Source organism: Gossypium hirsutum, chromosome A09, assembly GCF_007990345.1.
Source record: "Gossypium hirsutum isolate 1008001.06 chromosome A09, Gossypium_hirsutum_v2.1, whole genome shotgun sequence".
Taxonomy (NCBI): domain Eukaryota; kingdom Viridiplantae; phylum Streptophyta; class Magnoliopsida; order Malvales; family Malvaceae; genus Gossypium; species Gossypium hirsutum.
In genome coordinates this window covers 8587594-8659682 of record NC_053432.1, presented here as the reverse complement: position 1 = coordinate 8659682, position 72089 = coordinate 8587594, and the positions used below count along the sequence as shown (strand labels likewise).

At 34.0% G+C, this 72089-nt stretch overlaps 1 pseudogene; it reads right to left on the bottom strand.

Annotated features, from left to right (window-relative positions):
• Positions 1-26455: 26455 nt before the first annotated feature.
• LOC107889908 (26S proteasome non-ATPase regulatory subunit 13 homolog B-like) lies at positions 26456-48909 on the bottom strand (annotated as a pseudogene).
• Positions 48910-72089: the final 23180 nt, after the last annotated feature.

Sequence of the window (72089 nt, the reverse complement as noted above, 5' to 3'; positions counted from 1 at the left end):
TTGTGGTAGACTGTGTCTTCATGAATTTGGCGAAGTAGGCTTTGTGATCCTCACATGAACCTATGATCTTCTCGAACTCAACCTGTTTAGCCTTATTTTAGTTGCAAGCTTCAATGAAAGCCCAACCAAAGAGTCCGCACTCTGCTACCACCATATGAAAAGAACCCATTAATTCCTCCAGAGAAGGTTTTTGTAAGTCTTTCTCCCATTTCTGTCTGACTTTGTAAGGGGAGAAGGGATACCGCCCTATGTTAATACGATTTTCGCGAGGGAAGAAAGTGTTTACCTCGCCAGTTGGAAAAGTTAATTGCAGTGAGTTGAGAAGAGAAGCCTGTGGGAAGAAGCGAATTATACCAGAGCTTGGCTCTGCAAGAAGTGGCGCAGTAGTGGGAATAAGCAGGTCCATAGGGATGGCAGATTCTGTCTAAGACTCAAGAATTTGAGGGACATCAGGAGAAGCAATTCATTCCAAAGATTTCATTCGTTTTTTCCTTCTCTATGGTGAATCAGCCTCCCACTGCTACTATCTCTAGTGCCATGAGACCCTTCCTCCACTCAAGGCCTCTTGTGGCCACTATTGCTAGCCCTTACCCTTAAGGAAATAGCTCTTTCACTCTCTCACGAACTATCTACCATTTCTTCTATGTCCATTTCATGTTTGAAGGAGCTGGAAGAACTGGAGAAATTAGAAGGGTCTGTAGCAACAACAACATTATCAGCTTCACTGATTACTAAAGTAGTACTTTTTTACTTGACTTTATCATCTATTGGTAAAGAGAACCAATGATGGGGATGCATCTTGTAGACTATATAGAAAAATTTATTAGGCTCCCTCATCCTCCTTATCAAAACTAAGGCCAAATCATTATCATCCCCGTATAGCCATACCCGATCTGCAAACATTACCCTCCTAAGATCTGTTGGTTGACAACCATTGGGCTCTTCTCTTCCAAACAAAATTTGAAAATGTTTCCGGTGGTTAGAAGTTTCTCCAACACCAAGGTGCGGCCCATCTTTAATCGATTTTATTGTGAATCATAATCTTAGAATTGAGGAATTGATGCTGACGACATGTAGATTTCTTTGGGATGGACCATTTTATTGGGAAACCTAGATCACCCTCAAGCTTCCTCCTCACTTGAATATACTTGTTGCGATTGAGGTGGAGATTTAAAGCCCAATTCTTGAAATTGGGTTCGCGACCCATGAAGATACTGAAGTGTACCATCCCTGCAGAAGCCCCTCGCGTGATGACTTTCAACCAATAAAAATGTTGGAAGACGTTGAGCATGGGTGGCTTTGCCCGAATACAACAATCTATAAAGTAGGCCAGTAACGTCCACCATGATAGGCCAACAAGTTGCCCTGGTTCAATTCCATACTTGTTTAGTACTATGCCGAATAAAGGATGCAAGAGGAGATGAAAGCCAACCTTTAACAAATAGAGAGGTTGTATAAAACCTCTTTCTGTATCGCTTAATCATCTTTCTCCCTTGGACAGTTTTAAAGTCGTATGCAAAGTTCGGTAGATGAATCCCCTGAATGACTAGGTGCTGCACTATTTCTTCCTAGGTCGCCGGGAAAAGATAGGCAAGTGCTTTTGTTGGAGTGCTCACTTCATGATTTCGGGGCTCCTCACCACCTTCATTAGTTAAATGACTCCTACGAGTCTGATTGCTCCGACCGTTGTGACCCCTTACATTACTTCCCAAACATATCCTAGCCCTAACCAATTTAACTGTAGTATTCAATGAAAGGAAAAAAAAATGAAGAATAGAGGGTTACCTTTGTAATATATTTAATGGAAAGAAAGCATAAGATATAATTCAACTATAGGAATGGAAGGGAGTAGAAGAACACAAAAAGATGAAGAAGAGATTAGGGATTTCAAAAGTTATGCAAGAGAGAAATTTTGGGAATAAAAGAAAATGGGATAAGTAATGATTTCACTTCCCTAAATTAAGTAAAAACATGACAAAACATATACATTTCTTGTAAACAAGCTTATTAAGTGTAATGAGAAGCCTAATTTGACACGTCAGATTACAAAAGATCAGAAAACTTCTTTTTTGGTTGCCATACCTAAGTCAATTTGTATGTTGCTAACCAGTACGGTGGCTCCCAAATATAAGATCTGACAAATAGATGTCAAAACAACATTTGAACAACTATCTTGAAGAAAGTATCTATATGATGCAACCCATAGGATATATAGCTAAAGGGAACGAGCATAAAGTTTGCAAATTTCTTAGATCCATAAATGGACTTAAGCAAGCATATTGCTCATGGAATCAAAGATTTGATCAATCGATCAAGACTTTTAAATTTGAGCAAAACGTATATGAATCTTGTGTTTATAAATGTTTAGGGGATGAAAAGATGGTTTTTCTCATTCTATTTATCAATGACATTCTACTTATTGAGAATGATGTAGGAACATTGTCATTGGTTAAATTATGGTTAACTTAATAGTTTAGCATGAAGGACTTGGGAGAAACTAATATTGTTCTAAGCATTAGAATCCTAAGGGATTAAAAAAATGATAGCACTATCTCATGCTTCAAACATAGAAAAGATATTGGAGCGTTATACAATAACCAATTCGAAGAAAGGAAATCAACCCTCCTTATCGGGATTTTATCTCTCTTTTGAGGACTATCCTAATACAATAGAAGAAAGAGAGAACATGAGAAAGATTCCTTATTCTTCAGGAGTAGGAAGTCTCATGTATGTTATGTTATGCACATACCCAGGTATTTGTTTTGTAGTGGGATTAGTAAGTCAATATTAGATGAATCCAAGACCAAGACATTGGCAAGCAGTTAAGCATATACTCAAGTATTTATGGAGAACAACAAATTATATGTTTTTTTTATTTTGGAGGAGATCTTACTCTTATTGAATATACTGGTTCTAACTTCCAAATGTGTCGAGATTACAGGAAATCGACATCGGGCTATGTTTTTATCCTAGACAGCAGGTCTATAGCGTAAATAAGTGTCAAGCAAGGTTACAATGCTAAATTCACTATGGAGGGTCGAATACTATAACAGTGTAGATACATCTAAAGCTCAAATAAGCCACATAAGAACAAGATATGTTGATACAAAGTATCATAATGAAGATGGTAGTGTTTAACGGAATAGTGGATGTAGTCAAAGATCGCATATGAGGAAAAACCCTGGTGATTTGTTTTTCCAAGACTCTACTAGCTAGAGAGCTCTTTGGAAAATATATGGAGGGGCAAGTAGAAGAAAATGTTGCTCGCTGGTTGTCTAATGTTCAACTAATATTAAGCGATATTACGTGGTCATATCATAATACAAAAAGACAACTTATATTAGAAGACGAAGCTACACATGTCCTTAGTCTAATCAGAAATGAGCAAACCGATTGAAAGACTAATATGTCGTCTATCAAGTCCAATTGGGGAGATGCTTTGTCTTGGGCATTGGAGCAGATGATTTCCAAAAGATAGAGACATAGATATGACTGACTGGACTGACAGAACATCAGATAGGACCCAAGATGAATAGATCCTAAATCTGTTTATGGATTTATTTAGTTGTGGCATTCATAGAGTAGCATACCTAAATCCTGAGTGGATGACAAATTATGTATGCACGACTCGTGCACTTTGATGCAAGTAAAAGCCTAAGTTCGAATAGATAAGGAACTTAAAGCTAGTGTATTGGGTGTACAACTTCTACAGTATGTTACATTATTTAAAAAAGTGCAATTCGTAGCCTAAGACATGGGTAAATGATATCCTCTCATTTGGCACTACATGGTTGAGGAAAAGTAAACGTTTCCACGGGTTGTTCTTCTTTGTGATGAAAAACTTGATTACTATTTGATAGTAATTGACTTTACATGAAAGAAGATGTATTGTTTACCATAAGATAAAATAGGATCATTGTGAGAATGGATATTATCCCAAAGAGATTAAGGATATCCTATGAGGGTAACACAATTATTGCAAGGTCATTGGACGAGCACTGAGTAGTTGCTTTCGTAATGGTATGGCGTTAGGGAGGGCTTATTCACGATACTATAATGGAATGACCTCATGACTACATGGGTTTATAATTAATAGGATAAAAGTCAAAACTTAGTTATAAATAATTTGAGCTCTAATTACATATGTCCAACCGGTCCCTCCACTAGCACGTTGAAACTAGAAATAAATTGCATGTTGAATCATAATGAATAGAAATGGAGAAATGGAAAACATTTAGAATTGATTATGGTTTTCTATGAAATAGAGAAATGAAATCATTTGGAAATGAATGTGGTTTTCTCAAAATAGAAATTAAAATGAAAAATGATTCATTTGCAAATATAGATGAATTAGTTAAAACTGATTAGAAGAATGAGTTTATGTTTTTGAGTTATTTTAAAGCCTGAAAATGAAAAATAAATCATTAGGTCATAGTGAAAAAGTTGAATTGTAAACTATTAAATATATTTTTCAGAAATTTTACCAGGGATAAAATCGACATAATTTTATTAGGGGTAAAATTGGGATGAGAAAATTAGTTAATAAAGATATATTTAAGTTTATTTTGGGAAATAGAAAAAAAGAGTCAAGTTAGTTCAGATTACAAAGTAATGGGTCAAAAAGTCTAGGAAGTACTCGCAATTGGCCTCGATGTGAGAGAGGCCCAAAAACCCCTCATGGAATATGAAAAGAGCGGCAACCCTAGTAGGAATACTAGAGGGTGATGTCCACCTTACTCCTACTCTAAGTAAGAATTTGGTTTTCTAGTTGAAATAAACCTCTACAATTTAACAAGGGTTCTATCTTCCCTCATTATAAATAGATGGCACTGGTAGAATTATTTACACAACTTTAAAAATTGTTACTTTGTCGAAAAGGAGAGAAAATTTATTCTCAACTATTGAATATATTTTTCCAGAATAACAGTTCTATCGATTTTTATTTTAGAATAGATTTTTTCTTTCCACATAAAAGAAAAGAATTTCTTATTCTATGTTTTGATTCAATTGGTTTGAGCCTACACTCGAGACAATTTGTGATACAAAAATAGCGGAGAAGATCATTTGGTTGAAAGCTGGAAATAACAAGGATCTGTCTATTCGAAAACACACATACAATTTTGATCTTGGGTTTATTGCTATAAATATCACAAACCGGGCCATGTTCAAAATTTTAATTTTTTGTTGTGTAGGAAAACTATTTTCAAACAAGATTTTTCCAATAGAGACTTGTACAGGTGATGTGCAAGAGTTGTAACACTTAACATGTTCATTAGGAATTCTTATTATGAGCATTTTGTAAGTGAAATAAGTGAGTCACTCGGTTTTACAATCTAAGTTTTTAGGGGGAGGACTTAAATGAAAGTAATCTAGATCTTAGGTACAAAGTGAGGTTGTTATATAGATGTGTGATATGACTGAAAACACTATTGTATGAGGTTGAAAGATAGTGGATTGTCTCTCGTGGCAAGGTCCCACAGACGTAAGGAAACCAAATTGCGTAAACAACTCTTTGGTGTTCATGTTTGTTCCGTTACAATTCCAATATCATTTGCCACTTCTCTTAGCACAACTTTAGTGTTCTAGCAATTATTGACTGCATTCTTCAAGCTCACCAATAACCGAGTCAAATTCAAAATTTTTTTAGTTGAACTTGAATAACTTACGAGTACAAACCTTTCATTTAGGATACCAAGCCTAAATATGTAATATAACTAAACATAAAGATTATTTTGATTAAATTTTTATTTTCTAAATTTTATAATTTTACCTGCATGGAAATATAAATTTTTTGCCACAAATTCATAAAACAATTTGAATTCTTCAAACATGTTTGCAAACTTAAATTTTATATTTTTTAGTTAATTTTTTAATTTTATTTTCTAAAATGTTTTTATTGGGAAATTGATTCTCAAATGTGCCATTTTTTAAATATTGGTTGAAATGTCAAATAAGCCCTTTAAAAATTATTAAAAACTCAATTAAGCATTTCGTCGACAAGTGCAACCAATAGAGCCTTTTAAATCCAGTTTTGTCACACCCCAAAGGCGGTGGATCCAAAATGGTGAATCAGGTATGTATGTAAACTGTTTTGGCGCACTATGGTATCATAATCAACCACCATACTGACTTGTTGGTGAGTTAGAAAATTGGTGCATACTAGCGTTAAAGTATCTTCCTGTTTTTGGTATCTAAGGATTTAATTACAGGGTATTTTCAAGTGAAGAAAAAATACGCATAAGAAAGAGTACACCTAAGGAAGAGTATGCCTCAAAGTTTTGGCCAAGCAAGAAGAGCCTACCAAGTTTATGAGAAAGCTATAAGAGACTTAATTGTCTTTAAGACCACGCCGTACTTAAGTTACCACCAAGGTATAGTACGTTTGGTTTGCATGAGCACTGCTCGAGTTGGCTCTTGTAACAGGACTAGTTGGGAGTCAATTGGATTGATTTGACCCTCCCCATGATTGGTCAAACAATAAAGTAGATCTTCGCCGAATTTTATTTCACCTTCCCCTAGATTTGGTAGGGAAATAAGAAGGGCTAGGAGTATATAAAGTGAAAGGGATGGGGGACACTCGACATGGTTTTTCTTTCTGCTCAACATTCTGGTCCTTCTTTCTAACCTAAATGTTCTCTTCTTATTTGTTAAGGTAGAGCTAAGATTTTGTTTAATTAGTCGATGATTCAACCTTTTGATAAGTCTTATAGCTCTGTCTGTTACAATTGTTGAAGATTAAGGATGAATAGTAAGGTGTGAGTTGAAGGCTTTGCATGAGGGTCGCACGTAGTTGAAATATTAGTAAAATATTTGCAAAATGTGATTCTAATAGGAATTCCATGATCTTCTAAATAGTTGTTGTTGTTGGATTGAGAAGAACAATTGAAACAGAAGCTCTAGGCCAAGGTATAAGTGGGTATCTGATGAGTCTCTATTTTAGATTGATTCTTTGTATGGTCAATTTCCCTCTAGTTGTGCATGCCTTTTAGAGGAATTGTTGTATGTCTGCGTGTATGTTATTCTATGAAGCATCTATATATATGTAAAAAAGGTTATAATGTGCTGCATGAATATGATGATGAATGTAAGCATGTAAGAGAAAATGGTGTGTTGGGAAGTATGATTCTGTTATCGATATAAGTGAAATCTATATAAATGTGTCCATTATGTTAAATGAATTATGCATAACAAAGTATGGTTGGACAAAAAGAGGATTCGGACGGAATGTCAAAAAAGTATGTGATATGATAATGGACCCCGCAGTGGTGCTTTGATGACATCCGTCGGGACAATAAACACGAGAAAGGGCTAGTGTGGAATATTTGTGGAAAGAACATGGCCATAACACATTACATTCAAATGACGAATGAACTGCATTTTTCTACTATGGATTTTGCGTGTCCCAGGGGCAATGATGGGTAAACCACATGCGATGGTGAGTTTAGACAAATCCATATCGCCAAACACGATAGTTTATGTGGTACCTTGGTGGCAAACAAAGTAAAGCCTTTGTGGCGAGTTACTTGAAAAGCCTATATGGTGTATGATTTGGAAAGCCTTAGTGGCGAGTTTATCTGGAAAACCTTTGTGGTGAGTTACCTGAAAAGCCTATGTGACGTATTATTTGGGAAGCCTTAGTAGATAATTTATCTGGATTGCCTTTGTGGCAAGTCACCTAAAAAGCCTATGTAACATATTATTTGGGAAGTCTTAGTGGCAAGATTTGAGTATGTCTTTGAGTCATTTTTTGAAAGAGTTCTAGGCAATGTACGTGACTGATGCATCTGCCATAGTAACCTACTGGGATAGAGAGCTTGACATATTTGTGATTATGGGTAGTGTAAGAATCCATCAAACTTGGGAATTATCCCATTATGTGTCGAAGTCATCTGTGATTCTATTGGATGAACTAAAAATATTGCATTGATTGAAATAAGTTCGTTGTCTGGATCGACTAAAAGAAATGGTGTGACTAGAATTCTGTCAGCTGTCGGAGCTATTATAAGAATCCTCCAAGAGTAGTATCAATATGTATATCATTTTGAGAAATGCATCCAAGTTTTATCTTCAAAAAGGGATTGTGAAATAGGATCTGCATTATGGTGTGAAGTTTGTGATCCGATCAACTGGCGGAATGTGTATAAGGTGGTTAAGTGTAGAGATGGGCATATAGCTATCTGCCAGGAATCAGAAAAGTATCTGTCAAAGTCTAAAAGGAAGTCTATAATCTTCAAGTAGAGGGATTCAACAACAACATTTAAGATAATATTGATTGAGACTCACTAATTTTTGTTGAACTTACAGATGTCTATTTAGAATGTAGGTTCTTGGAATTTTTCACACCACAAATTTAACGGATCCTAGAAGAAGGCGAGTAGATATGAATATTTCCTGTTTCGGCACACTATGGTAGTGTAGTCTGCTAATTTATAAACTTCTGGCAAACTAAATTTTGGTGCATAAAGTATTTGCCCGTAAAAGTATTTCAAGAATTTATTTTTGGGTATACTTCAACTGAAGAAGAGTACGGCAATCGAAGAGCATGCCTTATAAGAGTTATTGTCAGAGGTATGGTACGCCCAATTTCTTGTGTCGAAACCATTTCTTTATTTTGAAAAATGGGGATCAACTTTAAAAAGAAATATGGAGTTGCCACCAATCCTTTTTGTTTAGGTGTGATCGGATCACCTATAAAACATTTTATTTGATTAAAATGTTGATTTTGGCCTACGAAATTCCAAAAAATGGGTTCGGGAGTTAGTTACGTGCGAGGAAGGATTAGCACTTTCGCAGCGCCCAAAATTGGTACCTTATTGATTAATTAATGTCTTAATGTCGAAAATTTGAAAAGATTTTAAAATACAATCCCTTTAAAAAAATGTTTCGATAACTCGAAGTGGATATTGGGAGTCTCTTGTTTCGAAGAAATAAAATATCATATCCAGCACATTAGGATACAACATTTCAAACCCGCGATACCAAGATCATCTCATGATTTCCGAAACTCATGCATTGAAATTTTTAAAAGGATATTTGGTTATTTGGTCAAACGGTAAATCGAAACCCATCATGTTAGGGCATGATTTCTCGAATTTCCAAACACGAAATATTGCCCATTTTTTAATTTTCCTTTATTCACGAATTAGGATAAAATTTAATGAAATATTTAAAAGATATACGTTTAAAATATTTTGAAAAGGATGTGATTACGATAATCATGTGACTTAATATCAATATTAGCAATCAACGATGTATGAAATAAATGATAACAATAACAATAAATAACAATAATGAAAGTAAGTGAAAGTGAATATGAAGTACATAATGAAAGGAAATAGATTAATCCAAAGTATTTAAAAAAATAAGGGATAAATAATAAATAAATGAAATAAATAGGTAGGTACGTGACATAAAATAATATTAGTTATTATTATTTTTTAAAATAATGAGTTATAAAATAATAAATAAAATAATAAATGGAATCTAATCATGAAAACGAATAATGAGTAAATAGATAGATGGATATTACATATACATATTATTTAAGTTTTAGTATTAAACAGGGAACATATAAGTAAGAATACAAAAATAATGAAATCAATTAAGCCAGGATTGAATTGAAATCAAGACAGAATTAAAAAGGAACAAAATGGAATGAAAATAAAATATTAGGCCCAAATTGTGGTACGTAGATGAGATGGGGGACCAAATGGGGCAATATCCCCGTCCCCCAAAACGCATAACTTCAATAGGGACCAAAATCGAATACTACAAAAAATACAGGGCAAAAATTAAAAGAAGAGGAAAAGGAAACAGGGCCGAATTGCGACAGACCACAAAAGCGGAGGGACCGAATCTGAAAATAACCCATTAGAGCTAAAACACGTGGATCTTGGCCTACATGGGTCAGGTCACATGGGTCTGGTACCTAAACGGCGCCGTTTTAAGACCATTCTATCGCAATTCGGCCCTGTTTCCTTTTCCTCTTCTATAAAAGAGACCACCTAAAAAAACTTTAAAATAGTTTTGGTTGAGAAATAAAAGGGAAACGGCGCGCAAACGAACATGACAACCTCCGTTGCCTTTTGAACCCTCATCAGAACCCTTATGGATTCTTGGATGTTTAAATATCAGCCATATTTGACGGAGGGAGAGCAAAACAATCGGTAAGATTTTTAATCTTTTTGCATTTATTTCAAAAAAGAAAATATAAAAAAAACACCTTTTTTTTAATCTTGAATCTGATCTTTTGATTGCTATTGAGTGCGTGTAAAAAAAAGGGAAATTACAATGATGATTTTCAAGGCTTTTATTGTCGAAAGAAGATTACAAATACGAATTTTGTTTCTATCTCTTCCTTGCTGTGTTGCTGTTTTTACTTGTTTTGCAGGTACAAGGCCAGCTGGAGCGACGACGTGGCACTTGGTGTGGGACGTACAGAGGCATGGGGCGCTGGCGGCCATACCTGGGTTGTTTGCTGCGGCGCAAGGGAACGCTAGGGTTCTTCCAAAAGTTTGATTGGGTTTTGGCCCTGGGTTTGAATTTGGGTTAGGTATATTGCTGGGCTTGTTTAGTTTTTGTTGTTGGGCTATGTAAGAAATGGACTGATGGACTTTTTTTTTAATTATTGGGTTTTATTTTATTTTTTGTTTTTGTTTTGTATTTGTATGGGCCTGGGCAGATTTGGGCATGTACAGCTTGAACATTGTGCAAAGTGGGTTTTGTAACGTGATCTGGTTAAGGGTCAACTGAATGGATTGACTGGACAATTTCTGTAAACATCTAACACTTGTACAAATCCAGTAAAAAGAACTAAGTATATATATATGGTAAGAAGGGAACATTCAAATGGTTCTTCTACATTCTGTTATACATTCAGGTTTTTTTAATTAAACCCAAATATTTTCTTCTTCATCATTAAACTAGAAGCTAATGTTTTTGGGTGAATCGGTGGATGTTTTAACCTCCTAGTAAGTCTGGTAGCTCTGTATGTTATGATTTTGAAAGAGTAAGGATGTTAAAAGACATAAAAATGTAAGGTGTGAATAATAGGCCCTGTATGGGGGTCATATGTAATTGAGGTGTTAGTAAATTGTTTGTAAATAGGATTTTAATGGTAATTCCATGTTCTTTTAAGCAATTGTTGTTGCTAGTTTGGGAAGGATGATTAGATTTGAAACTATGAGATACAACAAAGGTGAGTTTTAGATGGGTCTTTATCTTGACTCATGTATGTTAATTTATAGATGAGATTCATATGTTGATGTTATCTCAGATAATTGGTGAGAGTAAATATGTGTGTATAGTATTGTAAAGTTGATGCATATTTACAAATGAAATATATGACTCACTACATGGATAAATTGATGTGTTGGATGTATGCATGTGAGATTAGACATGGGAAAGTATGAATTAGTCAGGTGTATGAATGAATCTAGGTAAGTGTTTCTATGTTAAATGGGTAAAACATCTATTTGTGATGCCTCCAGTAGGGTAGGTACATTACTAATCGGACAAGCAGATCACGACAACAAAGAAAATACTTAGGGTGTAGCCTCTGATTAGATGTAAACCGGACTGAAAAAACACGAAGGATGTGTAAGATAATGTGGTAAAGACCCATGGCATTGTATGAGAATGAAAAGACTCATGGTAGTCTTCGGTATGTGTAAGACCATGAGGGAGAATCCCCATGGAACCCTCTAAGATTGTCTGTCAGAACAATAAACGTGGTATTCTCTGGAAAACCTTTGTGGCTTATTCTATGATGCCTTTATGGCATATTTTGTAATACCTTTGTGGCGTATTCTATAATGCCCTTGTTGCGAAGTTTGGTTAATCGCCTATGTAGCGTGCTTTAGGTAAGCTTTGGGATTGCTTCGCTACCTGATTCTATAGTAGAGATCTGGTTAAGTGTGGAGTTATCTATTTTGGTTAGCCTTGGGAAAGAATTTGAATATGCCTTAAGGGTACTTCGTAAAAGAGTTCTCAAAAGTGTCTCTAAAGAGTGAATCCGTTATAGTAGCTCGTTAGTACATAGAACTGTTGTAATCATGGTAATGATAATTGGTTTAAGTGTTTGCCAGAGCTGAGTTTGCCTACGCTACGTATGTAAGATATCTTTGTTCTATGTTATCTGCCAAATCTGAGTTGTTTTCATACAAGGTATAGAGGTTATCTAGAGTCTAAGTTGTCTGTCAAATTAGGTGTTTTCATTATATGTAACATGGTTATTTTGGGATTCCACGGGATAACTTAGAAGATTTTATCCATGAAAATAAGTTATGATCTAGGATGGTTTAAGATATTATCTGAGCGGTAATCTGATAGATGTCGATTCACTATGAGAATCTATCAAAGGTAGAATTTGTATGAAGTTCATCCTAAAGTTCAGTTAGTATAAGTATCCTCTAAGAGTAATATTTGTGAGTACACCATTCTGGGTGAAGTTCACAACATCTATCTGAGTGAGAGTTCGCTGAAGGAAGGTTCTAAATGGATATCTTTCTACGGAATGCAACTATTTTCTTAAAAGGAAATGCAATCCACATAGAGTGAGAAATCATAAATCTACCTAGTGAGTGAATTGTGTGATTGGTGGTAAAGTGTGGAAGATAGCATATATGTATGCATCTATATTAGAAGGTAATCATCAACGACTAAAAGAAGTCCAGAATCATTAAGTTGAGGAATTCAAGAAGAGACATTCAAGGTTAATCTGGGTTAAAACTCACTATGTTCATTTGAACTTACATGTATTTGTTTACGTTGTAGGTATCCCATTAAGATTGGGTAGACCAGGAGAGACCAAGCCAGGATTGTGCCAAAATAGTAGTTCGAGATGTGATATTATGCATACAGAGGACACCATTGGAGTATGGCGCTTAGTACACTACACTATGTATAGTTTGTCTTTAATAAAGTTTAAAGTTTTAACGTCATTTGTTGTTTTGAAACTTTGATGTAATTAATAAATATCATGGCGCTTAGTACACTACACTATGTAGAGTTTGTCTTTAATAAAGTTTAAAGTTTTAATGTCATATGTTGTTTTGAAACTTTGATGTAATTAATAAATATCTTATTTTTTTTAAGAACAATATAAAAAAATAAGAAGTATGATTTAGAATGGTTTCTAAGCTAGTTGTAAATTTTTTGCTAAGTTTTTATGTGTTGTAACATCTAATATTCGAATCCGGTGATTCGGTTAGGGTAAAAGATGTTACAGAATTGAACCAGTTCACCAAAAGGGAGCAAGTTAAGAATGTGCATAGGTGACAGTTCAAAGTGCGATATTATGCATACAGAGGGACATTCTTGGAAATATGGCGAATAGTACTCTATGCCATGATTAATTCCATTTTAACAAAGATGTTTAGTTGTAATGTCTCATACTATTTTCAAGAATTTGATGTATCTAATAAACGTCTCCTTTAAAGTCTTTTGACCTAGAAAGAATATAAATGAATAAGAATTATGTTCAGTATGGTTTTCGCCGTTGTAAAATTTTATTAAGTATTGTGACATCCTATATCCGAGTCTGGTAAATCAGGTTGGGTATAGGGCGTTGCAATTTCATTGGTATTAGAGCTTTCAGTTTAGTCAATCTTCTCGAAGTTGAGATAGAGTCAGACTTATATGCATGATACACAGAACCTGGCTTAGTCCCTCTGGTAAGTTAAAGAATTTAGTAATGGCAAATACTCTGGCACACTATTATTGAAGAAGGTGAGTCTAGTTGGGAAGAAAGAAGATAGATATATTGATAAGAGAAGGAAAATGATACAAGCTAAACATAGAAGTTTAGTACAAAAACAAGAAGAAGAAAGGTCTTCAATTTCCCTCGTTTGTAGGTTGGTCAGTAGGTTCAATACGGACTCCTTCTAGCCAAGGACTTTCGTGGGGGACTTCTTCAGGAGCATCAATGTAACAGCCCGTTCTTAGTCAAATCAGAACAGTAGTTTCAAAACCACAAATCTGAGGTCAAAATATTTATTTTATTATTATTTTAATGTCTATATCATGATAGTCTGATTGTGTGAAAATTTCGTTAAGAAATTTTATTGTTTGAGTGCTCAATTCGATAAAAAGGACTAAATCGAGTAAAGTGTAAAATTTGAGTTATATTAGCTAAAGGTGTCTAATAGCTATAGAACTTTAAAGTGGAGGTCGTTATGTGGTTATTAGCCCATTTATGGGTTAGTGGATGATAGTGGCTTGGTTTTTGGTGTACTTAATAAATGTTTTAAAGGTTAAATTAGGAAATTAACAAATAAAGGTTAATTAAATAAAACAAAAACAAAGTGTTCATCTTTATTTCTTATCTCCACTGAAATTAAAGAAGAAAAACAAGCTAATTAAGGTTATTCATTTGGCTAACTTCATTTCTTGCAATTAGGTACGATTTTTGTCCCGTTTTTAATGATTTCTATGTTTTTGAGATCGTTGTAGCTTAATCTAGCTAGCTCAGGGACTAATTTGAAAAAATATTAAAGGTTTAGAGTTTGTCCATTGATTAATGTACATGTATTTTGATGTTTTATGATAGAAAATGTATGCTTGTTGTTAGATAAACAACATTTATAAAGTGATTTTTGGGTAAAATTATCAATTGGGGATCAAATTGAGAAATGTAGAAAATTTGTGGTAGAAATGTGAAATAAATGAAAAATATGGGCTTCTAGGGTAATAAGGGAAATTCAGCTAGCATGGGTAGGGACCTAATTGCATGAATTTGTATTTTTAAGAGCTAAGGACTAAATTGTAAATATGTTAAAATATTAGGGGAAAAAGTATAATTTTTCCATAATGTGTTTTTTGGGTTAAATTGACTAGAATGATAATTGAATAAGTTAAAATTTGATATTATATAGATCAAGAAAAATGAAGTTCAGATCTAGATCGGGGGAAAACAAAGTATTGGACTAATCAATCCATTTTGTCGTTTTTGCGATCGAGGTAAGTTCGTATGTTAATAAGCATTATTATAATTGTGTTTTAAATGCTTTAATATTGAATTAATTGTGAATATGACCTTACGGATATATTCAACAAAGATTCGGCAATGTGAAATCCCGGTTGAACCTTAGGAATAGATTAGGATACAAATGACATGTCATTAGGGGTTATGTGTTTGGGTACTGGTCCATACGTCCTACTGGTGGTTGAGTTATCTGGCATGTGTTTCAGATTCTCTTCATCTTTTGTGAGCAGCACTGTGCAGCTACGTCATGACCGTCAGCTTGTGTAAGCAGACCCGTTGATAGCTCGAGAGTAAGCATTATATGAGATATGAGATTGAGATAGCTTCGGCTCTGTATTGGCACTTAGAGTGCGAGATCCCCGAGTATACGATAGTATTCCAAATGGTTCAACAGGTATATCAAAGATATGGATGAGTATGGGATTGATACGAGTTGATAAAGGTATGTACATGAACTGTACAAGCATTGAATCGAAGAAACTTGTGAATTTCATATCTAACCTTGTGAATGAATATGTGATAGGTTTGTGGATCAATGTGAGTTATATTATGATATGTTTAATTGCTTAAATTGTGCCTGTATGGTAAGTTGAGTTTATTAGTATACAAACTTACTAAGTTTTGTAGCTTACTTTGTTTACTTTTCCGTGTTTTATAGTGTTTATCGAAGCTTGCTCGAATTTAAGAGTCATCAGAGATCTCATCACACTATCAAGCTATCATTTTAGTACTTTTGAACTTGTGTATTTGGTTATATGGCATGTATAGCAGTTATGGTCATTTTGGTACATATGTTAGTAATGGATTTAGCCATTTGATTTGGCTTGTGAATGATAAATGTTTGGTTATGTGTATAGCCATGTTAATTGGCTTATTTTGGCATGCTTAATGATGTATATATATCTACGTGCAAATAACCTTTTGTTATATTATTGGTAATCGCTATGTGATGTTTATTATGAATTGGTAATTTGAGTACCATATGGTTGAAATTTGGAGATATGGTATGCATGTGATTTTAGGTAAGAAAGTGCATATAAGAGGTTAATTAGTTAAGTGATTTGTGAATGTGAATTTGGTATGATTTGAATTGGCAAAATATGATGTGATGAGTCATATAGTTATTGGTATGAAAATAGCATGAATTAGGCTTGGTTGAGATTGGTTTGAATGCTTATTTATGCCATGTTGTATGCCTTTTGGTTTGATATAGGTGAATGTAATTTGGGTGAGAAAGATGGCTAGGTAAATAGCCGTGTGTGAGACACGGTCAAGTGACACAGCCGTGTGTCTCCTGGTCTTTAATTAGAAATCAAGTCAGTATGCTCCACACGGCCCAGCACACGGGCGTGTTACTTGACCGTGTGGCATAAATCAGTATACCCTATAGGTTTGGCACGGCCTAGCACACGGCCTGGTACAGGGCGTGTGTGGCCATTTTGAAGGGCACACGGGCTAGTCACACGGGCCTGTGTGTTGGCTGTATGATCCAAGTCAGAGAGTTACACGGGGTCAGACACGGGCTGGGACACGGCCATGTGATCCCATTTTGAATATCCACATAGCTTGTGACACGAGCTTGTCTTTGGCCGTGTAAGACACAAGTTCGGGCCACACGGGCGTGTGTTCCCTGAAATTTGTAAAATTTTCTAAGTATTCCAAAAATTTCCTTAGTTATTGGTTTAGTCCCAAACCACTTCTAGTGTATGATTTGAGCCTAGTAGGCTCGTATTAGGGACAATGTGATTGATTATGAATGATTTGCATTTGAATTTGATAATTGTATGAGAAATGTAAGTTCGTTTAAGTAATAAGTTTGGTAATGCTCTGTAACCCTATTTCGGCGAAGGATACGGGTTAGGGGTATTAGAATCAGAATATTCCAAACCTGTCTTCTTTATTTTTTGGCTCTCTAGAAATGAAGAAGTTGGTCGATTGCCTCTATTCCCTCTGGAATTTCTCCCAATCTTTGCCTTCAGAGACATAACCATTAAAATTCAAAGACTCAGTAGTGACCTTCTGTAAGCAGTTGAAGTTCACCTGGCTTATGTTGAGAGGATTTGCGGTAACTTGGGCATGAAGGACCAAGTTGGGTCGTAGTATGGGCAAGACCTCTGCTAGATTCTTCATAGTGTCCTCTTAGTATTTCTTTAAAGCTTCCTCGTTGGAATAACGTAGATGCTCCAAACCTAATAAATGTCATTGGTCTTAAGATTTGAATTTCTCCTCCCAAGAGGACTCTCTGGCCTTTAATTGATTGACTTCTTCCTCTATCTGCTTGGTTTATATTTTTAAATCTTCAGATTTGGCATTCTAAGAAAGACGGAGGAGTCAAGCTCATTAATCTGGCTTATAGCTTCCTCATAAGTCTGGCGCAGTTGAGCTAAGAATTGTTCGCCAAAATACACAATTTCTTCTAAGCCTATATTATGCTGTTGCAATTGCAAGTCTCTTGAAGGGTCCAGTTAAGCCTATATTTAGCTGCTAAAACTTGAAAGGACCCAGCCAATATCAAGAGTTGGGGTAGAGAGGAAAGCCTTTTTCACCTACTGAAACAAGTTGTTATTCTGCTGCTATTGGATGGTGTCAAGGGAGAAGGGATATTTCTCCGGCCATAAGAGATCCCGCCGTGGCTTTGGCGTATTATACCTAGTGTGATTAAGACCGCAAGTGGATCCATGGCATGGACAGGAGAGTCTGCAGGGTTGCCAGACTCTATTGGCTTAACAAAAATAGAAGAGAGGGTAGGACCAAGAGGAAGGAAAAAAGTAGGAGTGATGACTCTCAAGGGAGCATTCCTTCTCCTAAGTTTGGGACGAGTCAATTGTGGGCAGTCACTACCCTCAGTATCCTAGGTGCTTCCCCCTACCCTTGGCCCTTTTTGTGTTCTATCAACCAATGTTCTTGATGGCGTAGCGGTGGTAACTACCTCATTTTCTCGAAATGCATCTAATAAGGTTAAGGCATCCATGTAGGATGCTAAAGTAAGTAGGGAGGTACTAGATATATAAAAAGGAGAAGAAGACCCTATAGGAGCAATAGAAGAGTGAGCCTGGTCAAGAGAAGGAGTGGAAGACATATCATAAATAATAATATTCCAATGGCGTGGACGTAGTCTACCTGTCTCATAAAAGAATAAGGGAGGTTCCCTCATCCTCCTCATTAGAATATGTGGCAAATCATCATTGGCATTATAAGGCTAGGCCACCTTAACAGAAGGAACATTGTGGAAATCCACCCATAGTAAAAGGTCATTCACCCGACGACCATTTGGACTCAGCCCTTACAGGCACTATTGTAACTTCCCTAATCCATATCCGTCGTCAGAACAGGGTTACGGAGCATTACCGGACTAACAAAATAGTAAACCATTCAATTCATACATCAATGCAAACATAACTAGTTACATACCAATACATTCATAAGGTCTCTTAATCGAGCCTTCAAGGCCCTAAAAACACTTTGAAAACAATTCGGGACTAAATCGGAACAATTTGGAAATTTTAGGAAAAAGATGAAAAATTTGAACTGCCACACGGCTGAGACAACGCCTGTGTCTCTGGCCATGTGGACATTCGAAATAGGAACACACAGTAATGTCCTAGACCGTGTCTATTCCCGTGTGACTCACAGACTTGGGTCACACGGCCGAGCCAAACGCTTGTGTGCTAGGCCGTATACCCTCAAAATGACCTCACACGCCCGTGTGCCAGGCCGTGTAATAGCTTGACATGCATACCTTGAACCTATAGGGGACATACGACTGTGTCGCATAGCCGTGTGTCACACATGGCTGAGACACACGCCCGTGTCTCAGGCCATGTGGACCTAAAATGTACCTTAATCAACAAGTTTACCATTTCAATCTTACTTGGAACCTAAGCAAACCATTTACCTATCAAAATACCTATCCAAATTGACTTTAATCATGCCAAAAACATACCAAAATCAACCTAATCCAGTGCCTAACCAATGTACCCTCATTGGCATCACAAGTATATTTATTTATATCAAAACATAACATCAATTCAACCTATTAATTCATTCAAGATATCACCTATAATCACCAACTCAAACATATCATGTCTTAGCTACTTAACAACCAATTCATCACATATACTTTTATCCATTCTAACAAGTATCAAATGGACATACTAACACATATTAATAAAATGCCAAAAGTACCAAAAAAAGATCAACCAAAGCAACTTGTAAAACCAAATTAATACTTACCTAATTACAAATCCAAACATTTGTATCATCATTCAACCTATTACTTGCCATATAATTTGAAGTAAACATTCAAAAGCTATTGATTTAAGCTATATAGTGTGACTTGAGTGCTGATCCGATCATCCAACCTTCTGAGCATCTACAAGAACAAAGTTTAACACAAATAAGCTCAATGAAGCTTAGTAAGTTCGACGTATTAAATCGATAAATATTACTAAAATAAATACAACAATTCAAAAAGTAATATGACAACCCTGAAAGTTTCCTACCATCCACAATCCAAAATGGTAATTCATAATTAATCAATTCAAATCCCAAGTATATATGGAAAATTCATCAGAGTTACTTAACAAGTTAACTTACTGAGATTTTCAACTCAAAGAACGACTTACGGATAAAAGTACATCATCAGTCCAACCAAACACAACAGATGCTCACTTGAGCCAATCCATCCATCACACTAATGCTCATAAAAGCTAATCCAACCATCACACCAATTCTCATAAGAGCTAAACCAACCATCACACCAACGCTTATAAGAGCTAAACCAACCATCACACCAATGCTCATAAGAACTAATCCAACCAGCACACTAAATAGAAAGTATGACACGAGAGTTTGAAAAAAATTTTGAACCTATATTTACTTGGGAAATATACAAATATATCCCTCCAATTCCATCTCCACTCCGAACCACTATAATGCACCAAATCCCAGCTGTACTTTATCTCGCGTTTAAATCAAGTCGAGGATCAAGTTCAATATTAAACCTCAAATTACCATTCATCAACAATTAAGGCTAATTATATAAATTGTAACATGTTAGACTACTCATTAATTTATTTTGATATTAAATTCTAAACCGTACGAACTTACCTGGACCAAATTGTAGAAGTTGCAGAAGTGCATAGAGTATTCCACAATTTTTCCTTTTCCTCAAGTATTTACGGAATCTTGATCTAAAATGTAAAATTATTTATTTATCAACATATATTTTATTTCCATTCCATTTTACAATTAATATCCTTTTTATCTTTCAAAATTACATAATTACCCCAAACTTTGACAATTTTTGCAATTTCATCCTTTAACCGTAAATTCATCAACTTAAGCATTTTTTTCTCAAATCAATATTTATCCAAATATACTAGGCCCTCAAAAGCCCTAATAAATGTCAAATTCGCTATCAAACCCTAATATTTTGACATTTTCACAATTTAGTTCTAAATTCAAAATTTAACAAAAATCACTTTACAAAATCATCAAATAACATAATCAAAGTTCCAAAAACATGTTATTCATAAAAAAAACATTCAATATACATCAATGGAAACTTCTAAAATTTTTATCAGAATAAAAAACAAAAGTATGGGCTAGCTGGACCTAGTTGTAACAATTTCACAAACATTAAAATTACAAGAAAACAAGTAAATTTACATACCATGCAAAGAAAAGAAGCAAATGAAACTTCCTAGGTCAAAAACGGTGGTTTCAGCCAAGAGTTGAAGAAGAATAAAGAGAAATGATTTAATGTTTCAATTTTTTTAATTAAATTTAACTTATTTACCATTTTGCCATAAAACATGCCATTTTTCTATCATTTTTCCTTTCTAATTGCCGCCCAAAATATAACTAGGGTTTAATTATCACTTAAGTCCTTCCTTAATTATTAAATAACCCATTTAATCATCTAAATGCATTAATTAACAAGTTTTATACCTTTTTCAGTTTAGTCATTTTTTTTAATTAACTATCTAAATGTTAATATTTCTAAACCAAATTTTAATATGACTATATTGACTCTATAAATATTCTAAAAATAACATTTATGAGTCAATATGACAGAAATTTGTGGTCCCAAAAAACTGTTCCGTCACCACTGAAAATCAGGCTGTTACAATTATTGAAAGACATTCCAGACTATCACAATCTCCCCCAATTCCAGGATACACCTTTTCCTTTACTGCTTAAATTGCTTCCAAGCAAATTCCGAACCAAAATGTTGGCTTTGTAGGCAGATATCCTTCCGAGGTATGAATCATAAGGTGGGGAAGCCAAAATCAGTTTCATGCTTGAACATGACCCTCACGAACTTATCCTTTCTAATATAAACGTTTGAGGCCTAACTCTGGATTATGGGCTCGTAACACTGGCATGTACTAAAATGGATCATCCTAGCCGAGGCACCCTGTCTTTTAATATTCAGTTGATAGATCCTTTGGAAAATTCCAAGTATAGGTAGCTCATGGTGCAGGCAGTAGTCGATGAAATAAGCCACCAATTTCCACTAGGAAAAGGCGGAAAGTTGCCTTGGTGCAATGCCATATTCATTGAGCACCAAGCAAAACAAGGCAGTGAAGAGGTAAGTGAAAGCCAACCTTGAGTAGGAAGAGGGGAAGAATAAAGCCCTCGATGTTGTCACTCTAGTGACACCCCCCTCAGACTAAACAAAAATTGTAGGCAAAGTTCGGGCGAAGGATAACTCTAGCCCCTAAGTATCGACTTAGCTTTTCCTCGGTAGTGTTGCATTCATACATGGGAGTGAGCATGCAGTAGGTACCATAAGGACCTTTAGGTCCAATCATGACATCGTTTCTAGGGTTGTTGCTTCTGCTACTTTGGGCACTGCCTCTTCCACGTGAAGTAGTTCTTACCATTTTTAATAATAGAGAGAGAAAGAAAAATAGAGTTACCTCTAAATAAAGTTTCGAATTGAATTTGAAAAGAAACAAATAAACTTTGGCAAAAAAAATTAAGGCTCCAATGATGTAAAAAAATATTTTAGGGGAAATGTTGAGCATCCAGTATTTATAAATGATCAAGCGTCCGTAAGTAGTTTCAAAATTTAAATCCAACTATTTGAATTCTTTAATCATAGCTTGACACTTGTCAATGCTAAAGCTACAGGATATTTAAAAACATAGGAGAACCCGCCAATTATGCCCGCGAGCCTAGAATTCACCAAAGACGAGAAGTCTATTATGACTATGATTAGGCATTTTTCCAAGCAGTATACTACGTTTGATCTAGGAGGTTGGCCACGTATCATTGGTGATAGTGTTACTACGTTAAAAAAAATTCGAGTATGAACTTTCTTGAAGGAGAGGAGAGTTGTCACACCTCAAAAGCAGCGAATCCAAAAAGTTGAGTAAGGTATATATGAAAACTATTTTGGTGCACCATGGTATTATAATCTGCAACCTTGCTGACTTGTTAGTGAGTTAGAGTATTGGCGCATACTAGTGTTATAGTATATAGAGGTATATAAGGATTTAATTACAGGGTATCTTTAAGTGTAGAAAAAATATGCACAAGAAAGAGTACGCCTAAGGAAGAGTACGCCTTAGAGTTTTGGCTAAGCACGAAAAGCCTACCAAATGTATGAGAGAGTTGTAGGAGACTTAATTGTCTTTAAGACCACGTCGTACGCAAGTTACCACCAAGTTATAGTACGCTCGGTTTGCATGAGTATTGTTCAAGTTGGTTCTTGTAATGGGAATAGTTGGGATTCAATAAGATCGATTTGACCCTCCCTATGACTAGTCAAATAGTAAAGAATGTCTTCGCTAGATTTTCTTTCACCTACCCCTGGATTTCGTAGGGAAATATGAGGGACCAAGAGTATATAAAGTAAAAGGGAGGGGGGACATTCAAGATGGTTTTTCTTTATGCTCGACATTCTGGTCCTTCTTTCTAACCTAAATGTTCTCTTCTTTTTCGTTAAGTTAGAGCTAAGATTTTGTTTAATTAGTGGACGAATCATCCTTTTGGTAAGTCTTATAACTATGTTTGTTACTATTGTTAAAGACTAAGGAAGTTAAAATATATAAGAACAATAGGGTGTGAGTGGAAGGTCCTACATGGGGGTCACACGTAGTTGAAACGTTAGTAAACTATCTGTAAATAGGGATTCTAATGAAAATTTCATTATCTTCTAAGCAGTTATTGCTATTGGATTGCAAAAAAAAATTAAAACAATAGCTCCAGGCCAAGGTATAGGTAGGTCTTTGGTGAGTCTCTAGACCCGACTTCTGCACGTAATTTTATGATGATTCTTTATATGGTCAATGTCCCTATAATTGTGTATGTCTTCTAAAGGAGTTGTTGTAAGTATGTGTGTGTGTGTATGATTTTTATGTGAAACATCTACATATATGTAAATAAAGTTTACAATGTGCTGCATGAATATGACGATGTGTGGTAAGCATGTATAGGAAAGTATGTGTTGGGAAGCATGATTCTATTATGGGTATTAGTGAAATCTATATAAATGTGTCCAGGATGTTAAATGAATGATGCATGACAAAGAATGGTTGGAGAAAAGGGGAGTTCGAGCGGAGTGTTGGGAAAGTATGTGATATGAAAATGAACCCTATGGTGGTGCTTTGATTATGTTCGTCAGCACAGTAAACACTAAAAAGGGCCAGTGTGGCAAAAATGTGGAAAGACCATGGCCATGGCACATTTTGGAAATGGTGAATGAGCCGTATTTGGCTATTAGGGCTTCTACATGTCCCAGAGGAGATGATGGACAAATCTTAGGCGATACTGAGTTTAGGCAAATACATATCGCCAAACACGATAGTTTATGTGGTGCCTTGGTGGCAAACCACACAAAGCCTTTGTGACGAGTTACCTAAAAAGCCTATGTAGCGTATTATTTGGGAAGCCTTAGTGGCAAAATTATCTGGAAAGCCTTTGTGACGAGTTACCTGAAAAGCCTATGTGGCGTATATTTGGGAAGCCTTAATGATGAATTTATCTGGAAAGCCTTTATAGCCAGTTGCTTGAAAAGCCTATGTAGTGTTTTATTTGGGAAGCCTTAGTGGTGAATTTATTTGGAAAGCCTTTGCGATGAGTTACCTGACAAGCCTATGTGGCATATTATTTGAAAAGACTTAGTGGCAAGATCTGAGTATGTCTTTGAGGCATTTTCTGGCAGAGTTCTCAACAATGTGCTCAACTGATGAATCCACCATAGTAACTCGCTGGGATAGAGAGCTTGGCATATTTGTAATTATGGGTAATGTAAATGTCTGCCAAACCTAGGAATTCTCACATTATGTGTCGAAGTTATATCAGATTCTATTGGATGAGCTGAAAATATTGCATTCATCGGATCTGGATCGACTTAAAGATATGATGTCATTGAAATTCTCTCAGTAATTGGGCCAATATAAGAATCCACCAAGAGTAGTATTTGCATGTATATCATTTCAAGAAATGCATCCAACTTTTATCTTCAAAAAGAGATTGTGAAATCGGATCCGTATTATGGTATAAAGTTTGTGATCCGCTCATTGGGTAGAATGTGTATAAGGTGGTTAAGTGTAGAGGTGGACGTATAGTTATCCCCCAGGAATCAGAAAAGTATCCATCAAAATGTGAAAGGAAGTCCAGAATCCTCAAGTAAAGGGATCCAACAACAACGTTAAAGGTAGTATTCGTTGAGACTCACTAAGTTCCGTTGAACTTACAAGCGTCTATTTGTAATGCAGGTTCTTGGAATTGAACTAGTTTACTAGAAGGGACCAAGCTAAGAATGCGCCTAGGTGACAATTCAAAGTGCGATATTATGCATACAGAGGGACACTCTTTGAAATATGACAAAAAATACTCTACGCTATGATTAAGTTTGTTTTAATAAAGATTTTTAGTTGTAATGTCTTATATTACTTTCGACAATTTGATGTATCTAATCAACGTCTCCTTTAAAATCTTTTGACTTAGAAAGAATATAAATGAATAAGAAGTATATTTATTATGGTTTTCACCGTTGTAAAATTTTGGTAAGTATTTAAGTATTGTGACATTCTATATTTTGGTCCTGTAAATCGAGTCGGTTATAGGATGTTACAAGTTTTCTATCAAAGTTCTTGAGAGATAATTACGTGCTGACATGGCAGTTGACGTGGCAAGTTGACGTGGGGAAATGATGGCATGACAAGTTGATATAGAAAAAATGATAGTGTGGAGGGCTTAATTGATTTTTTAAATTATTTTATAAGTTTTTTTTAGAATTTAAGCCTTTTAAAAAATATTAAATATTATTTAAAAAATTTTAAATTAAAATATATTAGAAATTATTAAATATTATAAAAAAACTTATAGAAAAATAATAAAATTTTAAGTGTTATAATAATTTTAGAAAATTACAAAATATAGACAATTAAAGAAAAATTATTAAATTTATTAAAATGCTATAAAAATTAGAAAAAAAATTATATTAAAATTAAAAAAATTATTACACATTTTTGTTGTCTTACATCCTACCTAATTCCATTCTTATCAACTTCCCCCATATCTCCTTTCCTAAACTAAAATCATTTCCCATCACTCATCTTAACCCACCAAAAACTAAACTCGTCGCCACTCAAATCTCTCACTTCACATCCGAGAAAGTCCAATCAACATCACACTTAGGCTTCGTTTTTTTGCCAGTAAAATGTTTTCCGGAAAATGATTTTTGGAAAATGATTTACTTTTCTGGAAATGATTTACTTTTCTGGTGTTTAGATGAATCTGTGTAAAATATTTTCTGTTGTTTGGCAGATTTCCTGAAAATATTTTCTGGAAAAGTTGTTTTTACATATATTAATAAATTTATACATATTAATAAATTTATATTTTAAATTATTTTTACATATATTGCAATGATTTATTTATAAATAAATAAATCAAATTAAATATATCAATCAAATGGTTTAATTGTTCAAAATTGGCAATCATCCTATAAGATTCATTCACATCACATGTAAATGGTAAAAACTAATCAACATATTTGTAGTTAAATAAACAAGTAGCAGTAGCTCGTCTAGTAACGTATTGAAGCCAAACAATATATAGATCATGCACAAAAATATCTAATCTGAAATGAAAATGCATTTTCATCCACATAAAAGTGGATCATATCTGATTGTATCTAATGAAAAATCCCAATACAAAATGAAAGATAAGGATGATGTTTGCAATTTTAACCGTATCCTCAGGCATTCCAGTGCCATTGTAGATCCAAAAAATGCCAAAAAGTGAAAAGTCTAGTACATGAGCCACTCCTTTCAAAACAAAGATTTAAGGATCAAGCAATACCTACTAAAGGAATCATACAAAGATGGCTCTACCCGCAAATGACTAACGTTTATCTCTATCCTCATTGCTCATCATTTCACTTTCCCTTTTTCTTGCCCTTTTCAAATAAGGGAATTGTTACAATGGCAAAAAGGAACTGAAGGAAAACATTCATGATGCAACAAGATCAGGTGTTTCAGCCTCAATTGTTAACCAAGCGTTATGTACTTTGCCCATCCCATTATCCAACTGGTTACGCAAGGATTTGATTTGTGGAATCCCCAAAACTCTTGGCTGCACCCAAGAGACATGAATTGTTCCCTCAACTTGATCAATTTTGCCCTCAATCAGACGAACCTGCAGTCATTATTCGCAAAAAGGTTATACAAGTTATCTTTAGAATTTTGAACCCTCTGAAGTATAGCTAGTTGCTACATGCAGGCCTCGGGTCAAATGTATACAATGGTGCATCATCATATGAAAAATTGAGACTTAGACTTCCACAAATGTTCACTATTCATAATAATTTGTATTTTCCTTGGCTTATATCCAAAATTTATTCATGCCCCCTTATAGTTTGCACTCCCTATTAAGGTGTCATGAAAAAACTGAAGATAAAGGAAAATAAATACGTGTAAAAATAAAGATAACAACAATATTATGAATATTTTAACTTACGAACAGGATCTTCATGAGAAGATACTCAACATTCTCAATTGACACAATTTCGTTCTCTCAGCAATAACTTTTAAAGGAATAGTTCGATCATCAGATGTAACATTCCGAATTAGGGCTTAGTCAGAATAGTGGTTTCGGGACCACCAATCTGATGTTAAAATAATTAAATTATGATCATTATGAGGTATAGGATATGAAAATAAGCATGTGTTAAAGTTTCATGAAGAAATTCTATGTGTAAGGTATCTAATTGGAAATTAGGGACCAAATTGAAAAAATTGAAAAACTTGAATTATAGAAGCAATTAGTATGAAATTGCTATGGATTTTTAATTAGAGGTCATTAAAGAGTAATTTTCCCAATTTCTATGTTTTTGGACAAAAATGGGCATGCATGGAAAATTTTGGAAGTTTAGTAAGGAAGGCATTTTGGTCATTTGGTAATAAACTAAATAAAAAGGGAAAAATCAAGCTAAAATAAGCTCATTTTCTTATCCATGCTGCCGAACTTCTAAGGGTCTCCATAGCTAGGGTTTTCAACATTTTCAAGCTCGATTGTAAGTGCTCCCTAGCCCCGTTTTTGACGATCTTCGTATTTTTAGATCCTCGTAACATGTTCTCTCTATTTCTACCCATATTTCAAGCTAGGGTTCATGTTAAAAAATTTACCCATGCATGAGATGTTTGTATTTTGATGATTTATGGAGGAATATGAGAGTTTAAAGGATGGTAAACAACTTTTACTAAGTAGTTTTTCATGGAAATGGCTTAAGGGACCATTTTGTAAAAGTTGTGAAAATGGATAGAAAAATGTGAAATGAAAGAAAATGTGGGCTGCTATAGGCAAGAAAAATATCCTGCTAGGCTTGGGTAACTTAGAAATTTCATGCATTTCATTATACAAGCCTTAGGACTAAATTGCAAAAGTGTGAAAGGTTAGGGGCAAATTGGTCATTTTGCCGGGGGTGAGTTTTAAATCCTAAAATGAAAAATGTGATGTATTAATAGTCAAATTTTATTGATATAGACCCCGAGTAACCAATTCCAGAGGTCGACCCTGGAAAACGAAAGGTTTCGGAATAACTGAAATACAAAACCGAAGCAATTACCAAGTAAGTTCGTATAACCCGAAGTAAACTCTTAATATACTTAAATATGTATGTTCTTGAATATATGAAAATTTAGATATTCATTGCATGATAATCTATGAAATGTGCTAGTGTAAATGAAAGACGATAAATGTCCTGGTTGAAATAGAAAGGGAAATCTGATGGATAAATTATGGCTTACGTGACAGGAGATACTGCATGTGTTGCAGAAAAGGAATTAGCCCAGACGGGTAATCCGATGATCTCAAAATAGAAAGGATCTAGCCCAGATAGATGTTCCTTGAGTGATCGAGCCTCCTGAAGAATATAGATGCATTAAGGATTTAGCCCGGATGGGTAATCCGATTGAGGACTGAATTTAGCCTGGACTGGCAATTTAGATCCTAGTTTATGAGAGGAATTGTCATTAAGAGGATTTAGCCAGGACTGGTAATCCCAACATTGCTCTATGGGTTATTATTACGGGGGATTTAGCCTGGACTGGTAATCCTGCCGTAAGATATATGGTTCATGGGAGTGCGTACTTGAAATGATCACTTGTGTGACTTGATGGTAATTCGGCCTATCCATTGAGATTTTCGATAAATTCAACGGGATTAACATGAGAAATAGAGATGGAAATATTGAGTTGATGAGCTCATCTAAGATTAATGACATGATGTATTGTTATGAAACTATCTTGATAATTGAGTGCATGTGATAGGGAAACTATTTCATGCTTGATGGAATTATTGCCTAAATATGGTTGTATGCTAATTAACCGGTAAGTTTACTTTCCAATTATCCAGACTTACTAAGCATATAAATGCTTACCCCCTTTTCATTTCCCTGTCTTACAGAGCTCGTGGACTCGTGAAGATTGGAAGACAGTCGGAGAATCAACACACTATCGACTTGTTCTATTTTGGTGTATAAATACTTTCATTTTGTTTAATGGCATGTATAAGACTTTTAGTTATCTTGTTATATGCGTCATTTGGCTAGCCAATGTAAGGGCCTAAATGGTATACTTATTCTTTTGTATATGGCCATGAGATATGGCTCATATTGATGTAGGTAGTAAACCTACCAATGATGCATGCCTATGTTTAAATGTTTCATGAGATATGATGATGAGCTTTACCATGACTGGATAATTGAAAAGGAACCTAATAATTTGAAAGTGGACATAGCATATAATGCTATATGGTTATAATATGGCCTAAGTGTAAAAAGTAAAATGTGATATGCTAAACCCTAATACGAAATGGATTATTTAGCATGTACTAAACCAATGAGATGAGGTTGACATGAAATTGGGTTATGCTAAGGTTGTTTAAGAGTATGATTAGGCCATGTTAAATACCCTTGAGGTCTTTAAGTGTGTATGGATGATAGAGGGTGACCAAAGGCTTGGTAAATAGCCCCAAAAAGGTCTACACGGGTAGACACACTGGCACGTGTTTAGGCCATGTGTGACACACGGGCAGCCTCATAGGCGTGTTGTCTGGCCGTGTGTCCCCTGCACCTAAAAATTTAGGTCAATTTGCATGGTAGTAAACACAGGGGTAGAGACACGGCCGTGTGTCTCAACCGTGTGGAAGACACGGCCTAGCACACAGGCTTGTGCCTTGGACGTATGCCTCAAAAAGAATGATGACATCATAAACAAAATGTCTGGGTTTTTGGACACGGGCAACGACACGGGTGTGTCTAGGCCGTGTGAGGGACTCAGGCTAGGGACACAGGCGTGTGCTTAGCCGTGTGAAAACCCCTGTAGGTTCGAAATGGAAAATAAATCCAAATAATTCAACACGGGTGGGACACACGGGTGTGTCCCTAAGCACTCGAGCGTGTGCTTTGCCTCCACACGAGCGAGTGAGGCATAACTATAGTTCTCGGTTTGGCCCCGGGTCGCTTTTAATGTATGTTTTGGGCCTCGTAGGTCCATAATCGAGACACTATGATGTTGTTTGATCGATTTTAAATTAGAACGAAATTTTATAATTCGTATCTTCTGAAAAATCTGAGTATGTGTTTGGTAACGCCTTGTACCTTGTCCCAGTCTCAGGTACGGGTAAGGGGTGTTACATCAGATGGGTGGCTGCATTGAAACATATTGTACTTTAGTTTTTAACCACATACAATTATCAGTAACTTTGACCTGATCCCTTGGGGTACACTAAAACAATACACACCTGAAGATAATCTCCACTAAGCATAGAATATTATTTTTTTCCAAGAGCTTCTTCTCATTCTCAACCAAGGCTGGTTGAGCACTCAGTATAGCATTGTGCGCGCGACACAATTCTTCATAGCGAACCAAATTCCCAGACTTGAAGGATTGGAGGATATAATAAAGCCACTCTACCTTGGTCCCCAGAAGACTCTTTATCTGTAAATGATGCCAACAGTCATCATCTCAAACATAACAAAATAAAAACATCAAAGCAAAGAAATTCAGAGGGGAAAAAAAGAAAAAGAAAAAATAACTACAACACACAAACTCCCTTTTAAATCAATCCAACACAATGAAAAATAAGAATGTATTCATGTAATTGCAATAGCATGAAAAGAAATGCAAAACGAAAAGAGGCTCTTAATAGCAAGCATTTTTCAGTCATTAAACCTCCACATACATTAACATAAGTATCATAAACGAGGCCTATGAACCTTATCTTTGTGCAATTAAAAGCACATTTTCTTAATCAAGACTGCATCGATCATCTCCATAATAATTGGACTAGCTGCAATATATAATGAATTTTAAGAAACTTATAAATATGTGCTTACAATTGGATGAGCAAGGAGTTCTCCAAAGTTGTAGATGTTATCTCCCAAAAGAGCAGAAAGGGACAAATCAAATGCCAAATCCTATATCGAAAGAGTTCAAATAAAATTAAATGAAATGAAGCCAATCGATTCAGTGCTAGAACAACATACAGTTGAATAGATTAGTAAAGCTAAAGAAAATTAGCAATGACACACCAAAAGCACCAAATCATAAAAAATAATGGATCTTTATCATAGAACTAAAGAAATTAAAACAAATCAATCCATTAAATATGTGAAGCAACCTTTGTACAAACGCAACTCTCATGGACTTTGCTTTTTGGTAACAGCTCCCTCATTTGCATTTTCAGCAAGTTCTCTCTACTTTTCCTTTACTTTAAACAGCCGAATCATAACTCCATATATATTAAAATTTAAAGTGAACCCATTCATTTCCATAGCCTTGATAACAAATTCCAGTTACCACAACAAAGCAATATCCATTCAAAATCTAAAGATTCAAAACCAAAGCATTAAAACAAAAACACTTGTTCTTAACAAACCCTAACTGAAAAATCTAGCCTTCATTATCAAATTCGATTTCCATACTTTTGAGCTGTTGATGATCAAAATCCATTTTCTTTTAATAAGATCACTCATTTACTTGATCCAAAGCTATTTAACTAGACTAATTTAAAACTACATAAAAAATAGAAGAAGTACCTCTTTTTTTTCCCAATATTTGCAATAGAATTTGAACAACAAAAAGAGATTCAATATGAAATTAATTCTAACAGATCATAATTCAAGATACAACTAGTTGCAAAAATAGAATAGATCGTTAAAGAAAAGAGAAAATGGATCTAACAGAAGACTTAAGTAATCAACATCGATTAAAAGAGCAAGTGAGAAGAAGAAGAAGAAGAGAAAAGGTAGTGTGTTGGATTGATGGGATTGTAACAAACCTATTGGAGGAAAAGCCGAAGAAAGAAAAGGTTTGACGAACGCCGGTGTCGGGTGTTGAGAATCGGTGTTGGTTGACGGCAAGCAGAAGATCAATTGTCAAGGATGGGAGAAGGGGAAGGGGAAGGGAAAGAGAAGATCGGTGTTGGCTTCTAATTTTCCTGAAAATGTCTTACCGAATTACAAAGGGTAAGACATTTTCCAAAATTAAGGGGCTTCTTTTCCCCTTTTTGTAATTGATTTTACTTTAGGAAAATATTTCCAGCCGAACAAACTCTGGAAAAGGCTAAAAACATTTTCCGGAAAATATTTTACAACCAAACAAACGGAGCCTTAAAATTTTCCCATTTCCTTATTACCAAAACCAACGACTCCAGGTATGCATAATAACAAAATTTCCTAATTTTTTATATTCTTTATAGCTTTTTAATATTGTTGAATAAATTTTTATTTTAAAAAAATATTAATTTTTATTATAATTGTTATAAGTTTCATAAATTCAATATTTTATATAAATTTCTATATATATATTTTATATTTTTTTAATTTTTAATAACTTTTCAATCCTTTCTAAATTTTTATAATATTTTAATATTATTTTCATAATATTTAATAACATTTATAATATTTTAATATTATGTTTAATATGTGTTAGGATTTTGACCCGATTAAGTAGTGAACAAGTAAAACCCCTCCAAAGAGGATAAAAAACCACGGGCAAAGATAATTTTACTATAATGGCAAAAGAACGAAGAGTAAAAAAGATGGAGATAAAAACTAAACCCTAAAACCCGAAAAACAAAGAACCCACAAAACGTAAACACAAAATTCTCTAAATGTGTTATGAGTTCTAATCTCTAATGGGTGTATATTCTAAGGTTGTAAAAGAGCCTATTTATAGGCTAAATTCATAAATCAAATAATAATAAAATAATCTAAAATAATCAGTGTTTGATTGAAACAAGTAAACAGAGTTTAACTGAAAGACTATTTTTCAAATTTGACTGAAAGTAGGAGTCATATTTTAACAAATCTCCACCTTGACTCATATTTCCACAACGCCATCTTTGCCAAAGCCCGCCACGAGCCTATCTTGAACTATGCAGGGAATTAACTGAGTCAAATTTGTGCTTAGAAACTAGAAGACTTCTAGCCTTCGACTTGTACACTGCCAAATCAAAACTAACCCGGGTCTGTTTTGCACGAACACAGTGCCCTAACTTTTCAAAACCTGCATCCAAAAGAGAACCTCTCTTCAACGAAATAGTCATACCTTTTTCCCTCTATGACCAAGTTGCCTCCGCTCCAAACAAATTACTTCAACTCCGTAACGGACGAGGGACGTCCGATTTCACCGGTCACTGTATAACCTTCCAGAATATAAAGACTGCCGGTTCTTTTACCTTTTAACAAAACGAGAGCTCCACGAGATACTTTAATGCCGCTCGACTCTATGTTGATTTTGCATCCTTTCAAGTCTAAAATACTTAAGGAGATGAGATTCTTTCGTAAATCAGGTACATGCGTGACATCTGAGAGTGTCCTAATCGTCCCATCGTGCATCTTAATTTTAACAGTACCAATACCAATTACCTTACTAGATGAACCGTTTCCCATGCGCACAACTCCACCTTGAAAATTGTATGTGGAGAACCATTCTCTATTGGGACAAATGTGGAAAGGACATCCTGAATCTAGGATCCACTCGGACGTGAGCTTGGTGTTATCACTTGTTGAGACTAACAAGAAATCATCCCCATTTTCATCGGCCAAATTAGCACCAGCTACATCTTCCTCATTACTCTCAGCAGCTTTTTTATTTCGTAGTTTATAACAATCTGCTTTGACGTGACCTAACTTTTTACAATAGCGACACCTTTTATATCGTTTCTTTGATGCTACCAAAATGGAAGCTTGCCTATCTGTCTTGCTATCCAAATGAAGCTCATTGTCGAGTTTGTCTCTACTCAACAAATGACCCTTCACATCTTCGAACGAGAGTTTCTCTCTGCCATAAATCAGGGTCTCCCTGAAAGACTTGTATGAAGGGGGTAAAGAGCATAGTAATAGCATAGCCTGATCTTCATCGTCAATATGAACCTCAACATTCTTTAAATCATTTAAAAGAGTAATGAATTGACTGATGTGATCTCTAAGAAGCTCACCTTCGTTCATGCGAAATGTAAATAGACGTTGTTTCAACACTAAACGGTTAGCCAGAGACTTAGTCGCATAAAGAGTTTCTAACCTTTTCCACAAGGCAGATGAGGTCTTCTCCATCAATACCTCCTGCAATACCGTATTCGTGAGGCACAACTGGATTGCAGATAAAGCCTTTTCATCAAGCTCTTCCCATTCTGTTTTATTTAGATTCTCAGGCTTTTTCCCGATAACAACCTTTTTCAAGCCTGATTGAACTAGAATTGCCATCATCCGAACTTGCCACAGATTGAAATTTGTCTCACCATCAAACTTCTCAATTTCAAACCTTGTTGTTGCCATCTCTGAACGGGCTGATCTATAAAAATTGAACTAGCTCTGATACCAATTGTTAGGATTTTAACCCGATTAAGTAGTGAACAAGTAAAACCCCTCCAAAGAGGATAAAAAACAACGGGTAAAGATAATTTTACTATAATGGCAAAAGAACGAAGAGTACAAAAGATGGAGATAAAAACTAAACCCCGAAAACCCGAAAACTCGAAAAACAAAGAACCCACAAAACGTAAACACAAAATTCTCTAAATGTGTTATGAGTTCTAATCTCTAATGGGTGTATATTCTAAGGTTGTAAAAGAGCCTATTTATAGGCTAAATTCATAAATCAAATAATAATAAAATAATCTAAACTAATCAGTGTTTGATTGAAACAAGTAAACAGAGTTTAACTGAAAGACTATTTTTCAAATTTGACTGAAAATAGGAGTCATATTTTAACAATATGCACAATTTATTACTTTCATCAATTGTATATATTAATAATTTTGTTGATTGAGTTAGTGTCATAAGTTAACTCGACACTAACTCAAGATTGATGACACATTTAGTATTCTTAATCTGATGTAGTTATGTGTTTAAATTTTATTTTACTCACAATTTAATTTAATTTAATTCATTGTAATATCGTACATATTTTATTTGTTATTCTTAATTAGTTTCAAATCATAAGTTTCATTATTTATTGTATGTTATTTTTAGATATATGTTTGTGTTCTAAATACGTGATTTCTAAAACTTCTAATAATATATTATAGTTTTTTAATCTTAAAATTTTAAATTTTATTATAGATTCATAATAAAACTACTATAAATAGCATTGTATGAATTTATATGATTTGGACAACCTAGAAGAATAATCTCACGCAATACAACTATTATTTATTATGTTATACCAAACTTTTAAATAAAAATACCATTTATATGTAAGGCTGTCTGAACATCATCATCGTCAGTAAGATTGCTTAAATTTTTTTAAATCCAATTACCACAAGGGCTGCTTAACTTCTTTTATATATATATATAAATTTTAAAATTCTACTTGAATTTTAATTTAATATGTAATTGTATACATGAACTTTGATTTGGTGCAATTATACATATGAAACTCTAGTTATGGTTCAAATGTATATTTGAAATTTTAATTTTGATTTAATCATACACATTTAAAGAAATAAATACATCAATTTATTTTTATATTGGATAAATATAATTATTTATTTTTAGATGCCCATTGGTAGATAATGTGTCTCATTAAAATCTTACTAAGATAAAAACCCTATGAAAAAAGTTCCTAATGAAGGAAAAAGAGTATACATATCTATAATACGCATAATATGCTATCTCATTAAAAAACCTTACCAGGAAAATCCAATGAGACAAAATATCGGTTAAGGGAAAAAGAGTACAATGCACCTCATGAAAATATCACATACTTTCTCGTATTCTACGTATTCAATCTTGAATACTAGTTTTTCAAATGACTATTTGAATGTATTTGCAAAGCATTTATATTATCATTCTTTTGAAAGTTATGAGTGAGGGAAAAATTTGGGGAAATATATTTTGATCTCTTCAAGAGTTTCAACAATAATCATAGAAAACTTTAATCATGATTCTTCTACAAAAAAAAAACAAATAAGTATTTTGGATCATTTTATAATTCTCATTGAACTACTATTCACTATGTCAAATTTACCACATATGTTCAAATTAGTTCAATTCATATAAATGAACAGTTTCTTGAGAATTTTAATATGCTTCTAGCATTCTAAATCCTTCAAGAATTTTAATATAAACTTTAATATATAGTGATTCATAAAAGGTTGTAACAACAACCATTAGACACATGTTAAATCTTTTATGAATTGTCAGCTTAATAATATATCTAAAAGTTATTGTATCCACCACAAAAGAATATTATATCTTTTCATAATCAATGTCATTGCTTAGTGAAAAATTTCATATTTTTATTCCACTTTTGCAAAACTACTTCATTTGTACCCTCTCTGGCTTTATACCTTTAGGTATTTGGACTACTCGTCCAAAAACTCCACAAATTTAATTGTATTTGAGGTGTGTCTTTCTATTTTGAACAATCTATTTCATATCTATATTTCTCAACATATTTAGTAAAGACCCTATAGTCAAGGGTGTCGGGAAGTGCATTCCTGGGACTCCGTTCCCGTAAATCGGACTCGTAAATATTTATTAAAAATATTTACGAAGTTAGCTGTGTAATTAATTTGACTTTGGTTAAGTGAATTTGCATTTATAAGTTGTTTAAGTGTAAGGATTAAATTGCATAAGTATTAAAAATATACTTATAGATTAAAATTAATAGAGGAACTAAAATGATAAATATACATTTACCTTGTTGCTGTGGTGGACGGCATTAGGAATATATATTATATACATGTTATAATATTTAATAACTTAAATATTTACTGTATGTATATATGTTTATAATATAATAATAATGATATTAGAAAGTAATAAAATAAAATAAATGGAATGATATGCGGCAAACTTAAGGACTTTTAGGTTCAAATTCAAAATTGGTTAGTCGATTTAGTCTCTTTTCTTGTAATTTTTATATTTTTGGAATCTTGGTGTTTAGAACTATCCGACCCATGTCGAAATTTTAACATTGAATAAGATTTTAGATATTGTTGTTGTTGAATAGTTTTAGTATTAGTGATTTAATTGATAGATTTTTAAGTTAGAAATGAAAAAGGATTAAATTGTAGAACAAATTTTAAATTTAAGGGTATAATTGAAAATAGGGAGTTAAATTTAGTTTAAAGTGAAGTGAGTATGAAAATTTAGAGTTAATGGTGAAGAATAAAAATTAGTCCTGATTTAGGGGCTAAATTGGGATTTAAACAAATATTAAGTAAAAATGGAAATATTACATGTGAAATTGAATTGTGTTGTATTGATGTTGTTTTAATTCCATAGCTAACGTCGTACCAGAATCCTTGACTTAAAATGGGAGGGATAAAATTGACGTCGAATAGTTTAGAATCCACGATTTGTATTTCTATAAATTCGAATCTAGTTGTTAATTATTGTATTTCGATTTAATGCATATGGTAAGTGGTTGAGGTGAGTATTTTGACACTTTGATAGCGAGTTGAAATTATAGTTGATTGAAATGGATTGAATTGGTATATGCATTATGAATAAATTGATTATTAGAATTGAACTGAATATATGTGTAAATGTGATAATGTGCAAATATGAGAATTGGATATTGGTTGTATTTGAAAAATGAAATGAAACCCTATTAACTGTATCGGGCTGAGTCGGATATAGATGGCATGCCATAGTATAGGAAGAGTTTAGGGATTTCTTCGACTTCGACTCAATCAGGCACCCAATTTGCTTCAGTTTAACTGATGAGACACTGAGTGTTAATTTATATAGCGCTGGGTACAATTATTACTTTGGATTAATCCGATAAGGCACTGTGTATCAAACTGGTGTGTTGGTTGGATCTGTGTATCCATCCAAGTCCGAGTCATGTTAATAGGGGTAATTAAATAATAATATTCTATGATCAATATTGAAATGGCAAAATATGTGAATTCGAAATGAAAAAGTGGATTGATATATGAAAGGTGAAAATGTTGTGATCATAAATGAGATATATGAGTAATGTACTCATGGATTGAATATAGTTGGTTTATGGCATTGTTAAAATGAAATGTTGAATGATCTATGAAAAGCTATTTTTATAGCAAGTGATATTAATTGAGTTATATGTTAAACCAACTAATGGAAGAATATTTGTGAAGTTGAGCAAATCATGAGATAATGTGGTATTATGCATGAAATTAAGATGGTGATAAATTACAATTGCTTGTTAGATAGTAATATGATTATACAATTCAAATTGAGCATTCATGTACCTTTATGTCTTTAAATGTTCAGATTATAGAAATATCATTGAGTTTTACTCAGCGTACGGTTTTGCTTTCCATGTGCAGGTTAGGTACTTCTCTTTTGATCGCCGACTCAGCATCAAACAACGATCCCAACATCAAATGTGGTGATGTTTACCTTTTATGATGGCATGTACCTAGGGTGTCTTAGTTAATACTTATTTTGTAAATGGATTGTAAATGAGGTTATAAGTATAAGGTTGGTTTGAGTATATAAATATATGTTTGTGTTTGAAGCCATAATTTGGCATATTGTTTTGAACCAATGCTTGTCAGAGGTGTTACCAATTTATTCAAGATTGTTTTTTTATTTCATTATTTCAACAATAATATTGCATGCAAAACCATTTTCGACCACTTTTGTTATCGACTTCACATTTTCTCGAATTAACATAACTTATCGAGATCTCTTATTTTTACTATTTTAATCTTCAGTTTTAGGTACCTAAATGTATTCTGGAGTTTTACTTATTAGTTATGCCTTGGGTCTCTTCTGGAGCATCCGCCTTCACTATATGACCATCTAGATTCATTATTTTCTTTTATCAGAATTTTCATATTTGGAACTTGTAATGAGTTATCATTGTTGAACTTCTGGTTCAAATTACTCCTCCCCTCCCCAACTCATTATAAGCTATTATTTCTCTCCCCCTAATGTTAGAAAAACTATAGAATCAAAATAGTAATCACAAATCATGTCAAAATTGAATCTCCAATACATTTAAAACATATAATAATACAAGGAGACTTGTAATTAATATATATTCTCAACTTTGTTTGAGGATTCACTCATCTTTATGCGTTGTGGTGGAGCAATTGGAACATATACACATATACCAAAATTCAAAGATGAGAAATATTTAGCTCTTGACTAAAAACCAATTGTAATGGGGAGTATTTATAACTTATTGGCTTGATGCATACAACATGTAAATAAACATAATCTCATGTTGAAATAGGAAGTTTAGTTCTCATAAGTAATGATTTAGATATTAATCAGAGGCGTTCAATCAATAATTTATCTAAACCATTATGCGAATAAATAACAAACTTTTACAAAAGTTTTTCAAACTCAATCAACAAAAGACTGTGATATAAACTCATCAGTATTAGTAAGATGAATTCTCTTAATTGCATGATTTGAAATTAATTATTTAAACAAACAATCTTACAAACGACAAGTTACAATTTGATAACACATATGTGATTATTTTGTAGATGCATCTAACAGGAATCATAAAATATCAAAATCATCCACATGGTGGATGAATGGACCCATATTCATTTCAGAAATGCAAGACATTAAATCTCAACTTTAGCTAGTGAGTTTCTAAGAATCAATTTTCATTGAGAACAAGAAACGAATGAGAATTCTTTAATTTAAAGAATCTTCTGATTTTTTTAATAAATGTCTATATAAATTCTCAATTAATTTTCGCATCATATGATCCAGGATGGTCTAACTGGTCATGCCAAGTAGTAAATGCATTTGTATCAGTAAACTTCTAGTTTACTTTAACATGCATTTCAATTGTACTAATAATGTCAATATAAATTGTGTCAAATTGATACTTTTACTGTCATTCCTTTTACTTTGTATCCACATATAAGTATTATTGTGACATTTACTACTGAAAATATCTAAATCAATGTAAATTCTATGATGTCATTAAGTCAACAAAATAAATATAATTTCTAAACAATTATATGCAATATTTGCTTCAGGGAATATGTCAAATTCTTTAAATATCCAAAAAATATATATATTAATAGCAAACTTTAAGAGTGGATCTTATTTTCCAGGTGTACAATAGGTACATAACCATAACTTTTCATACATAAGTTTTCTCTCTTACAAGTTCTCATCAGTAGTATTTTTCCACGTAATTTTAATTGAGAACTTATTCTAAATACTGTAGAGTTATACTCACAGTTTAAAAAAAAATTACAATTTTAGGTGCATCCAACTATAACGAGCTTTAGATAGAATTATCATGATCTATTGCTCATAAGTAGATCTTTCTCAGTTAAATATTTTTCTTTCAACCCCTTAATGTGAATGATGAGAAAAGAAGATCATAAAGATAGTCATAATCAATTCAATTTAATAATAAGAGTAATCAATAATTTGATCCTCTTTTGATTTATATGAAATATAATATTTTCCTCATTCACAATCTCAATATGAGATCCATTATTAATATATTTTAAAACCAATGGATTAACCATCACAATATATTATTATATTAACTCTTCTAGAGCTTTTGACTAATTTTGTACTACCAAATATTAAAATAATATTGGTTTTTATTTTCTTTTATACTTGCGTTCATTTTGGGGAATGCAATAGATTTACTAGGACGAACTTATAAACATCCCAGTAGATTCTTCATTTTATAATCATTATCGCAAACATGCATGGATTTCAAATCAAAATCTATATATTTATTTATGTTGTCATGACTAATCTCCAATTATAATAAACATGATATAATAAATAAATCATAATAAATATACCTTAAGATCTTTAACATCATTATCATCACCCACATAAGGATTATATAAATTTCTATGGATAATGAGTACCCCTAGTGCGCAGGTCTCAATCAAAGACTGAAATTGCAATAGCTCTAAAATGCAATCGACAACAACTTGAGTAGTAGATTTGGAGTGACTATATTATAAAATAAAAGAGAATCGTACTCCTAACGTGTTATAAAATAAAAAGATAAAAAGTAAAGAACAAAAAGAATGGGAGAGCAAAGAAATAGCGTATTTTATTGATCAATGAGAATATTTACAATACTTCTCTAAAGTCTATTTATAGGCATAAGAAGTATAAATCAAGTAAATATATACTTCTAATTACTATTAGAATTTAAAGTACATCAAAACTTATTTTAATATTAATGGACATCCACTTAATAAAATATTCATAACAGACAGAATATTGTGATTAACAAATCTGATTATAATAATAATTTTAAATTTGATAAATTGAATATCTCAAAATTAATTTGACATAATATATATATACTAAAATAAAATACAAGTAAACGTGAAAACTTGTCACATTAATGACATGCACGGAATTTATTAAAGATAACAAAAGAATTGGCAAAAATGTGAACTTTTTTAACATTACACGAAATCATTTTTTCCATCTTTGAAAATTATTTATTTGTTTATTCTTTAAAATTAGAACTTGATTTAAGTTTGATAAATTTTCCATATTTATATAAAAAAACAAAATTTAATAAAATTGGAATTTTGTTCATCCAAATACTAATTTTTCTATTAATAATAGAATTCAATTTATTTAAGATTCGAATATTAATAATTTATTTTTATTTGAACTATAATTTCCTTAACCAACTAATAATAATAATAATAATAATAATAATAATAATAGAGGATTTAGAAATCGTTTACCGATCATGTGACAAATATTTTATAATAGAATAAATGGCACTTGATTCATGCATTAATTCAATAAAGAATCTTATATTATAATTTGTTTTGATACATTAATAATGATTTTTAAAATATATATAATATTTTTTTTATTTTTTTTATTTTATTAAAGAATATTTACAGGCGAAGGTGGCATAAATGGTATATTCCACGCCAAATATAATATAACGTAGTGAGTACGATATTACTTTTTAAATATTATTGAAAAATAATACCAGTCACCTTTCAAATTCATCTTCTAGATTAATTTTAAAGGCTTAACTTTACAATATCCCCAGATTATGACACAAATTTTAAATTGGTATTCAAATTTTAAAATATTTTAGTTAAGTCCTTAAAGTATCATTATCGTATTAATTAGGTCATTTCGTAAGCTGGAGCATTACCAATTACCATGCTCGTTAAGATTTGACTTGAAACATATTTAAATGCGTAAATCGAATTTTGAACATGTGTAAACTTATCTCATTGAAAGTTTAGATTGGCATTATTTTAAAAATAATAATAAATTTAATGACATTATGTTTTTTTAACACGTCACATGCAAATCGTCCATGCAATAAATATATGTGTTTACAATTTAATTCATGTGTTAAATGTGGTCCATGTCATGGGTACACTAAAAAAAAAAAACTTGATCAACACAATATTGATACTTTGAGGATTTAATTAGAATATATTTAAGTTTGAAAGAAAAATCAAAATATGGGTCATAATGTGAGGATTTCTTATGAAATAACCCCCAAAATCAAATAGTTTCTGCTTATACGGATTATATATAAATTTCCATTTGATTTCAAAGTTTTAGACTTTTGTAGAGTTTATTTTATTTTAGAAAAGGTTAATTTTCACCAAATGTCCCAAAACCATTGTGTATTATATGTTGGTCCTTAAACTTTAAAACATTTTAACAAGTCTTTAAAATATTAATATTATGTCATTCAAGTCCTTTTGTCAGCCCAGTCCTCAATTTAGTTGTTAAATGTTGATTGGGACCTAAAGTGAACCATATTTAAAAGACATAAATCAAATTGTAAATACATATATATGTATTGTATGGACAATAAGAGAACTATTTTTTGACATCTCATACCTTAACTTTTCCATATAATAACTACACAGTTGTTTGCAATTTGATCCATATTTTAAATACGCACTCCACATCAAATTTGAACTAATATTTAACACCCAAATTAATGACTAAGCTGATAAAAGGACCTGATTGATATAATACTAATACTTCAAGACTTAATTAGAACATTCTAAAATTTGAAGACTAAATTATAATTTGACCCATAATTCAAGACCCCAATGCGATTAACCCAAAAACAAAAAAAAAATGAATCCCATAGTATGCATTTATTATGACAGATAATAATAACATATAAACTATATTTATAAGAGCAACGATGCCAAACATATTTTCCTTTGATCTCAAGGTTCATCCCTCACTCAAAAGAAAAACCCCTTACTCTTTGCTTTTTTTTTCTCTTTGTCGGTCACTCAAACACATTTTCCTTGCACGAATCAAATACATTTCATCATTTTAATCCCATAATTTCTTACGGATTAAGGGTATATAGTATTATGGAAATTATTAAAACAATTTACATCATTAAATCAATCATTTATTAATTTAAATAATAACATTTGAATCCCCATTCTATTTATAGCATAATCACTATTATGGACCTCAAAACGAGTTTATGGGGCCCTAAAAATAGTTTGAGAACAATTAAGAACTAATTTAAAACAAAAATAGAAAGTTTTTAAAAAATCTAAAAATTTTAAAAACAGAGGTCACACGGCCGTATGACAAAGCCAAAGCCGTATGGCTTAGGGACATGGTCGTCTGGCCAAACCGTGCATAACTTGAAATAGGGTCACCCGGTCATGTCGCTAGGCAGTGTCCCAGACCATGTGGGTATTCGAAATGAGGTCATACAGCTATGTTGCCAAGCTCTGTAACTCTCTTTGACCGTGTGAGTTAAGCTTGCACCAAAATTTAAGAAAATACACGGCCGTGTGAGGAGGCCGTTTTTGGAAAAAAACGGGTTTGAAAACGAAATGGAAAATAAATTTAGGAAAAAATTGGAGTTTTAAAAAATTTTCCAAAATAAGGTATTAGTTGTGATATGTAAAGTAATAAACACTTAATCAAAATTGTACCTTTTCGATTAATCTAGGATAAGCGCGATGACCGAGTAGTCTTCTTTGCTATCCTCAAGCTCACGTCTATCGAGTGTGGGCTCGCTTCGAATCAGAAATTTTTTTACAAAAATTATGGAGTAATTTTGTAATTTCTCTAAACTTTTGATTCAAATTGTAAATTATAAAAATATCTCTAAAAATTTTATGGAATAAATCTTCAGAGAATTTTCTTTCTACAACTTTCTCTCGAATGCAAATGTGTGTAAATAATGACACAATGCTCTTTTTATATAGGGAGATTTAGAGAGTTCAACTATGATTAAACTTAATCACTTTAATATTAAATTAATAAAATACTATTAAGATAAATATTAAATTAAATTTAATATTAAACTAATAAAATAATATTATTTTTGGAATAATTAATCTGAAATCAAATTCTCTGGTAGAAATCCAATAGGAGTATAACTCTTTCACTGCTCAACCACCGACGACCAACCGTCACCGGCCACTAGGACACCGCCGCCACTGCCACCGACATTGTCATGTCCGGTGATGCAAGTGTGACACCCTTACGACACCCCAAACTGGTTCGACCCAGGTCAATGACGACCTACCAGTCCAGTGTAGCCACCAATTGGACCGTCAATCTGGTTTCACATTTCGGGCTTCGTTCAACCAGTTCTTGGGTCTTAGTCTCAGTTTTGGGCTCTTGGGTCCAATTTACGATCTCAGGTCCAATTTTCAAGTTCAATTATCCATTGGGCCAACTATCTAACTTGAAAATTAACTTCCAAAAATATCATATTAATTTTAATTGATTGGATTAATTTAATTTTACTTGATCAAAATTAATTTTTCTAAATTATTTTTTTAAGAAAATTCTTTAATAAAATTCTCTAGTTGAACAATTCTCATGACCACCTAATTTAATTTCACATCGAATAAATCGACGCAATTAAATTATTCCCAAAAGTCATAGAATTTTCTCCTGATTCAAATGCAGTCAGATCGAGCTTTGGTTGAGCTAGCAGAGGGACCAGCTAGACATATACAATTAGGCTCTAGTGATTGCAATTATGTTCAGAAGCATCGTTCCGATAATTTGCAATTACTTAATCATGGAGTCAGTCCACAAGAAGTACCATGATTGAAAACTCCTTATTGTATACTCTTTATGAAAACAAGTCATCTAATTGTTTTGTCTAATGACTTCGTTATGTGTATGTTACCCTCATATGATATCCTTAATTCGTTTGAGTTAAATTTATTCACTCAATACAATCTTATTTTATCTCTTTGTCACCATTATGTCTTCTTAATGATTAATATGATCACTGTCAACAAATGACTGTGATAAATTGCTCATTCGAGAACAAGCAACCTGTGGCCACATTTCATATTTATCAATCCACACAATGCCAATGAGAGAATATCATTAACTTTTTAATTGAAGTATGGATTCCATTATTGCTAGGAAAACCATGCCATACACAAGTCATGTACCCAACATACTGACTATGGGCTCGATCATCCTTAGAGCATAAGCTTCTACTTATATCAAAGCACATGAGTTGCATACGCATGGTTAGTGACTAACTCAGGATTTGGGTAAATCACACCATGAATGTCACAAGTGAATTAACTCACAAACAAGTGAATTAACTCACAAACAGATTCAAAATTAATTCATTTTGGATCTAGTCTAATGTATCATTCTACCAATGAATACATTTATGTCTACTGTGGAGTCAACTGCTCAAATAACCATGACTAGACATCTCCCCAATTGGAATTGTAGACGACATAATAATCCTTCTCAGTATTTGAATCAAATGTTCACTTTGATTCTTTTACGGGATTACGGACTCATTTAGATTATCTACCGAAGTAAGTTGTCTTTCTCGCAACGTTCTTTACAATGCCACTTATCTTCAGTTTGAAGTTTAGATAATCAATCAGCTAATATTTGCTTGTCATAATTTCGTTATGCATGCAAAATACAAAAGACATAATAGTGAAATGTGAAATTAACTTTATTTATTTATTCATCGTTCAAATAAATAGAAAATAGTTATATGTTTACTATAATATAGGCACATTTCCCAACAGTCGTGTGTGGTACACGACTGTGTGCCTATGACAGCCCATGTCCAAGGCCATGTGTGTAATATCCCGTATTTTAGTGGTCAAAAATAGTGGTTTCGGGACCACAAATCCAACGATTAAGTTCATATAATTAGTATTTGAATTATACGATTCAATAATAATTTTTATATTGAATTTTGATCTGATGAATTTAACCAATTGAATTAAAAGTTTGTATAAATGGTTTGGTTCAAAAGTCAAATGGTTATTGAAAACGAGGCATTAGGACCCCATTTTCGTATTTTAAGGCAAAAATATTTACAGAGTCGTATTATATGTGAATTGCAGTTTGGTCTGATAATTTTGATGATTTATTGCTTAATTACGGTAAATGGATTAATTTGTAAATGAAGTAAAAGTTAATTGTTATAGATTTAAAATAGTAAAGGGACCAAAATGGTAATTAAACCATGGTCAAAAAGTCCAAGCGGTGGTGGATATGATTAATCCACTAACTTTTAAGCTATTTGCTCTCTTAGTCCTAATTAGTTTAATGTTAAATTGAAATTAAGTTTATTTAGTTGGAATTTAATATAATTGAAAGATCAATTGTGTAATTGGACCCTCTTTAAATGGTTTAATAATAGAAATGATGTGAAATTTTCTAGATTGTGATAAATTTCAATTAAATTCTAATTAAATAAGGATTTATTAATTAATTTGTTTCTTATATGATCGGAAATGGTGATTTTGAGGCCACAACTCTGATGTGTTAGGTTGTAAATATTAATTATTTAATATTTCCGAGATCATTAGTGTCGTATTAAAATTTGATTAGAAAATTTTAACGTTTGGATGGTTAATTAAGTAAAAAGACTAAATTATAAATATGAAAAAGATGAATTTTTTAGTTAAAAAGGTAAATCAATGGACCTAGATGGTAATTAAACCATATATATTATGTATATGTATGGACGTGAATTAGTAGTTTTATAGGTTATAATAAAGGTTAATTTAGTAAATGGATAATTAAGTAAATAAAATAAAAGTTAACAAATAAAAAGAAAAAGGCTTCATCTTCTTTGTTCTTTCAATTGAAAACCAAAAACACCATAGAAAGGAGAGAAAAGCTAAGGCTAAGCTAGGGTTCTTGGGTTTGGTAAGTAAATCTTGCTCATTTTTAGTAATTTTTATGTTTTTGAGCTCGTATTAGCTTAATCTAGTTAATCCGTGAACTAATTTGTAAAATTTTCAAATGTTTTGGATTATGGCATTAATGAGTTTAGTGTATTCTTGAAATTTTATGAAAGATTATTGAGCTTGGTTGCTAGGTAGAACTATTTTGTAAAGTAATTTTTGGTAATTTTAATGTTTAAGGACAAAATGGTTAAAGTGATAAAATTATAAGGGCTTGTGAAATAACAGAAATTATGGTCTGTGGAGAGGCCTTATATAGTTTGGCTAAACTTGGTTTTATTTAATATTTGTTAAATCGCAAGTTTGAGCTTAAAGACTAAATTGCATAAAAGTGAAATATTGTGGGTAATTTTGTAAAAATGTCAAAAAGGACTAAATTGCATAAAATGAATTAACTTTTCTGTTAGAATTAGTGAATTGAATGGAATTATTATTTTAGATCAAGAATGAGTAGAAAATTGAGGAAATAAATTACCGAATAGTCCTTGTACCTTTGTCATTGTTGTAATTTAGTCTGGTAAGTACGTTTGGTTTAATTTTAGTACATTTATATATGTATTTTAGGAACTTAATTGTATAATATTGGATTATATTGATGTGTGTAGTTGGGAATGAAAATAATGAATTGAAATGACATTGATCACTGGTTGAAATACTATGAGCCATTACTGCAAATCAATCCTGTATGTTCGTGCATTTATTTATGCTTATAATAATTCTTACTTTATTTGTTAATATACTATTATTGAATGTTATATTATATACCAAATGAAGTTCAGCGAACGACATCCACCAATATACTGAATGATGCTCAAATGAGTGTTAGCTACTGAAACTTATACGTTATTGAGCCATACCTACTGAATCTATTGAAATGTATGTGCTGTTGAGCAATACCTACTGAATATACTGAAATGTATGCGCTATTGAGCCATACCTACTAAATTTACTGAAATGTATGCGTTATTGAACCATACCTACAGATTCTACTGAAAGTATGATCTATCACGCCATACCTACTGAATTTACTAAAAAGAATGCTCTATAGAGCCATACCTACTGATTTTACTGAAAGTAGTGTCAATGATGGCACATTGGTTAGGTACATAGATTGATTTGTTTGATATGTTTGAGTGTTATTGAAAACGGTTTTTGAATTATAAACTTGTGTATTTGAATATGTTTAGGTACATAAGCAAATGGGTGAAATTTGAACTTGAAATTGGTTATTTTTAGGCACACACGACCTGAGACATGGGCTATCTCATAGCCGTGTGATGCGCATGGGCAACTTACACTAGTCTGTGCCTTGAACGTGTATCAAAATAGTATAGGTGTAGATGTCACACGGGCTAACACACGACCCTATGATTCAACATCGAATTAAACACAGTCAAGCACACGGCTTACGATATGGCCATGTGAAATTGTGTCGAAAGGTACATAGCCTATCACACGGTTGGCTACATGGTCATGCCCTTGCACCATACGGCCGTGTGACCCCTGTTTTAAAATTTTACAAATTTTCCTTGAATTTTTTGATTAGTTTCAAATTGGTCCCTGATCATTCCCAAACTAATTTTAAGGCATCGTAGGCCCGATATAGGGTCCAAAAGTGTATGTTTTCTTCGATCCAAATTTTTTTTAATTGTTGTTAATTATCCTCCTTAACTGATGTTATTGTTACTAAATGTTCTGAAATGTATAGTGGTACTTTGTAACCCTATTCCGATAATAGAAGCGGTTATGGGTGTTATAGTGTGCACCTTAAAAAGATTTCAAAACAAGACATCTTTTTAACCCAATCTTAGGTACCAAGCTAACCCAAAATCAATCATTTCTATACATCAAAATAATATTCAAATAGACTTGAAACATACCAAAACCAACATCTTAAGTGCCTAACCAATGTGCCCTTATTGCCTAACCAATTTGCATTCAAGTTCACATGTCCATACATAAAACATGTATCAAACTTACCATATTTCAAATACCTTCATAAAATTCACACCAAATACCAAAACAACTTTACATGGACATTTACATACCTAAAGCCAAAGATACATATACAAACAAGTTCATCCAACTTTATACTAACCAAAGTTGCATCATATGAAGTCATTATCCAAATCGAACACATAACACACTTATTACATGCCATATGACCCAAAAGTAAACATTCAAAAACTACCAAAAGGTATCTGGATAGTTTGATTCTTCAAGTTGATCCGGTTGCCTGATTTAATAAAACGTAATCTACAAAGAAATTGATGAAAAGACACGAGTAAGCTATACTAGAGCTTAGTAAGTTCAACAGTTAAAACAGTAAAATTAACGCATAAACATATAAATCACTCAGTAATAGTCAATAAACTATAATCCTGTCAATCACAACCATTCAATAGGTGAGTGGCAAGCCATAAAAGTAACATATTTTTAATCTCATTCGTGATACGTTTTTGGATGATTTATTATGTAAATTAGTGAAGTTGATGCTCCTAATCCTTTAAATTCATGTTTCTATACTTAGATGAGCATAGGTGATCAAAAGGAGTGAAAAACAAGCCAAAATCAGACAAAAAGAGCTATTTTCAGGATCCACATGGGCTGTGTATTTCCACATGGGTTGGCCACATGCCCATGTGCCATCCCATGTTGATTTCGCAACCTGGCTCCCAGATATGCTGAAAAACCCAATTTTTAGGCTTTCTAAGCATTCTAAAGTCTATATATACCAATTAGAGGAATACCTAAGAGAGGACACAGGGAAGATCAAAGAAAAGACTCAAAGAACACCATCAGGGCCAACTCAAAAGCGGATCTCCTTCAAGATTGAAGATCTCCTTTTAACTTCTTTAGAAGTTTTATTGAATTTCTTTATGTCTTGTGGTTTTTTTGACTTTGAGAGGTTTTCGTTCGAGATTATGAACTAATCCCCTAGATACCTAGGGGAGATGAAACCTTTGATGAATCTCATTATTTAAGTTTTTTTTACGTGATAAATACTTGATTCTTGTTCTTGATTATGTATGCTTATTTCATGTTTTAATATTTTTGGGATATTAATTCATGTTTAATGTGCTTATTTCAGTGAAGCAAAAGTCCCTATTTGAGAGTAGATCTAGCATAACTGAGTGGAGTTGCATGCAATCCTAGAAACAAGACGACATAAATCTATCAAATTATTGTAACGCCCAAAATTTTGGGTCTAAAACTTTTAAATCTTGAGTGGTTACAATTAGGAGACTGCACATAAATATTTAGTTGTGCAAGAAAGTGACACAAATGTATGTCTGCTTCAGTGGTTAAGTGTCTTGGGAGGAGTCTGGGAAGTCTTGAGTTCAAGCCTGGGCTTTTGCAAAATTTTGGTTTTTAATTGATTAAAACGTGTCTCTAATCAGTAGGCTTCTTAAATAAATATGGATAAAGCATGACATAAAAAGCCTGTTAGTGTAATGGTAAGTGTTGTGTAGAGTGTTGCATGAGGTCTGAGGTTCAAGTCCTGCTGATTCATGGGAGTGTTTATTTTGCTGCAAGCGTGGTGGGAGAGTTCTAGGTTGGCTGAAACTCTGAGGTGTTTGAATAGAGTTAGAAAAAGTTGGAATGAAATTCAAACTAAGTGGTTGAGTTGTTGCGGGATCGGTTTGAGTGATTTGGGGAGATATTTGAGGAGGAAAAGTTGAGATGTTGAGATGGTGGAAGAGTTGTGCCGAATGGGTACTCTAATCAAGGGGAATTCAGCTTTGGTATGTTGGCTACTCAAAATTTCAGCTGAGGTAGGTTATCCCTTTAGTTTTCGGTGTTGTTTCTCTTTTGGTGGCCGAATTGAGCTAGGGGCTTTTAGTGCCTTCTTTGGTTTACCGATTCTTTTCCTCTTCTACTCTTCTCTTCAAATGTACCTCTCTTGTTACCTTGGGTCGAATGTTGCAAAGGTCATTGTAGTTTCTCGGGTTTTTGTTTCTTTGTTGGCCGAATAGTATCCTTCTCCCAAATCGATTTTTTCTCTCTTGGTAACTAAATCTTTCCTTCTCCTCAAGTATCTTTCCTTTCTTTTCTCGTCTTCTCTCTGCTCACTCCCTTTTCCCTTTTCTCTCTATTCCTTCAGTTCTTTAAAGTGTCCCTCCTTGCATTGTTAAAACTGAATACTCCTCCCACCATTTTTTTCTGGTGGTTCTGTACTTTTTGGTGTTAGTCGAATACTCCATATCTGGTTTGAGTGCACATTTTTTGTTTCCTTCCTCTTTCTGCTGTAGAAGTCTATTACTTAACACCCTTCTATGCTGCCGTTTTACTAGGAGTGTGGTTGTGTTAGGCCTTGGCTTTTTCTCCTTTACTGACTTGGTACTTTCAGTAAGTTACTATACTTTTGGATCAATGGCTTTTGAATGTGGTTTAGTTAACAAATGGCGATTGGGATGCAGGTAGTCTTTAAGGATTCCAAGGAACCTCTTGCAACGGTTTTAGTGTGTGATCGATTTGGACAAGTGATAGGTAATCTTTTGAATATAAGTGTTTCGATTAGGGTTCGCTTCGACTCGTTTGTTAACTTATTAACCGAAGCTTCTGTTTGAAATAGGTTGGAGTGCTCGTGGGCTGGTTGCACGTTTTTGCAAATAGGTGTGTAACCACACTACTAATAACGTGAATCAGCAGAAAGCCAAAAAGTCGATACATGGGCTGTCGATCCCACACGGGCATGTGGCTGCCCATGTGGCTGGCCGTGTGGCCGCCCGTGTGGCTGTCCGTGTAGTAAAACATGGTCATGTGGCCGATGAGATGGCTATGAGCGTTTTCATGGACCAAAACGATATTGGGCCATTTTGGGCCGAACTGGGCCTGTGGGTCCCACACGGGTAAGTTGCACAAAGGTGTGCTAATATTAGGCCTGGCTGTGTAACCACACAACTAATGCCATTTTTGGGCTATGTGGTCCATACGAGGGTGTGAGCCCACATGGGCCCACAATATGGGCGGTGGGCCTATTATCACCAATTGACTGTTAAGGTTGCACGAGTCGCCCAAGACGACTGGGGACCTATTGTTGGGCTGGTAAGTGTACCCGGACCCTTATTTTTGTAAATGACTAATATACCCCTATGTGATGTATAACTGTTTGAGCGTGCCATTTTTACTGTATATACATTTATATTATGTTGCATTGCATGGGGTGGTTTAGATGATATTGGAGAAAGTGTACTAAAAGGTTATAAGCCTATTACTAACAGCTCTACTGCAAATACTGTTATAGTGCCGCAACCGGTGCTACTTGGTGTTAGGGATGGGTGGGTTGATTTTATCCCCACATGGTGTGTAGGGTTGGTACGGAGATGGTGTGTAGAGGCTGGATTGGGTAGGAATTTTTGATTGCATACTGTACTGATTTTGTAATGGGCTTAGACCCCAATGATACAGTTACTAAAATGGGCTCAGGCACACATTGTTTCTGATTTTGAAATCGGCTAAGGCCCTAACTGAAACTAAAAGGGCTTAGGCCCAAATTGTGTTTACTCTGATTGTTTGCTTATAAGGGATTACACACTGAGTTTTCATAAACTCACCCTTCTGCTTATCTGTACAGGTAATCCTTAGGTGGGTCGATACTGCGAGAGACTCGAAGGTGGCCACACAACAGCTTATGCTCTCATATTTGTCTTTTAATTTATAAGTAGTTTAATTTGGGTATTTTTATGTAATAAGGCCTCTCTGGATTTTTACTTTTAATTTGGGGATTTATATTTGTTTTTCTTTAATACTACTAGCAGTAGGAAGAACACGCAAGTTTTCAAAAAGACAAGTGTTTTCAAAAATACCACAAATACGTAAACGGTTTTAAGAGCTTCCGCATGAAACAATGTTTTAAAGTAAATAACGACGTTTTAATATGATTTATTTTTGACAAGTGACGTACATTTTGAAAATTAACAACAAGACTTGAGATCTTCTTTAAGATTGTACATAACGGATTAATAGAGAAAGGGGTTTTTAATAAATTTGCACTATACAAAAAACACTGCAATGTGACATCGCCAGATTCAGCCATAACGTCCAGGCCAGGTTTGAGGTGTTACAATTAGAGTCAAATCTAATAGGGGAATCCATAGATCGAGTTAATGCGACAATATGTGTTTTAATTAGAAAGAGATTTCAATTAATTAACCTAAAGTCAGTTGTTCTTTCTCTCGAAATAGATACTAACATAATTTAGGGATTTCTATGGATCAAGACACAAATGAATAATTCATTTAATTCAAATTCAGAATAATAGGTGAATTCTAGGTGGATTCTTTCCTGGATATTGTCTTTTTCTTTGGTTATCTTCGATTATTTTACCATTTTATTTTCTATTGCGCTCGTAGTTAAATTAGATTAGTAATTTTAGATTAAAAATAATCATTTCAATTTATCGGTTAAATAATAGACAAAAGGAAATTACTAGTAGTTTTAGTCCTCGTGGATACGATATTCCCTACTCACCATAGTTATACTATTGTTCGATAGGTGCACTTGCCTTTGTCGTAATTATAGTTAGTTTAGTGACCATCAATTTTTTGGCTGTAACACCCCGAACTTGGCCTAGACGTTATGGTCGAATCCGTGATGTCACATTAGAGTGAGATTTGAAACACGTAGCTTTATTAGAAAAAGTCATTTTGTGTAAAAACCTTCATTCGCAATTATTTTAAAAGAAGTTATCTTGTTCGTTCATTTGTTAATTTACAGGTTTGTTTAGCAAAACATGCCCCATGCTAAAACCATTATTACATTTTGAAAACATTGTTCATCGTGGAAGCTTCTAAAACCCGTTAGGTTGCAAGGTAGTTGAAAATCATTTTCTTTTTGAAATCCCACGTCCTGCGGCTAACAGATATAAATCTATTTAATAAAATCCAGAAATAAAAAAATAAAAAACTTAAAACGGCCTTATTACATAAAATGCCCCAAATAAATCTACTTTAATTAAAGTCAAAGCGAAATTATAGACAGTGGTGTGGCCGTCTCCGAGTTCTTTGCAGCACTGACCCGTCTAAGGATTACCTGTACAGTTAAGTAAAGAAAGTGAGTTATGAAACTCATTGTATAATCCCTAATTAATAAACAGTCAAACATACGGTGTTAAGCAGTCTGGCTTAAGCCCATATCAGTAGCAATTTCAGTGTGGGCCTTAGCCTATTACAGTAGCATTAATAGTGTGGGCCTTAGCCCAGTTCAATACAGTATCAACAAGGTATAAAGAGATTCTACCCAACCATCCTCTACAGTCCACTCTGTCCAGCCCTACACTCCATGTGGGGAATAAATCAACCCACCCATCCCTACACTCCAAAATAAAGTATCGGTTTCGGTACAACAGTATTTGCAGTAGAGTTGCTAGTAATAGGCTTATAGCATTTCAGTACACTTCCTCCAACAATATATATATCCCATCCCATGCAATGCAACATAATATAAATGTACATACGATCAGAATGGTATGCTCAAACAGTCATACATCACATAAGGGTATTTTCGTCATTTACCTCATAGGGGTATAACAGTCATTTCATAAATTAGGGTTTAGGTATACTTACCGACCCAACAGTAGGTCCACAGTCGCCTCGTGTAACCCCTGCAACCTTAACAGTTAAACAGCCAATAATGGGCCCAAGCCCATCGCACGGCCCATGTGGGCCCACATGCTCGTGTGGCCCAATAAGCCCAAATAATGACCTTAGCCGTGTAAACAACACAACCAACCCAATAAACTCCACACATCCGTGTGGTTTACCCGTGTGGAGCCCACGAGCCCGTGGGCCCATACATCCCATTTCAACCCATCGTGGCCCAAAATCGGCCTAAGCCCATGAAATCATACGTGGTGGCCTATTCGATTGAATGCCTATGTTTTGAGCACTTGGCTCACCACACATGCGAGTGTATGCTTATGTAGTGTCAACAGTCGAACATTACCCACTTTTTCTGATTTATCGCTAATGATAGTGTGATTACACACCTGTTGCGAAACGTATGACCAACTCAAGCGCTTCCCAAACATACATTCAATCATGATGTTCTGTTAGTCATTCAATACTAGAGTTAATCACCCTTTTCTATTACCTAACCTGAAATGATACCCAAAACTTGCCTTGATTGTCAAAGCGAGATTAGCCCTATATGAAACGTTTGACGAAGGTTGAATACAACTCCTTGACTAATCTGCATACAACCGAATTCCATTAACCTATATCGATATCGATCACATAAAGATTGAACCAATATAATCACTTACCGAGAATGTAAAATTGGTTGTGGGGAAAAAGACAATCGGCCCTATTCCCAAAGTGAGAATGGAAAACAACAGGGGCAAGGTTCGGTACCCCCACGACCAGAGTCATAAACGGTAGTAGGAAAAGGTGTCAAAGAAACTACTACATCGAAAAGAAAAAGGAAGAACAAAGAGGAAAAACAAGCAGCCACCGATTGTTCTAATAATCAATTAAAAAAGCCGAAAATAGGAGTAGGGAAAAGAGTAATGCCACAATTGTTACAGTGCCAAGCGGTGAAAAAATGACAAGAGGAGAGGGGAGAAGGGGTATTCAGCAAAGGATCAAAAGAAGGGAAAGATGATAAGAAAAGCGGTTAACAGAAGAAAAGGTGTAAAAAGAAAAGAGAGAAAAGCTATTCAATTACCAACAAACTAGAAGAGGGAGGGAGAAGGTGGAGAAGTCAGCTAAAAGAAAACCTGAGAGACATAATCGCCAAATCTCAAAAGTACAAAGAGTGAGGAAACTAATTGGTAAAAGTTAAATAACAAACGCAAAACTCGAAAGAAAACCCCCAACACTATTCGAAAAAGAGAAAACTGATAGCTTGAGCAAAACACTTTAGCCGAACTTCTTGAATGCCACAAACCCAAGTTTGGCACACTATCCCTCTCTCCCCAACTCCCTCACAACTTCTCCTAAAATCTCTTCACACATCACTTAACCTCATCACTATCCAAATCTCCGCATAATCTCCTAGTTTCTCTCCTCCCAACCACCCATTCAAACTCCATTCAACCACTTCTATTTCAGTCAACCTAGGACACTTCTATGACACTGTAGCAAAAAGAACACCTTGTGCGCAACAGGGCTCGAACTCCAGACCTCCAAGATCACTCCACACGCCCCTTGCCACTAGACTAGTAAGCTTATTATGCCATACATTGCCCAACTTAATTTAAAATACCAACTAAACAGAGGAAGGTTTAACTCAAGCAAAACCAAAAGTTTAGTGCAAACCAAGGCTTGAACACAGGACCTCTCCAGCACCTTTTAGGACACTCAACCACTGGAAAAGGCATATGCTTAAGCAACACAACATACAAAAATAAAGTCCTAATATTTATGGGGTGTTACAACTCTACCCCTTAAAAGAAATTTTGACCTCAAAATTTACCTAATCAAAATAAGTAAGGGTATTGCTGACGCATCATCTCCTCGGGTTCCCACGTGGCTTCCTCAGAACTGTGATTACACCATAGCACCTTAACCAGTGGAACTGACTTCCTCCTCAGAACTTTCACATCACGGTCTAAAATAAGAACTGGCTCTTCCTCAAAGGTCAGGCTCGACCTAACCTTAACAAACTCAGTCAAAACATTATGCGCAGGATCAAAACAATATCGCCTCAACATGGAAACATGGAACACATCATGAATTCAGTCCAACTCTGGAGGTAACTCAAGTTGATAGGCAACCGGTCCTATGCGCTTCAATATACGATAAGGCCCAATGAACCTAGGGCTTAATTTGCCTTTTCGACCAAACCTCAATACTTTCTTCCATGGTGAGACCTTAAGAAACATCAAGTCCCCTACAGAAAATTCAATCTCCTTCCGCTTCAGATTCACAGATGATTTCTATCTTTCTGATGCTGCCTTTAGTCGATCTCGAATCAATCTAACTTTATCCTTGGTACCAGAAACTAGCTCTGGACCCAAAACACACCGCTCACCCAACTCAGTCCAGCATGAAGGAGTACGACACCTGCGACCATATAATGCCTCGTAAGATGCCATTTATATGCTAGACTGATGATTATTATTGTATGCAAACTCTGCCAATGGTAAGTAATCCTTCCAACTACCTCGGAAGTCAATTACACAACTCTTTTACATGTCCTCCAGTATCCGAATTACCCTCTCCAACTGACCATCTGTCTGAGGATGGAATGCAGTACTGAAGTCCAATCTTATACCCAATGCCTCATGTAACTTCTTCCAAAATTGAGACGTGAAACGCGGATCTCTATCAGATATTATAGAAACCGGTACCACATGCAGTTGCACTATCTCTGACACATATAGCTTAGCCAGCTTCTGCTGTGAGTAATCAGTACGGACAGGTATGAAGTGGGCTGATTTCATCAGTTAATCTACGATAACCCATACTGAATCTTTCTTAGTAGGTTTTAAAAGCAGCCCACTAACAAAGTCCATAGTCACTCTCTCACACTTCTACAACAGAATCTTAATTGGCTGAAGTAATCCTGAAGGCAACTGATGCTCCTCCTTAACCTGCTGGTAAGTTAGACATTTACTCATAAAATTGGTAACTTCTCGCTTAAGACCTGTCCACCAGTATAACTCCCGAAGGTCTCGGTACATTTTATTGCTGCTAGGATGCATAGCGTAAGGACTACTATACGCGTTTTGCAGTATAGACTGCCTTAGATCAACATCCCTCGGTACACAGACTCTCCCATGAAAATAAAGTACCCATTCGCTATTCAGCCCAAAATCAGAAGTTTCCCCATTCTCAATCTATCGAAAATGAGAACCCAGTGACTCATCCTCCAACTGCTTACCTTTAATCATGCCCGATCCACCTCAGTTTAACTTGAAGTTCAGCCAATAAACTACCATCATCAAATAAGCTGAGACGAGCAAACATCGCCCTCAAATTAGTAATAGTTCTATGGCTCAGTGCATCGGCTACCACATTAGCCTTTCCAGGATGGTATTCGATCGAACAGTCATAATCCTTAAGCAGCTCAATCCACCTATGCTGCCTAAGGTTCAGCTCCTTCTGAGCGAGAAGATACTTGAGGCTCTTGTGATCCGTGTATATAATACATTTCTAGCCATACAGGTAATGCCTCCAAATCTTTAGTGTGAATATCACTGCAGCCAACTCCAAGTCATGCGTTGGGTAGTTCACTTCATGCGTTTTAAGCTGACGAGACTCATATGCCACTACCTTACCTTCTTCCATCAACACATATCCCAAGCCCACGTGTGATGCATCACTATAAACAGTGAAGTCCTTCCCAGACTCTAGCTGTATTAAGATAGGGGCCTCAGTCAAAACTTTCCTAAGTTTGTCAAAACTTTCCTGCTGCTTACCGGTCCAGTTAAACGGTACTCCTTTACTCAACAACTTAGTTACAGGTGCAGCAATCAACGAAAACCCCTCAACAAACCATCTATAATATCCTGCCAGACCCAGAGAACTTCGAATCTTTGACACCGACTTAGGTTGCTTCCAATCCAGAACCGCTTCTATTTTTTGACGATCAACTCTAATCCCCTCAGTAGATACCATATGACCTAGAAAAGTTAGCTCACGAAGCCAAAATTCACACTTGCTGAATTTAGCATATAATTGTTTTCCCTCAAAATCTACAGAAGAACCCGAAGATGTGCATCATGTTCCTCCTCAGTCCTCGAATACACTAGAATTTCATCTATAAACACCACTACAAACCGATCCAGATAGGGCTAGAACACTCGATCATCAGATCCATAAAAGCCGTTGGTGCATTCATCAGTCCAAACGGCATCACTAGAAACTCGTAATGATCGTAACGAGTCCTAAATGCTGTCTTTTATAGATCAGTCTCCTTGACCCTCAGTTGATGGTACCCGATCGGAGATCAATCTTAGAAAAAGTTGAAGCTCCTTGAAATTGGTCAAAAAGATTCGTCAATCCTCGGTAGAGGGTACTTATTCTTAATAGTCAATTTGTTCAGTTGTCGATAGTCGATGCACATACACATGGTTCCATCCTTCTTTTTCACAAATAAAACCGCTGCTCCCTACAGAGACACACTAGGGTGGATGAACCCTCAATCTAGTAACTCTTGAATCTGCGCTTTAAGCTCCTTAAGCTCCTTCGGTGCTATTCTATAAGGGGCGATGGACACCGGAGCTGTACCAGGTAAAAGTTCAATCCCAAATTCAACTTCTCGGCTTAGAGGTAACCCAGGTAACTCATCAGGAAAGACGTCTGGAAAGTCCTTAACTGTTTGATATCTTTAACAAAAAAAACCTCAGAACTCGAAGCACTGACTGCCCAAAAGGTCATTTACCTCTAAAGGTACATCCTTAAACAGTTTATTCACTCTCACTGACTGCTCTATTAGACTCAACACGGTAACCTCATTCGTAGTGTTTTTACACATCACACCCAAAGCCTCAAACACAGTGCATGCTGTATAAGAGTGTGTAGAACCAACATCAATCAATGCAATATAAGGTACCTGATGAATAAAAACATACCCGTAATAACATCTGGGACGTCTCCGTCCTCTCGGTGATATGCAGCATAAACTAGTGCTGGCTAACTTGCCTCAGTATGACCCGCACCTCAAAAAAAGAATTGCTAGCAAGACTTTGACAGATGCACAAGAAAATTACACTACTGCAGAAAAAAATTGCTACTGTGGTTTTTGCATTCGATAAATTTAGACCATATTTAATATTTTATAAAGTTGTTTTTTACACTGACCATTCTACTGTTCGCTATCTTCTAACTAAATCGAATGCAAAACCTCGACTTATAAGGTGAATTTTATTATTTCAAGAGTTTGATTTAGAAATCCAAAATAAGAAGGGAGCTGAAAATCTTACAGTAGATCACCTTCCATGCCTAGAGAATCCCTATCTTAAGGAGCTTAATGAGAACGAGATAAATGACTCGTTTCCTGAGGAACAACTCATGGTTATAATCGATTCTAAAGCTCCTTGGTTTGTGAATATCGCGAATTACCTGGTCGCTAACATCCTACCAAAAAGGTTGACACATCACCAAAAGAAGTGATTATTTGCCAATTTGAAAAATTATTTTTGGAAGGACCCTTTTCTTTTTCGTGTATGTACAGATCAAGTAATTCAACGGTGTGTTACAAAATCATAAGTGAATAAGATCTTGGAACACTACCACTTAGGATCGATAGGAGGACATTACAGTGGAATTAAGAGAGCACATAAAACACTTGAATCAAGTTTTTATTGGCCCAGACTGTTCAAGGACACTAGCAGGTATATTGCTTCTTGTGATAGATTCCAAAGAACAGGTAATATCTCTAAACGTGATGAAATGCCTAAAACTTATATGCTTTCATGTGAAATTTTTTACGTTTGGGGCATTGATTTCATGGGCCCATTCCCTAGCTTTTTTGGTAATAATTACATTCTAGTAGCAGTTGATTATATGTCAAAATGGGTAGAAGCTAAAGTTTTACCTATTAATGATGCTAGAGTGGTAGTTTGATTTCTTTAGAAGCTCTTTTCTCAATTTCGAACACCTAGAGCGATTATTAGTGACAGGGGTACACATTTTTGTAATGCTAAATTTGATAAGGTCTTTAAGAAGTATGAGGTGCATCACAAAATAGCTACCCCTTAACACCCTCAAAAGTTTTAATCGAGAACTCAAATGCATCCTAGAAAAAACTGTGGAGTCAAATACAAAGGATTGGGCGATAAAAGTAGATGATGCTTTATGGGCTTATTGGACTGCGTATAAAACACCATAGGAACATCTCCTTACAGGCTTGTATATGGAAAGAGTTGTCATTTACCACTTGAACTCGAACATAAAGCATTTTGGGCAATAAAATTTCTAAACTACGACCTTAAACTTGCAGGTGAGAAAAGATTGATGCAGCTAAATGAGTTAGATGAGTGCTAAGCTAATGCTTACGAGAACTCAAGACTATATAAAGAAGCGAAAAAATGACACCATGACACTCGTTTGAAGTAGCCCAAAAAATTCACAATTGGGGATCATATCCTTTTATACAATTTAAAGCTCAAACTATTTCCCAGGAAACTGAAATCAAGATAGTCAGGTCCATTCGTGGTACAAATCATTTTCCTGTATGGTACGATAGAGATAACACATCTGGCATATGGCACATTTAAGGTAAACGGACATCAACTCAAATTTTATAGTGGTGATGATTATAGAAATGATAGAGAGGAGCTTCGGCTCCGCGAACCACCGTGACCGTGCATATACAAGTTTACTCGAAATCATGCTCTAAATTTAGATTTGACTACAATTCTGCTTTTCACTATTCTGGGGATGTCACCCAATATTCAAGGCAGTTTCAGTTTTCTCCCTCTCTTATGATATTCTATTTATACTGTGATTATATCTGTTTGTACATTGAGGACAATGTACATATTAAGTGTGAGGAGGTTATTTATTTATTTATTAGAAAACCCCTGAATTATGTCTTATGTTTAAGTAATTTTTTCATACTTCTATTAGAATGAATCTTTATCAATTTGTGATTTTTATTGATGTGTTTTAGATTAAATCCATAGATATTTTTGTATTGATTGTTTTAAACTTTAAGATATAAGAGAATCAAGCATTATAAGTGTATTTTCAGAATTAAAAATTTTAGGTTGTTTCCTTCAATTGAGGTATTACCGTGAAGTTTTAAAGTTACAAGTTTTACATCAAAAACCATAATTTGTTGTGAGATTTTGAGCCTTTAGAGCATACATTTTTCTTGCTCATTTTATTATTGGTTATAAGTGTGTCAATTTGTTTTGTTATTCTAGAACTTGCTTCGATTATGCATGTCGAGACCACACCTTTGATTTGATATACTGAGATGATAAAGGTACTTAAGTTTTAACCCATTTATCCCATAAAAGCCTACCTTGTTAATTAACCCTTAATAAACCCCATTGAGCCTAACACACCATTTCTTAATTTGCCCATTAATTTTAACCCAAAACTCATTTTTTATTCATTGAGGATTTTTCCCGTTTTATCGAGATTTGATTTGGTTAGTTGCCTAACTTTACTCTTTTTTTTGATTTGCTGAATTATCTATTATTGTAAAAAAAATTAAAAAAAAAGGAAAATTGAAAAAAATTGATTATTATTTAGTTCTATGATTGAGCTTGAAAGTTAAATTAATATTTTGAGAAGAAGCTCATTTTCTTATTCTTAAATAGTTCTTAATTTATTCACTTGCTTTTAATTCAGCATTCGTTTAATTTTCTAGTTTGGTAATTTATCAATTCGATCTCAATTTTAACAAACTTTTTTAGCCTTTCTCCACACCTTTAACCTAAGCCCCATTATAACCACTTAAATACCTTTTGATTTATGTATCATATCATTTTATAGTGGTAGACATTTGATTTTCATGCAAGCCTATGGTAATGACTTTTCTTGTTTGACTATTGAGTGCTTATTCTTGAACCTTAAACACTTTGAGTGATTTGAGTGAACTTTTAGTGAGGATGACGATTCTTATCGATTTTGAATTAAAGTTAATTACTTAGATAAGGGGAAATACCTATGTTTTCATGCTTCAAAAATGTTCGACTTAGATTGTTTGAATCTTTAGTGCTCTTTTAGTTGAATTATCAATTTATGATTATATGTGAATTATGTCGAAACATTATTGATGAGAATTATAAGTTGAGAAAGATTAATTTTAATTGTGAGTTGAGGATTTTACTTAAAGACAAGCAAACGCTTAAGTGTGGGGATATTTGATAAGCCATAAAAGTGTACCAGCCCGTTCTTGGTCAAATCGGAATAGTGGTTTTAGAACCATAAATTAGAAATCAAAATAATTATTTTATTATTGTTTTAATGTTTACAGTATGTTACCATATTGGTGTGAAAAATTTGTTAAGAAATTTTATCGTTTAATTGCTTAATTTGAGAAAAAAGACTAAATCACGTAAAATGAAAAAGTGTTGTTCTATTAGCTAAAGGTGTCAAATAGCTTTGGTTTTTAACTATGGTGGCCTTAAATGGTAATTAAACCATTTGAAAGCTAAGTGGACAATTTTGGACAACCATTAAATGATTTTTAAGTTATATTAATAAGGTTAGTTTAGTAAATTAGTAAATTAAAGTAAAATTTAATAAAACAAATGAAATATTTCTTTCATTCATCTTCTTGGAACTAAAAACTAGGCTAAGGGAAGTAATTTTTGTTGTTCAAGCATTCGGTCACTTCATTGCCTATTTGTAAGTTCATTTTTGCTCGGTTTTTAATGATTTTTATGTTTTGTGATCGTTGCAGCTAGTACTAGCTAGCCCAGGGGCTAATTTGCAAAATTTTTAAAGATTTTAGAAGTTTCCATTGATGAATATGTATGAGTTTTGATTTTTAATGATATATTATAAATATTTGATGTTAGTTAAACAAGTTTTGTTAAGTGACTTTTGGTAAAAATGCAAATTAGGGGCTAAATTGTGAAATGTGAAAAATGTGTGGTTAAAATGTGAAATAAATGAAAACTATAAGTTTTTAGGGATATAATAGTAATTCAGATAGCATGGGTTAGTCTTGAATTTCATGAATTTGTGATTTTGTGAAATAAGGACTAAATTGTAAAAATGTGAAAGTTTAGGGGCAAATGTGTAAAATAGCCCTAATGTGTATTTTGGATTGAATTGAATAAATAGAAGAATAAATAAGTTGATTCTGATTACTTATAAATCAAGAAAAGAGGAATTCGGACTTAGATCGGGAAAAAAGCAAAATAATTGAATAGTCGGTCCGTTTTGTCATTTCTGTAGAGGAGGTAAGTTCCTATAATTGAACTTAAATGTGTGTTTATTTAATTGATGGATGGTATTATGAATGTATCTATCATATTGGTTCAATTTGGAGATTTTAAATTATAAGTACGATTTAAGTAAGTTAAGTTGCCGAATAAGACCATAGTTAGGCTATGGCAATAGAAAAATAAGACCATAATTGGGTTATGGCATGTGAATATATGACCACGGCAGTGCCATGGCAATGTATGTGTAAGACCATAGTTGGACTATGGCATTGGAAAATCAATGTACTTGTATCGTGATCATTTATAAACTCGGAATGATTTGTTAAATGAATTGGTGAGAATAGATATGTATCAATACAGGTATGTACGGAAAACTATTTGAATAACGAGCTAAAAGAAGTTGTGAACTTATGAGTTACAATGTTGTTAAAATTTATGTTATCTATTTGGAAATGCTAATGAACGATGACAATTATTTCATATTTGCATACGAACTTACTAAGCTTTATAGCTTACTTTGTTTATCTTTCAATGTTTTATAGCATTTCGAAGCTAGCTTGGAACCGGGGATCGTCAGAGGCTTCATCGCACTATCGAACATCTATTTTGGTACTTTTTAAGTATGTATATATGGTATATGGCATGTATAGGCTTGAGTCAATTTGGTATGTGATGAAAATGTATTTTGGCCACTTGAGTTGGCTTGTGATGATGAATTTAATGATGTTTATAAATGTACAAATGGTTTTGTTTTGAGTTTGATAATTGACTTATATTGTGTGCTTGAAGTTGGATTTATGATGCTTAATGATATTAGGTAATTTCAATGGTAAAGGATTGATATTTGGGAAGCTTTATGCTTGTGAATCGGTACATGATAATGCTTGATTGGAAGGGTATAATTAGTTAAATTGTATATGTGAATTTAGGTATGAAATTAGATGGAAAATTATAGCATATTGGTGATTGGTTGATGGTATTTTGATGCATATTAGTGTCTTGAAATGGTACCATTTGAGCTTGAATAGGTATGTGCAAAATGGGTGGCAAAATGGCTTGGTAAATAGCCTATTTTTGTCCAGATGGGCAGAGACACGGGCGTGTGTCTCAGCCGTGTGTAAAACACGGTAATGTTACACGACCATGTGTCCCCTGGTGTTGAATTTGAAAACAAGTTAGTATGCTCCACACGGTCTCACACACGGGCGTGTGACTTGGCCTTGTGGTATAAGTCAGTATACCCCACAGGATTGACATGGCCTAGTACATGGCCTAGCACACGGGCGTATATGGCCATTTTTAGGGCACACGGGCTAGCCACATGGGCGTGTGTGTTGGTCGTGTGACCCAAGTCAATGAGTTACACAGGGTTAGAAAGGGGCTGGGACACTTCCATATGCTCCCATTTAAAATGTCCGTACAGCTTGTAACACGGGCGTGTCTAGTGGCTGTATGAGACACACGGCCTGGCCACACGGGCGTTTGTCCCCTATTTTGTGAAAAAATTTCAAAGTTTCATATGAGTCTCTTGAGTTGTCGATTTAGTCCCGAACCACTCTCAAAGCATGTTTAGGGCCTCGTAGGCTTGTATAAGGGACAAATTGATTGAGATTGAATGATGGATGCTTGAATTGAAAAAATATATGCAATGGATGTTTAATTGTTTTGTAAGTTCGGTAATGCTCTGTAACCCTATTCTGGCGTTGAATACGGGTTAGGGGTATTACAAAAAGTAATATATTTTTAATCCCATTCTTGATGAGTTTTTGGATGATTTATTATGTAAATTAGTGAATTTGATGCTTCTAATCCTTTAAATTCATGTTTCTATACTTAGGTGAGCATAGGGGAGTGAAAGGAGCGAAAAAAAATTCAAAATTAGACAAAAAGAGTTGTTTTTAGAATCCACACGAGCTGGCCATACGCCCGTGTGGCTCGCACGAGCTGGCCACACGCCCATGTGCCAGCCCATGTCGATTTCACAACTTGGTTCTCAGATACGCGGAAAAACCCAATTTTCAGGCTTTCTAAGCATTCTAAAGTCTATAAATAATAATTAAAAAAAACCTAAGAGAGGACGCAAAGAAGATCAAAGAAAAGACTCGAAGAACACCATCGGAGCCAACTCAGAAGCTGATCTCCTTAAAGATTGAAGATCTCCTTTTAACTTCTTTAGAAGTTTTATTAAATTTGTTTATGTCTTGTGGTTTTTCTAACTTTAAGATATTTTCGTTTGGGATTATGAACTAATCCCCTAGATACCTAGGGGAGATGAAACCTTTGATGAATCCTATTATTTAATTTCTATTTTACGTGATAAATACTTGATTCTTGTTCTCAATTATGTATACTTATTTCGTGTTTTAATATTTTTGGAATATTAATTCATGTTTAATGTGCTTATTTCAGTGGAGTAAAAGTCCCTATTTGAGAGTAGATCTAGCACAATTCAGTGGAGTTGCATGTAATCCTAGAAACAGGACGACATAAATCTACTGGATTAGAGTCAAATCTAATAGGGGAATCTATAGATTGAGTTAATGCAACAATAGGGGTTTTAATTAGAAAGAGATTTCAATTATTTAACCTAGAGTCAATTGTTCTAACTCTCGAAAGAGATATTAACATAATTTAGGGATTTCTACGAATCAAGACACAAGTGAATAAATCGTTTAATTCAGATTTAAATTAATAGGTGAATTCTAGGTGGATTCTTTCCTGGGTATTCCTTTTTCTTTGGTTATCTTCGATTGTTTTACCAGTTCATTTTCTGTTGTGCTCATAGTTAAATTAGATTAGTAATTTTAGATTAAAAACAATCACTTCAATTTATCGGCTAAATAATAGAAAAACTGTAATTACTAGTACTTTTAGTCCTCGTGGATACGATAGTCCCTACTCACCGTAGCAATACTATTGTTCGATAGGTGCTATAAAACCCCTAACCCGTATCTATCTCGGAACAGGTTTTCAAAGCATTATCTAAACTTTCCGAACATTCTACAGATAATTCTTATAAATTTACTATTCATTTACCGAGATCATTCAAATAGTCCTTTAATTGGACCCTCGAGGCACAATACGAGCATTAGAGTTGAGTCGGGACTTAATCGAGACCTCTAAGAATTTTTCACGAAATTACAAAATTTTTCCAAGGTACACGCCCATGTGACCCTGGGACATGCCCGTGCTAGAGGCCGTGTTCGACCCCCTGTAACTCTCTGACTTGCACACATGGCCATGCCACACGCCCGTGTGCTAGGCCGTGTGGTTAACTAATTCAATTCAAAATTTGGTGCAGGTTTCACACGGCCAACACACACACCCGTGTTCTAGGTCGTGTGGCACACACGGCTGAGACACGCCTGTGTCTTTGCCCGTGTGCTCAATTCTCAGCATCCTGTTTCTTAAAATTAAGGTGCAAGGGACACACGGCCTAACTACATGCCCATGTTACCAGGCCGTGTGTCATACACGGTCTAGACACACACTCGTGTGTTTTCCCGTTGGACAAAATGAAGCCATTTCTAGCTTCATTTCTCACCCAAAATTTCACCCAAGACCTGCACTTGAGACACACTTCCAATACCAACCAATCCAAGCATTCAAATTAGACAATTCCATCATTCATCATTGCATACCATTACATGCATATGTGATTGTAAACTTACCTTGGATTAACTTAAGCAATAACAACATTTGACCACATGTACTCAACTTAACACACACACACACACACACACACACACATATCATAATAACCTACTTAGAAATACCAAAATCAACCATTACTAGCCATTCCAATGGCTAGGTTACAAAACATCATTTTCAAGCCACTAATGGTCAGGTTGTCCTATACATGCCATTATACCAAAATGATTTCACTATATATATACCCAAAATAACAAATTGATAGTGTGACGATGCTCCAATGATCTTTCAACCTTCACGAGCTTCCGAGCACTATAAAACAAGGAAAAATAAATGGAATAAGCATTACATGCTTAGTAAGTTCGTATAACGGAAACTAAACTTACCAATACTATTTATTAAACCTAGGCATACAATATCATGTGTTCCATCCATTTGGCTAAATTGCCTAAACATATACATTCAATCAAACATGTTAGTCATCAAAATCTTCATATCAATCAAGTAACATAGATGAGCTCACCAAACAATATTCTTTCAAGTCATTATTATTTCATGTCAAGATTCTCATGCCATGTCAAGAGTTTTATGTCCATTGAATCATTGAAATTTCGATGAAGTCTAAATAATCCGTCAATTCTTATCAAGGTTTCCCCTTAGGGTACTTAACCAAGGAACACGCTCTTGAGCCACATGTCGTATAACAAGATTACCAGTCCAGGCTAAATCCTTTATATAGCGTATGCTCAAAAGAGCTCGAATAGGATTACTAGTCTAGGCTACACCCTAATCGTCACGTATACTCAGGAGGTATTATATCAGGATTACCCGTCTGGGCTAAATCCCGTCCGTAAAAAATGCAAGATCTCATTCATTTCAGGAAAGTACACCTACTCATCAGAACTCAACATTCAATCGGGATTTAACCCCTTTTTCACCATTTCAAGCAAGTATCAATTTTCCATCATAGCATACAAGTAAAGCACATCAACATAAATCACATTTCATACAAACACAACATTCAATTAACATAATTACGTGCCCGATTAAGTTACAAAACTTACGTCAACACTTGTTCACGTTAGAAATCTACAAATCCGAAACCTTCTCTTTTCCTCGATCTAACCTTGAATTAGTGTTGTCCGGATCTATATAAATAACTTAAATCATTAATTTCATACATTTTATACTAATTAGGACTCAATTTACATCCTCAAAAAAATTACCATTTTGCCCCAAACTTTTCCATAAATTTTGATTGTCCCTAAGCTCGAAAAATGAAACTTTTGCAAATTAATCCCTATTCCAACCCTAACCAAATCCCCATTACAAATTTTATAGCACATTCATTCATAAAATTTTAGAATTTTTCATCAATTTTTACAACTTTTCATTTTAGTCCCTAAATCATGTTTTCATCAAAAATCACTTTGTAAAAGTTGTTTATCTATCAATAATCTTTCATTTTCTACCATAAATTTTTAATTTCCAGCATATACATCCGTGATCCATTTTTCATACCTTGATAACTTTTCAATTTAATCCCTCAAATAGATAGATTACATTATCCTGGTTTCAAAAATATCAAAATTACTAAAAACGGGACGAGGAAACTTACTCAATTAGGCCTTGAAAGTTTCTTTTATCTCACCTAGGGTTTCCATGTGTTTTAGGTTGAAGATGATGAAAATAAGATGATATACTTTTTTTTCATCTTTTAATTAATTAAGTATTTTACTATATCCAATTTAGCCCTTGCCCTTTTTCTATATTTCCATGGATGAGTCACCAAGAAAAATCTACATACTTTTCTTAATGGTCTAATTACCATATAATAACCTCTAGTTTTGAATTCCATAGCTATTTGATCCTTATAGCTACTAGAATTCAACTTTAGCATTTTATGCGATTTTGTCCTCGTAATTAAGCACTAAATAAATAAAATTTTTGTATCAAAATTCTCACACGACATATCTACCATATTACGGACCATATAATGAAATAAAAATAAATTATATTTTTGGGTCGAATTTGTGGTCCCGAAACCACTATTCCAATTCCACTGAAAAATGGGTCGTTATAAGTGCGCTTGCCTTTGTTGTAATTATAATTAGTTTAGTAACCATCAGTGAGTCTTTATATCAATAGTCATAATAAACAATCTATTCAATTATACTAGATCATTCAAAATCAACTTATGTTACCAATCAGAAAGTTATATAACCATTTAAAATCTGCCCGATGAACGATATAATGGATTCGGATACGTGGTTAACCATCCAGAACACACCAGAACAATTGAACGAGCTTAACCAACTGAGAACACACCTGGGCATCAGGTGCCTAGCCCATAGGCTAACATCCCTCTGAAAGACACTTAGACAGTAAGTGCCATGCCCGAACGCCTTACATCTACCCCAAGTAACATATCAGAATTACTATAAATATAACACGATAGACTTAACAAATGTTGGACTTCAGTATATTTAGTGAACAGTAACAAATCAATAATCACTATCTCATCACAAGTCAAACTCGTATCACGCGCATTAAAACCTATTGGCATGCCAATTGTATATTATCTTACGTTCATCGGCTCAATATATCGAGTAACAATACTTAAATCAATTACTTTCTCGACTCATATCCATTTACTACAATTCAATAATTTCAAAATATCCAACAATCCCAATTCATTTTAATTTAACATTTTAATTTATACAAACTGAACCGTATGAACTTACTAGGGTTAAACTGTAGTGATAGTGAAAGTTCGGGGACTATTTAAGAACTTTCCCTTTTCCTCAGTTATCTACTTGTTCTTGATCTATAAATAGTTTAATTCAATTTATTAGCATTAATTTCATATATCATTCAATTTAGTGCACATTCCTTTTTATTTATAATTTTTTTCACAATTACCCTAAACTTTTTCACTTTATTCAATTTAATCCCTAATATTAAAACAAGTAAATTTTCACAATTACCTCATATACCCATTTTTGCTGAACATTTAACCCTATATAAGTAGCCGCTAAATTCTAAAATTTTTCAATAAACTCTTCCAATTTCACATTTTATCTATTTAATGCCTGAACTCAAAATTACTACAAATCACTTTGCAACTTAATCATATCTAACAACCAAGCTTCCAACAAAACCAATTAACATAAAAAAAATTCAAAATAATCAATTGTAAATTCCAAAACATTTGACAGTTTCACAATTTAACCCTTGATTTAGCTAGATATCAAGACAATAATCATAAAAATACAAAATTTATGAAAAACAAGTCAAGAAAATTTTGAAAACCAACCCAATTTGTGATATTTATAGTAATAAACCCTATACCAAAATTGTACTTGTGTTTTTGGATAGACGGTTCATTGTCATTTTTAGCTTTCAACCAAATGATCTTCTCCACTATTCTCGTATCATGAATTACCTCGAGTTTGGGATCCATCAAATTGAATCAAAACACAAAACAAGAAATAGTTTTCTTTTCTTTTTGGTGAAAATGAAAATTCCCTTTTCAAATAGAATCTGACAAAATTGTTATGCCAAAAAATATATATTTAATATTCAAGAATAAATTCTCTCTATTTTTTGGAAGAGTAATAATATCTTAAATTAGTGAGTAAATATCCCTACCGGTGTCATCTATTTATAGGGAGAGAAGGTAGAACCCTTGTTAAATTAGAGAAGTTTATTTCAAATAGAAAAACAGTTCCTAATTAGAGTAAGATTAGAGAGGGCGACACACCCCTAATATTCCTACTAGGATTACCACCCCTTCATATTCCACCCCAGTACTTTGTAATCTGATCCAACCCGATTTTGTTTTTCTATTTCCCAAAATAAAATTCAACATTTATATTAAATAATTTTCTCATCCCAATTTTACCCTCGATAAAATTATGATGATATTACCCCTAATACAAATTCTGATAAAGTATATTTAATATTTCACTATTCAATTTGTCTAATATGAACGTATGGTTTATTTTCATTTTCGAGCTTTAGAATAGCTCAAAAACATAAACTCAATCTTCTAATCATTTTTGAGAATTCAGTGGTCATTTCTAAATGAATCCATTTCTCATTTTCATTCCTCATTTTCATTTTCGTTTTCAAAAAACCACATTCATTTACAAATTATTCCATTTTCTCCATTTTCAATTTCATTTTGGAGAAAACTATATTTCCATTTCTCCATTTCTATTCATTCTATTCATTTTGATTTAACACGCAATTCATTTATGGTTTCAATGAACTAGCGGAGGAACTAATTGGACATGTGAAATTGAGGCTTAAATGATTTATAAATAAGCTCCAGCCTTTCGCCTATTAAGTATAAACTCATTTAGTCACGAAGTCATTCCATTATAGTATCGTGACTAAGCTCTTCCAAATGACATACCAATATGAAAGCATCTCGATTAGTGCTTATCTAATGACCTATTCATAAATGTGTTTGTAACACCCCTAACCCGTACCATCGTC